General features: G+C 32.8%; 1 protein-coding gene across 1 annotated transcript; it reads right to left on the bottom strand.

Moving 5' to 3' along the window:
* Positions 1-5369: 5369 nt before the first annotated feature.
* Positions 5370-34410, bottom strand: LOC127733170 (uncharacterized). The gene is made up of 8 exons (XM_052242521.1): positions 34369-34410; positions 28022-28231; positions 22496-22564; positions 19491-19575; positions 17669-17769; positions 12080-12150; positions 9772-9830; positions 5370-6874 (listed from the first exon to the last, which is right to left on the bottom strand). The coding sequence occupies exons 1-8, from the start codon at positions 34381-34383 to the stop codon at positions 6750-6752; spliced, it is 735 nt and encodes a 244-aa protein (XP_052098481.1). The 5' UTR covers positions 34384-34410; the 3' UTR covers positions 5370-6749.
* Between the last annotated feature and the right edge of the window lie 18730 nt (positions 34411-53140).

The raw sequence follows: 53140 nt of genomic DNA, 5'->3' as shown, positions 1-53140 counted from the left end.
TGTCAAACCTAAAGGTAACCAATCCTCTGTATTACATGTTTAAGTACTGGTATGCAGTTAGACATTATCACTACTGGAGACTGTCAGACCTTTAGGGAACCAATCCCCTGTATTATATGTTTAAGTATTGGTATGCAGTTGGATGTTATCACTGCTGGAGACAGTCAGACCTAAGGAGTACAAATCCCCTGTATCACATGTTTAAGTACTGGCATGCAGTGGGACATTATCACTGCTAGAGACTGTCAGACCTAGAGGGTACCAATCCCCTGTATTACATGTTAAAGTACTGATATGCCGTGAGACATAATTACTGCTTGTGACTGTCAGACCTAAAGGAAACCAATACCCTGTATTACATGTTTAAGTATTGGTATGCAGTGGGACATTATCGCTGCTGGTGACTGTCAGACCTAAAGGGAACCAATCCCCTGTATTTAAGGTTTAAGTACTGGTATGCAGTGTGACATTATCACTGCTGGAGACTGTCAGATTTAAAGGAAACCAATCCTCTGTATTACATGTTTAAGTATTGGTATGCAGTGGGACATTATCACTGCTGGAGACTGTCAAACCTATTAAAAGGGAATCAATCCTCTGTATTACATGTTTAAGTACTGGTATGCAGCGGGACATTATCACTGCTGGAGACTGTCAGACCTAAAGGGAACCAATCCCCTGTATTACACGTTTAGGTACTGGTATGCATTGGGACATTATAACTGCTGGAGACTGTCAGACCTAAAGGGAACCAATCCCCTGTATTACATGTTTAAGTACTGGTATGCAGTTAGATATTAACACTGCTGGAGACTGTCAAACCTTAGGAGTACAAGTTCCCTGTATTACATGTTTAAGTACTGGTATGCAGTGGGACATTTTCACTGCTGGAGACTGTCAGACCTAAAGGGAACCAATACCCTGTATTACATGTTTAAGTACTGGTATGCAATGGGACATTATCACTGCTGGAGACTGTCAGACCTAAGGAGTACAAATCCCCTGTATCACATGTTTAAGTACTGGTATGCAGTGGGACATTATTACTGCTGGATACTGTCAGACCTAACGGGAACCAATCCCCTGTATTTAAGGTTTAAGTACTGGTATGCAGTGTGACATTATCACTGCTGGAGACTGTCAGATTTAAAGGAAACCAATCCTCTGTATTACATGTTTAACTATTGGTATGCAGTGGGACATTATCACTGCTGGAGACTGTCAAACCTAAAGGTAACCAATCCTCTGTATTACATGTTTAAGTACTGATATGAAGTTGGACATTATCACTAATGGAGACTGTCAGACCTAAAGGGAACCAATGCCCTGTATTACATGTTTAAGTATTGGTATGCAGTTGGACATTATCACTGCTGGAGACAGTCAGACCTAAGGAGTACAAATCCCCTGTATCACATGTTTAAGTACTGGCATGCAGTGGGACATTATTACTGCTGGAGACTGTCAGACCTAAAGGGAACCAATCCCCTGTATTACACGTTTAGGTACTGGTATGCATTGGGACATTATAACTGTTGGAGACTGTCAGACCTAAAGGGAACCAATCCCCTGTATTACATGTTTAAGTACTGGTATGCAGTTGGACATTATCACTGCTGGAGACTGTCAAACCTTAGGAGTACAAGTTCCCTGTATTACATGTTTAAGTACTGGTATGCAGTGGGACATTATCACTGCTGGAGACTGTCAGACCTAAAGGGAACCAATACCCTGTATTACATGTTTAAGTACTGGTATGCAATGGGACATTATCACTGCTGGAGACTGTCAGACCTAAGGAGTACAAATCCCCTGTATCACATGTTTAAGTACTGGTATGCAGTGGGACATTATTACTGCTGGATACTGTCAGACCTAACGGGAACCAATCCCCTGTATTTAAGGTTTAAGTACTGGTATGCAGTGTGACATTATCACTGCTGGAGACTGTCAGATTTAAAGGAAACCAATCCTCTGTATTACATGTTTAAGTATTGGTATGCAGTGGGACATTATCACTGCTGGAGACTGTCAAACCTAAAGGTAACCAATCCTCTGTATTACATGTTTAAGTACTGATATGAAGTTGGACATTATCACTAATGGAGACTGTCAGACCTAAAGGGAACCAATGCCCTGTATTACATGTTTAAGTACTGGCATGCAGTGGGACATTATTACTGCTGGAGACTGTCAGACCTAAGGAGTACAAATCCCATGTGTTACATGTTTTAGTACTGGTATGGTTTGATGACTCAATTTTTATTCTCTATGAAACAGGACTTCACTGTAATTATGATTACATCTTCTTCAGGGAAAACATTGGACATTGTGTAAAAAACAATCAGCTCCCAAATATTTATGCATTTTTCTTTGCAACCTTTTGATCTGGTGCCTTCCTGACGAAGATTATTCCAGAAGCATTGTCATGTCCATTTAAATTTTTATCATATAGTCTGTAAGTTAAAAACTATTTTGTAGGGTACCATGGTTCCAATGGTGTTTATATTCATAGATAAGTTTAAGCTGGAGATCATTGTGTATTACTTTTTTAGGTCACCTGGCCCATAGGTTCATGTGACCTATTGCAATAACTTCGCATCAGTTGTCAAGTCTGCTTTCATCAACTTTTTCAAAGATCTTCTCTAAAACTACTGAGCCAATTTCTACAAAATCTAGATTGAAAGAACCTTAGGGTATCCAGTATTAAGTGTGTATTTCATTGCAGTCAGTCAACAAACATCCTTTAAATAAAATTATTTTAAAAGGTTAGCAATTCAACACTTATTAATTAGATCTTTGAATATTGTATTTACTGTTGTAAATATTGATTTTTCTTTCAGTAAATTAAAACCATACTAAATAGTATTGTTATATACATACAGTACTACAATCTGTTAATACCTTTATTTTGGCATTGCACAAGGTCATGTTTTTCTCTGACAGTTAATGACATCTTAATGCTAAATCCATTGGATTTTGGATGTGTATCACTGTAATGATTGATATTTTAGTCTTAGATGCATGATTTCTGTTTTTAGTTGTTATTGGCCTTGAACTAGCTATCAGTAACTGTGAGTACTCTCAGATCTGTTCTTTGTGCCTTTTTTCTTATTAGGGATGTATAAATACTCTGCCATGCCCGTTCTGTGTTTTTGTTAGATGTTTTTCTGCTTTGTATCGATCTGATGAGTTAAGCCATTTTCAACTGATTTTTATAGTTTGTTCTTAATATGTAAATTGTGCTGTAACGCCACTGTTCCAGGTTAGGGGGAGGGTTGAGCACTCACAAACATGTTGAACCTTGCCCCATTCTCTAGCCTGTCCCAAGTCTGGAGCCAGAAGTTCAGTGGTTGTCGTTTGTTTATGTCCGTCATATTTGTTTTTCATAAATTGTTTTGTTATAAATTAGGCCATAAGTTTTCTCAATTGAATTGTTTCATATTTTTCATATCAGGGCCTTTTATAGCCGACTATACGGTTTGGGGTTTTCCCTCCTTGTTGAAGACTGTACGGTTGCCTATAATTGCTTTCATCCACTTCATTTGAACTTTGGTGGATAGTTGTCCCATTGGCAATCATACCACATCTCCTTATTTTTATATTGCTACTATGCATAAAATAAAACACAAGCTCACTGCTCCAATGCTCCACTGAACTTCAATTTTTTTAAGTTCTCCGATCTGAACTTGTCATAACAACTCATCCAACATAGGTTATTGTAGCTACATGATACTTAGTACATTGTTAGATACTTATATGCACATGTGGGTACTATATTACATCTCACTGAGTTTTTCTAAGGTTATGGCTCATTGGCAAATTTTGACCTGTCCAGCTCTTACATTGTTTTTTCTCAACTCCTCAAGTATGGTTTATTATATCTACATGAAACTTAGTATGTTTTTAGATCCTGATATGCAAATATGCATGCTTGTAGGATGTATATGTACATGCATCGTGACTTCATAGAATAAAACACTAGAAAAACATCCTAATCTATATTATCAACTTCTTTGATTCTTTGTATTTCAGTCACTAAAATACTTAAACGTTTATCTAGGATGCAGGGAGTACTGTAAATTCAGAAATTATTACAAGGTTTTTATTATTGCTAATAATCTGAAGGTGTGAGAATCGCAATAATAAGAACTCACATTCAGATATCTGAATGCATATTTTCCTAAAATCACAATAATCAATCTCGCATTTATGTCCATTCTTCAAAAGTCACAAAATTAAATGCACACAATAATTTTAGAATTTACACTTAATGGACAGTTTTAGAAATTATTGTTTTTTCCCTCCTGAATATGCACGAATTAACTTCTACTGAATGTTATGTAAGTCAAGCAATAATCTTTCAATTATTCTTTGTTCTTGAAACAATACCATTTTTTAATATAACCCAGATAAGTAGTTACAAAAATATTCTATTGCTCCTCTAAAATTCTTTATTTCTAGCATAAAGAATGAAAAAACCTTCAAAAATAATTTGAGCAATATGAGCCATTGCCATCACTTTGCATACATTGTCATAAACTTTACAATAAATCTTCTCGAACTACTGAGCCTATTTGCACTAAACACTGTAGGTTGTCTAGTTTAAAACTCATGTGAATTTCCAACATACTTGATCCATTTTTACCCTATTGAAGGCCTATCTATACTACAAGTTCATTTTATCAATCTTTCAGAATTTATTGGTGTCCAGTACGCTATTGCCACCATCTTTTGGACAGTCTTCTGTGAATTATCAAATCTGTTAAAAATGTTCACCCTAAAATCAACAATTCTAGTTAACCAAAGTTTGGTTAGTATCTTCAGCAGAAGTTTGCAAAATTTGTTTGAATAAATAGCAGATGTGGGGTATTCATCAATGAGACAGTAACCCAATGATAACTGAAAGTGGTGTAGTTTCCCATAGGCGGATCCAGGGGGGGGGGGGGGGGGGGGGCCCTTTTGTGGGAAAAATTTGGTTGATTATATAGGGAATCACTGAAGCATGACTGGAGCAGGCCCCCCCTTAGGTCAGTCAGCAGGCCTCCCCTTAGGAAAAGTTCTGGATCCGCCACTGTTCCCATTATCTCAATAAGTTTCATTCCTTGATTCAAATAGATACAACAATTCTGTACGACCCTAATAGAAAAGGAAAATTTATTATCCACTTTTTCAAGCCTATATACAAAATTTTTTTAAAGTCTGGTCCTTTTTACTTAAATCTATTGATTAAACAAAAATCAGTTCTCAAAATCAAACATTTTTCAACAAAAACAAATGTTTCCTTTAAGAATAACACCAAACAAAGAACTCATCAAATATATTCTTAATTCAATCATAAGTATTACTAAACTCAAAGAAGACATGTAAATGAAGACATTGATAGACAGATGAAGACATGGATAGATGCATGGAATGGAGATATTCGCCTCAGGGTTGTACAAGGGAGGGAATAATAAGAGATGAGATATTGTATCTATTAAATGCGGGCCAGAAGCTTTTAGGAGCTACTAGGGCCAAGTGAGCAACAAATAAATGGAGAATGTGTCTATAGGCCACAGATGCCCCCGCTTGTAAATATGCATTAGTCAACTTCCACATACAGATGCAGGATTCATGTAGTTAAGACTGTTTTGTGATTATAAGCATTGTGTAAAAGTTTCATAACATTTGGTTGAGGCAAACTTAAGTTAGAGAACAGAAACTACAGATTTAGCAATTTTTATGTTTATAAAGGGGCATAACTCATGAACTGTAAAAGTGACTCCACCCAAATTCGAACTTGATCTGTGTTTTGTGGTAATAAGCATTGTGTATAAGTTTCATAACATTTGGTTGAGGCAAACTAAAGTAAGAGAACAGAAACAACAGATTTAGCAATTTTTGTTTATAAAGGGGCACAACTCATGAACAGTAAAAGTGACACCACCCAATTTCGAACTTGATCTGTGTTTTGTGGTAATTAGCATTGTGTATAAGTTTCATAACATTTGGTTGAGGTAAACTAAAGTAATGGAACGGAAACGACAGAATTAGCAATTTTTATGTTTATAAAGGGGCATAACTCATGAACGGTAATAGTTACGCCACCTAATTTCGATCTAGATCTGTGTTTTGTGGTAATAAGCATTGTGTATAAGTTTCATAACATTTGGTTGAGGCAAACTAAAGTTAGAGAATGGAAACGACAGATTTAGCACTTTTTATGTTAATAAAGGGGCATAACTCATGAACGGTAAACACTTTCCAACTTGATCTGTGTTTTGTGGTAATATGCATTGTGTATAAGTTTTATAATATTTGGTTGAGTCAAACTAAAGTTAGAGAACGGAAACCAATTTTTGGGGACGGACGGACATGGGTAACACTTAATGCCCACGAAGCCGAGCGGTGGGGGCATTAAAATTATTTAATTTTTTTTACTGTGTAAAATCTTTATTACAATGGAATCTTTTTAAAATTACTTTCCATCCAATTTCGTTACAGATTACATGTCTTATCTAAAACAAATTAATGTATCAAAGTCACATACTGGTAATCATATTACTTGCTTCTTGGGTATGGTATGAAAAATTCATGCAAATTTAAACAAAGAAGAATACTATTACTGTCTGTCTTTGTAAAACATGTATACAAATGTTCCTTCATCGATAAGTAATTCACATAAAAAATTTCTGTCGAAATTACAAAATATCACAGTCTGTTTATTTTGGATTTCAGATGTTTCCAATTATTTGTCAAATGATTCATCAGCTCTTTCCCATTTTATATCTTTGTCTTGCAGATCCCACTCCACCTTTCCTGTGAGGTTTTTTATCTGTCTGTTTAGTCTCTGTACCTGATTGTTCTGGTAAGTCGTCCTCCCCATTCATTGCTGTAAAATATGTACACTAGATACTATAAAGGGGCAATCTGATTTCATATCCTTATTTCTGATTGAATTTAACATTTTAACTATAAATGCTAACAATATTAAGGTTTCACTTCACCTTCCCAGAATCTTAAACATTCTTGAAAATATTTTCAAAAGCATAAATATTTATGGTTAATAATATCATTTTCCATGTCAGAACTATTCTTGAAAATTTTGGTTCAGATTGGCCAACTTGTTTCAATCAATGGCACAGATGAAAATGTGATATAACAAAGGATTCTATATTTGAACATATGTACCATCATTCCTGTCACATAATGAAAATGTTAGATCATTTTTCTTCAGCTGGCTTTTTTATTTCAAGAGAGAAGAACTTGATTACCACTGCCACATGTTCATGTGTCTATCCAAGGAAGAAATCTCCCCGTGAACCTTACATTATAACTTGATTACCACTGCCACATGTTCATCCAAGGAAGAAATCTCCTTGTGAACCTTACATTATAACTTGATTACCACTGCCACATGTTCATGTGTCTATCCAAGGAAGAAATCTCCCCGTGAACCTTACATTATAACTTGATTACCCCTGCCACATGTTCATGTGTCTATCCAAGGAATAGAAATCTCCTCATGAACCTTACATAATAACTTGATTACCACTGCCACATGTTCATCCAAGGAAGAAATCTCCTTGTGAACCTTACATTATAACTTGATTACCACTGCCACATGTTCATGTGTCTATCCAAGGAAGAAATCTCCCCGTGAACCTTACATTATAACTTGATTACCCCTGCCACATGTTCATGTGTCTATCCAAGGAATAGAAATCTCCCCGTGAACCTTACATTATAACTTGATTACCACTGCTACATGTTCATGTGTCTATCCAAGGAATAGAAATCTCCCCGTGAACCTTACATTATAACTTGATTACCACTGCCACATGTTCATCCAAGGAAGAAATCTCCTTGTGAACCTTACATTATAACTTGATTACCACTGCCACATGTTCATCCAAGGAAGAAATCTCCTTGTGAACCTTACATTATAACTTGATTACCACTTCCACATGTTCATCCAAGGAAGAAATCTCCTTGTGAACCTTACATTATAACTTGATTACCACTGCTACATGTTCATGTGTCTATCCAAGGAAGAAATCTCCCCGTGAACCTTACATTATAACTTGATTACCCCTGCCACATGTTCATGTGTCTATCCAAGGAATAGAAATCTCCTCATGAACCTTACATTATAACTTGATTACCACTGCCACATGTTCATGTGTCTATCCAAGGAATAGAAATCTCCCCGTGAACCTTACATTATAACTTGATTACCACTGCTACATGTTCATGTGTCTATCCAAGGAATAGAAATCTCCTCAGTGGTTTATTTTTGTGGTATTTTTCTAATGCTTTTGTCATTTACTATACTTAGTATAGGAGGGAGATCTTAAAAAGTCTCCATTTAAATTTATTCACAACTTTTCTAGTCTCATAACAATTTACAGTTTGACAAATTGTATAGACATTTTGTATTTTGTTGAAGACTTCATGTTGACCTCTAAAAGTTGTTGGTTGGTGTCACATTAATGTTTACACAAAATGTATTTTATTAAAATTTGTAAAACGTTTTTTAAATACTGATCAAAGCAAAGCAGAGTTATTGCACAATGTTTCTAGATATATAAAAAACTGTATTCTATAATGCATTCTGTATCAATTTACAGAACTTAAAAGAACTATCATCTGACAAAATATTACTGACAATAACTTTCATATTTAGAAAAAAATATGACCAATCTGATTGAAATACAAAACCTTCTTACAGGATCTGACAATGTTCCATTCATTTTTTTTCATTTTGAAGATATGAATCATCACAATAAAAACTGAGTATCGAAATGTGTGTATTATGAGATCATTGTAAGTGAAGTGTGGAAACAGGATCTTACTGTAGTCATATCATAACATATACTTCTTTACTGTGGATTCATTTATTTTCGTGGGTACCAATTTTCGTGGATTGAGAAAAACTTGCATTTTCGTGGATATTGGATTTTAGTGGTTTTCCCAAAGTCTAAAGTTAATCATACATCAAATTTGCCATTCGTTGAACATTTAAATTCGTGGTTTCCCTGTACCCATGAAATCCACGAAAACTTGTATCCAACGAATAATAATGAATCCACAGTATCCTATTTTATATACTGTACAATCAATTCATATTTCTTTTATCCTGTTTTATATACTGTACAGTCAATTCATGTTTCTTTTATCCTGTTTTATATACTGTACAGTCAATTCATGTTTCTTTTCTCCTGTTTTGTATACTGTACAGTCAATTCATGTTTCTTTTATCCTGTTTTATATACTGTACAGTCAATTCATGTTTCTTTTCTCCTGTTTTGTATACTGTACAGTCAATTCGTGTTTCTTTTCTCCTGTTTTATATACTGTACAGTCAATTCATGTTTCTTTTATCCTGTTTTATATACTGTACAGTCAATTCATGTTTATTTTCTCCTGTTTATATACTGTACAGTCAATTCATGATTCTTTTCTCCTGTTTTATATACTGTACAGTCAATTCATGTTTCTTTTCTCCTGTTTTATATACTGTACAGTCAATTCATGTTTCTTTTCTCCTATTTTATATACTGTACAGTCAATTCATGTTTCTTTTCTCCTGTTTTATATACTGTACAGTCAATTCATGTTTCTTACAATTTCTTTCTATTTAGTCAAATGAACATGAAGGCTGTACAGTGACCTTTAGTTGTTTACTTCTTCATCATTTAGTCTCTGGTGGAGAGTTTCTCATTGGCAATCATACCACATCTTCTTTTTATATTGTACTATTCAGTAAAGTGTAATGGATTAAATTACCTTTCATTAAATCTACTGGCTCTTCCAAAAGAGAACTCTGCTGACTTTCAATAACAAACCTACAATATTATAAATTCTTATGATATTTGCAAAAACAGAACTTCAAAAGTTTACCAATGTTTGCACAATGTTTAGGTAGATGGATTCTAAATGTCAATGATGCTTCATCTGATTAAACTGAAAGCTGGCTTCATCACTCGTTTATGTTATAAATATATATATAGTTACTGAAACAGCAGTAGATTATCCTCACAATAATAATGTACCAGTGTTCTTAACGCACAAATGATACTCCAGGACAATCATATGCATTTTCAAAATAAATCAACTTCAAAATGTATATGAGAAATTCTGTACACATTTACTTATTAATATACTTTGAACTGATATTAAAATAAATGCATTGTCCCTTTATTTATAGACCTGACAATACAAAAATTAATGGTGAAACATATGTGAGGATAAGCAGTAAATAAGCTAATTTGATCGACTGCATATATTGTTTGTTTGCTGATCTGATGACTTCCTTTTTTTATATGTTTTAAGGGCTTTTAAAGGAAAAACATTATGCTAGAAAACTAAAATGTCACTTGCACAATTTTTTGTATATACATGTAATTAATACTGATGCAAACAAAGCAACACATGTTATTTGAGTGTCAATTTTTTGTATAAAATGACACCAAGAATTAAGTCAGGATGTAGATATTAAGTCCCATTAAAATCTATGCACTGTCTTTTTTATGTATTTTGTCAGCCATTTCAAAAATGGCGGCTGACTGGTAATTTTTGACATTTGAAATCAATTTATCATAGCTTCAATATAATTTTTGTTAAAATCCTACCATACAAAAAATATTTTTCAAATTTGTGATTTTTAACAAAAACTAACTTTTTATTGCAAATTTGACTCTGGGAACAGTTACAAATTGAAATAGCATATCATACCTTTATAAAAACAATTCTGTGCAAAAATGTCTGTCTGTTATGATATAACTATGTTGAAACTGACAATACTTACAGGGCCTAATCTAGGATTTTGAAGAGGGAGAAGTGACTTCTCCTTCCATGAGAGAGAAGGGAGAAGTGGTCAACTTCTTGGAGAAGTGAGATTCCATTACCATTTCGGTAGCATCATGTTTTCAAGCTTATTACTAAGGAAATTGTTTTATATTCAATAAAAGATGTACTTGCAGTTTTTTCATGTTATTGTACACAATGTATATATAGAAAGTTCTTAATAAAAAGGTTTAAACAATATATAGTTGTTATTTATTTATTGATACCATAATGTGTTCTAAATAAAATTTGTTGATTGGGACATGAGGGAGTAGCCTAGTAATATTATCAAGATTATGATGCATTAAATTCATGTGCATCTGCCTCAATTTATTTTTAAAACTCCAGAAAAATATGATGAATTTCACATGACTGGGAATTTAATTTATATCACTACTTGACATTGTTTTGTAAAACATTATTGAATGTCCAGGACATTTATGTTAGTTGTAGTAAATTGAGATTATCGTTAAAGATTGTAAGTCTATAAATGAAAATATCTTTTAATCTCAAGTTAATTATCCGATAAAGAGCTAATTTCGATCATTTTTTTAAAAATGTCATCCATATCAACGAAGTGGTCATGAGAAAAAATCCACTGCTGATCACAATCTCGAGTGTCGTACGTTTGCAATCACATTATCCATCAGCTGTCTTTCTACCTTTTATATTTCAATTTTTATTCAATGAATATAATAAATCTACCGTTAATTCCCACCCTTTACCAACCGAATAGTAAAATTGATCGACTTGTGTAGGTAATAAAAATAAAACAAATCAGCTGAGTGATTACGCAACATCCTCAGATGAAAATCATCGTAAAACGTTAACTTAAACAGACGGTCAGTTTTCCGTTTTAACAGTTTTGAAAGTTATATCCGAGGATGTTCAAAGTCGCCGTTGTATTTATTTAATTTGATCGTTTACAGTATTAGTCCTGGGTCGTTTCGAAAATCTCGATTTTCCTTGTCAGCCGCCATTTTTTTTTACCTGTGAGACTCGTCAATCACAAGTTGTCTCCCTTTTACCGATTTTGATAGCGATTTGACTTCGCTATGAAGTCAGTCGGCCGGCGAGATTTAGCGATTTCCAAAATTCTTTGGCGACTTAAATCGTCATTTCGCCGGCAAGATTATGGCCTGACTTACCTTAAATGGTCATTTTATACATAGCTATGGACAAATTAGATAAGAGCAAATAAATAATTTTATTGATTCATCTTTCATTCATGCTATAATACAAGACTTACCTATATGTTTTTAAAACAAGGAGTCCCATTCCTCCAAACACTATAATTAAAAGAATCTGCAGTACTGTGTTCTAAAATGTATTAAAATGTTTGTTAATATTTGTTCACTAACATAAACGGAAAACATAAAAATATATGTGGAGTGGAATGCAACTAAAATGAATTTTTTTCTAGATTTAAAATTTTAAACACTACCTTCTTTAACTACTGTATGAACAAATGACATAAATGAATAAGTTTTTTTTAAGAAACAACACAATCAATTTCAAAACACCATTTTAAAGAAAGATGTCCCTTCAAAAACACAGTGGATTCAGGGACACTCATTTTTAGACAGAGTTGAACATCTTTAAAATTTGATTGATTTATTGCTGTTGTTTAATGTCATTTTCAACACTATTGGCTGGAGAAAGCAGGAGTTCCCTAGAGAGAAACACCTAATGTCAGCAGGACTTTTAAATTTGAATAAGATTCTACAATATATGAAGTGTTATTCAGGTTAACATATAATGATGAATTTTTACATTGATAAAAGCGTTCCAAAGTTGGCACATGTTTTATCCAAGGTACAAGGGCAATAACTAACAAGAGGCTGTCAGAGTGACAGCAAACCGGATTTCCCTGCAGAGGTCAAACCCTGAACAGTTGAGCCAGTATGGACACTTCATTTAAGCTTAAAACTGCTCTGAATTTGGATTGTGGTTGAATATTTGACACAGCATAGGTTTGTGACACAAAATGAATGTGGTCAAAGAACTCAAAATATTTGAAATTGGACATTTATTTAATTACCTAGTAGTTTTATAAAATGTGACGACAATACGTTCAAATGATGAACTACGTCAACTGAGCTGGAATAAGTTATTGTTTGAGAAAATATGAAATTAAATGAACACTCCTGAGGAAAACAATTTTGTTAAATTGACGAAACTACAAAAACATCTATGGATAAACAAACTGCAAATTGTGGTCTTTTGAGAAATCTTAAATTGAAATGCTGACTGACTGAATTTAATGGGAAAAATAATTACAATGGTCAATTATGAGGTTTAATTAACGGATTAACGACCCTTCAATGGCGATAAGAGGATAATCTGTAAACACAACTTATTACACCTGCTGTAAATGTTAATTAGCTGAGGGTCATAAACCTGTCATAAATATGAAGACAGGTAGAATAATAGTAGTTTCATAAAAATATTACGACAATAAAGGCATGGACTTGAGAAAAAGGGCAGGGCGTCTGAAAAAGGGCACAGGGCGTCAGAAAAAGGGCACAGGGCGGCACTCGGGAAAGGGCGGGCGGACAACCCTGTGAAAACGACCTAGCTGGAACACTGCCTACTATGGTCCAATATCCAAAATCGAAGTACATTGTCAGAATCAGCATATCAAAGAACTCCAAAAATTCATTTTTAATGAAATCAAACAAAAGTTTAATTTAGGACCCTTTGGACCACAATGTGGACCAATTTGATAAAGGAGCTCACAATCCAAAATCTCTCAATACATGGTAAGATTCAGCATTTCAAGGAACCACATAAATTCAATTTTTGTGAATCAAACAAAGTTTAATTTTGGACCCTGATTTGGACCAACTTGAAAACTGGGCCCAAAAATCTAATAATTAAATACAGGTCTAGATTCAGCATTTGAAAGAACCATATATATATATTTAATTTAAGTTGAAATGACACACAATTTAATTTTATCCATATATTTTCTGTGCGAAGGGAAATAACTCAAACTTGATAAATAGATATGATTATAATGAATAAAGTGATGACTAAGTTCTATAAAATTAGATATAATGTAATTTTTCAAATTATAATCAATAATATAATAACAACGACCAGTGATGACTAAGTTCTCTTAAATTAGATATGATTTAACACTCAAACATTGTTAAAATCAGCATATCAAAGAACCCAAGAATTCAATTGTTGATTAAACAAAAGTTTAATTTAGGACCCTTAGTACCTCGATGTGGTATTATCTAACTAATAATGAAAATAAATACAAGTTTAGATTCAGCATTTCAAAGAAACCCTATATATATTCAATTTATGTTGAAATCAAATACAGTTTAATTTAGGACCCTGATTTGGACCAACTTGAAAACTGGGCCCAAAATCAGAAATCTAAATATATGTTTATTAATAGACAATATAAGCTAAGTTTTAAAAGGAGTTCACCTAATCAAAAAAATATATATAGCATTCAGAAAATTAGTTTTTACAGAATAACAAACAATTTACAATTTACCAAAGTAAAGAAAAAAAAAATCAAAAATTTTATTTATCATTAATGCAATGTCTTTTAAAAATCTATAAAACTTATCTGTAATTATCTTCAAAATGTCTAATAATGAACAGTAAATTTCTAATTATATTTACTACTATATAGCTTTTAATCATCAACACTTAGAAAACAGAAAATTTTCAAATAAATCTGTCACTCAAGATAAGACATTAACCACTTGTTTAGTAAACTGATTACAGGACATATAAACAGGTGAAAATTATCTATAAAGGCTTAGTGTAATCAAACTTTATGTATATAATTAACAATTTCTGTTCAAAGGAAAATAACTCAATCACAAAGCAGACCCCAGGGGACTCAACTTTTATTTCATTTGATTTGTTTTATTGTAATATACAAGAAGAAAAATGGTTTCAGGGTGGAGATCTTGACTGTTTACAAGTTTTCAAAAAAAGGGGGTAGGGGTTACTCCAGGGGACTCTACTTTTATTTCATTTGATTTGTTTTATTGTCCTATAAAAGATTATATATGGTTTAGGGGTGGGGATCTCAACCATTTACAAGTTTTCAAAAAGAAGGGGGTGGGGTTTACCCTTGTGGACTTCCCCTAAATTTCATTTGATTTGTTTTATTGTCCCATACAAGAATATATGTGGTTTAGGGGTGGGGATCTCAACCGTTTACAATTTCTCAAACAGAAGGGGGTGGGGGTTACCCCAATGGACTTCCCCTATATTTCATTTGATTTGTTTTATTGTCCCATACAAGAATATATGTGGTTTAGGGGTGGGGATATCGACATTTACCAGTTCTCAAACAGAACGGGTAGGGGATGACCCCAGGGGACTCACCTTTTATTTCATTTGATTTGTTTTATTGTAACATACAAGAATATATATGGTTTCAGGGTGGGGAGCTTGCACATTTACAAGTTTTCAAAACTAGAGGCTCTAAAGAGCCTGTGTCGCTCACCTTGGTATATGTGCATATTAAACAAAGGACACAGATGGATTCTGACATGACAAAATTGTGTTTTGGTGATGGTGATGTGTTTGTAGATCTTACTTTACTGAACATTCTTGCTGCTTACAATTATCTCTATCTATAATGAACTTGGCCCAGTAGTTACAGTGGAAAATATTTTGTAAAAATTTACAAAATTTATGAAAATTGTAAAAAATTGACTATAAAGGGCAATAACTCCTTAAGGGGTCAATTGACAATTTTGGTCATGTTGACTTATTTGTAGATCTTACTTTGCTGTACATTATTGCTGTTTACAGTTTATCTCTATCTATAATAATATTCAAGATAATAACCAAAAGCTGCAAAATTTTCTTAAAATTACCAATTCAGGGGCAGCAACCCAACAACGTGTTGCCTGATTGGTCTGAAAATTTCAGGGCAGATAGATCTTGACCTAATAAACAATTTGATCCTGTCAGATTTGCTCTAAATGCTTTGGTTTCAGAGATATGAGCCAAAAACTGCATTTTACCCTATGTACTATTTTTAGCCATGTCGGCCATCTTGGTTCGCGGGCTGGGTCATCGGACACATTATTTAAACTAGATACCCTAATGATGATTGCGGACAAGTTTGGTTAAATTTGTCTTAGTAGTTTCAGAGGAGAAGATTTTTGTAAAAGATTACAAAAATTTACGAAAAATGATTAAAAATTGACTATAAAGGGCAATAACTCCTTAAGGGGTCAACTGACCATTTTGGTCAAGTTGACTTAATTGTAGATCTTACTTTGCTGAACATTATGATGTTTACAGTTTATCTCTATCTATAATAATATTCAAAATAATAACCAAAAACTGCAAAATTTTTTTAAAATTACCAATTTTGTGACAGCAACCCAACAACAGGTTTTCCGATTCATCTGAAAATTTCAGGGCAGATAGATCTTGACCTGATAAACAATTTTACCCCCATGTCAGATTTGCTCTAAATGCTTTGGTTTAAGAGATATAAGCCAAAATCTACATTTCACCCCTATGTTCATTTTTTAGCCATGGCGGCCATCTTGGTTGGTTGACCGGATCACCGGACACATTTTTTAAACTAGATACCCCAATGCTGATTGTGACCAAGTTTGGTTAAATTTGACACAGTAGTTTCAGAGGAGAAGATTTTTGTAAAAGTTAACAGACGACGCCAGACGACGACGACGGACGACGGACGCAAAGTGATATTTCCTTCGAAAATCCGGTTAATAAAAAGCACATTTTTTTGGTTCTATAAGACTTTTTATTAATATCTTAGAGAAATGAAGGCTTCAGAGCAAATGCAATGTGATTTCCATTATAATTAATATTTCAAAGGGGCAGAACTCGTTAAAAATATTTGATCAGAACTTTATTTTCGAAAGTGTCAAAGACATTGCTGATTTAAACCTATCATATAAGTTTCATAAAATTCTGGCAAGAATTGAATACATGAGAGCGCTAACAATGCAATTTTCTATATAATCAATATTTCCAAGGGGCATAACTCTTTTAAAAATAATTGATCGGCACTGATTTTCGAACTCTTCAAAGACATTGATGATATAAACCTATAATATAAATTTCATAAAAATCTGGCAAGAATTGTACATATTAGTGGGCTCATAAGGCAATTTTCCATATAATTAAAATATCCAAGGGGCATAATTCTTTTAACAATTTTTGATCGGCACTGATTTTCGAACTCTTCAAAGACATTGCTGATATAAACCTATGATTCAAGTTTCATTCTTTTAAAAATAATAGATAGATCGGGACTGATTTTCAAACTCATCCAAGACATTGCTGATATAAACCTATGATATAAGTTTCATAAAAATCTGGCAAGAATTGAACATATGAGAGCGCTAACAATGCAATTTTCCATATAATTAATGTTTCCAAAGGGCATAACTCTTTTAAAAATGATTGATCGACACTGATTTTCAAACTTGTCCGAGACATTGCTAATATGAACCTATGATATAAGTTTCATAAAAATCTGTCAAGAACTGAACAAATGAAAGCGCTAACGATGCAATTTTCCATATAATTAATGTTTCCAAGGGGCATAATTCTTTTAAATATAATTGATCAGCACTGATTTTCGAACTCGTCCAAGACATTGCTGATATAAAACTATGAAATAAGTTTCATAAAAATCTGGCAAGAATTGTAAACGTGAGAGTGCTAACAATACCTGACAGATGGACGCCCCGTATTTTTATGTTCCCCGCAACGCGTAGCGCGGAGGACAAAAATGATTCTGTTTAATCCATTGGTAGTAAATTTTGTAGCAATAACAGTACTGTGTGTATAAAATAAGAGTATATACTTTTATTGATGGATTATCTGCAAGGAACTGGTCTGCCAGTACAATAATAAAACCTATAAGTAGTCCACCTCCACCATACAACCATGGTTGACGTCTTTCCTCTATAAAGTAATGACCAAAATAAACATGGAAATGGATTAACACGATTCTGTACAATAAGTCAAGCATTAAATTCTCCTTAGTTTACAAAATGTGTGAATAAGTTGAGAAATCTATTTCTAGATCTGCCACTGTAAATTGTTTTTATTGGGTACATTGTCTTTTGAATAGTGATGCCCACAAATTTACGTATTTTTGTGAAAAACAGGAGTTCAATAGACAACTGACCATTTTCATGTTGAATGCCACATTTCTTATCAATGTACATAGTAGTTGTTTTTTTTTAGTTAGCTAAGTAAAATCCAATATTAAGCAAAAATTATAAAAGCAGATCTTTTTTAAGATCAAGGTGAGTGAAAGCAATAACAAGGAATGAGCTGTCAAATTGACAGCAAACAAGTTTTTCTGTATTTTGAAAGGCACTTTCAGACTTTTTTGACCTGCCATCTCTTATGCATGTTTTTCAATCAATCAAGGACCATATTGCACGGAAACGATATAAAGTGCCATTTTCAATCAATCAAGAACCATCATGACCATGACTCCTGGATGACAAAAGTGAAATTCATCAATATCGAATTTGACCTCCATTCTGTCATCAGTACCAACATAATAAAATTTTAAAAGAAAATAGGTTGAAGGTTTCATAAGGAATTTTATAGTTTTCTAAAATAAGTGGTATGGATTTTACTCATTGTTGAAGACTGTACAGTTGCCTATAATTGCTTACATCCACTTTATTTTAACCTTGGTGGATAGTTGTCTCATTGGCAATCATACCATATCTCCTTGTTTTTATATTTATTTTACACTACTTTAAAAAATATAAGAAATACCATGGCACCAAATTTTTTTTAATCTACAAGTAGTGCAAAATTCTTTAAAGGGGCATTAGCTGTCAAATCCATGTTCACTGATTTGACTCAGATTCTCATATTTGATTTATAACCTACTAAATCTTATATCCAACTTATAAAAAGTCTAAAATGAACAATTAACAATTTTTGTGTGTATTTTAGTCTAGACACCATCTAATTATTCATTGAGGTGACCTCTGAAGACTGCCGACGGTCATATAACCTGATATAAAAATAAATATAGATATCAATCGATAGTGAGCATGTGCAATTGGATTTTTCTTTATCTGTTTGATTTCATATTATAGGTTAAAACAAATATGTTAATCATCGTTTTTACCTGTATAAGAATGAGTTTGTGTGGATCGAATCAGTCAATCAAATGATTTACCCTTGTTTCACTTTCGATGTTGACATTCTTTTCCTTTTAATAGCTGAACACGCCTAGTTCATGCGTAACCCATCAACTTTTGATTTTTTTTTATATCTCGTAGCTAATGCCCCTTTAATACATTTTGTAGCAGAAACACAATTATTTTATCTGAAAGAAAACTAGATGAAAAGTTTAAGGAGATAGTTTTCATTAAATACTTTCAGAAAATGAAAAAAAAGTGGGAGTTACCAAGCTTTTTTTTTGACAAATAACAAAAGATGTAAATTCACAATACAATTCAATTTAAATTTTAAGAATCATAAGTTACCTCCTCGTATAAAAATAAATTTCAAATCTTTTTTATATTAAATCAAGGCTGTCCTATTTAATGATATATTCATGAGTTAGGTATTGTCAATTGTGTATTCCACAGAAAATAAACCAAAGTAAATTCATGAGTTGTGAACTGGCGTAAAGTAACAAATTATCCTACCTTTTCTTACTCTAATTACTTCTTTTGTTGTTTTTAACATTGCAACTTTAATTCCTTGGTCTGTAGGATCAATTAATTCAGCTTGCTGTTAAAATAGGAATTCAATAATGTAGATCCACTGATAAAACATATATAAAGGAATTACACATATATCTATATCATAACAACTTATACAATTAAACATCATTACCACTCAAATGAATGTTTTATCAGTATAGTTTTTTTTTTAAAGATTAAAGCAATCAGCTTTTGAAATGAAAAAGCATCAAAGGTTTTCTTCCAATAATACTAATAAAATAATTTTGTGGCATCAAACACTGTCAAATACACTATTAACATATCTTATTATCTATTTATCAAGAGAATAACAAAATTTTGACAGATTTCAAGAATTTGGAAACTTCCAGGGCTATAGAATGAGTCTTAATATTCTTCCTCTCTACTACAATACATATAATCAAAGTGCTTGCGGTCACTGAAGGCCAATGATTGCATTCATTTTGCAGTGTGAACTAAAAATTAAACACTGCATTGTTTTAAGCATTGTAAGGCTATACTATGAATTGGTTTTTAATCGTAGTTGGTTGAACTACAATTATGGACAAAAGAAGATAAGAAGATAATTCAAATTTTAACAAGTGAAACTGCAAGCTACTGCTCTCTGATGATACCCCCACCCAAATATGGATAATTTTAATAGTATAAAAATATGTAAGTGTTCGGTAAACAGGAAGTTGTTGAGTGATGAATCTGAAAACGCATCACACAGGATAGCTCACTCATATAAACCTTGAAACCAAATTTCAGAAATCCTTGTAATGTAGTACAACATGTACCTTAGAAAAATGCGACGAAAAATATTCCTGGGACGGATGGATGGACGGACAGACAGAGGTAAAACAGTATACCCCCACTTTTTTAAAGCGGGGGTATAATAAATATAACTTTTACTATGACATCATTGATTATTTCAGAACAGACAATAGATTCATGCACCATGCCCAATTTATTTAATTTTCTTGACAATATAAAAAAGAAGATGTGGTATGATTGCCAATGAGACAACTCTCCACAAGAGACCAAATGACACAGAAATTAACAACTATAGGTCACTGTACGGCCTTCAACGATGAGCAAAGCCCATACCGCACAGTCAGCTATAAAAGGCCCCGAAATGACAATGTAAAACAATTCAAACGAGAAAACTAACGGCCTAATTTATGTACAAAAAATGAACGAAAAACAAATATGTAACACATAAACAAACGACAACCACTGAATTACAGGCTCCTGACTTGGGACAGGCACATACATACAGAATGTGGCGGGGTTAAACATGTTAGCGGGATCCCATACCTCCCTTTACCTGGGACAGTGGTGTAACAGTACAACATAAGAACGAACTATAAAAATCAGTTGAAAGAGGCTTAACTCATCAGATGGATAAAAATACAAATACTACAATTACAAGTGGACGTGGCCGGGTACTTGTACATCCAAACAACAAAAAGACACCAAGTACAGATCTGAGAGTACTCGCAGTTACTGACAGCTAGTTCAAAGCCACTAACAACTAATAAAAAAATCATGCATCTAAATTTCATTTACCTGTGTTTATGGTTATTGCAAATGGATGGTATTTTTGTTCGAGCATATTGTTTTTCTTTAATTGTTTAACATTTCTTACCGATATAACATGTTACTTTTATTATTTTTCCCTTAGTTTATTTATTTTGTATTCAAAATTATTTATTTTGTAAAAATATTTCCTTTCTCTATTGGTACTGTACAGGTATACCTAACAACAAAATTATTTTCATTTACCTGTGTTTAAAGTTATTGCAAATGGATGGTATTTTTGTTCGAGCATATTGTTTTTCTTTAATTGTTTAACATTTCTTACAGATATAACATGTTACTTTTATCATTCTTCCCTTAGTTTATTTATTTTGTATTTACATTGTGTCATAGGTCAATATTATTTGTTCAGTGTATGTTCAATGGTGTTAATATGTCCTTTGATTGAGTTAATCTATTTCAGTTGATATTTTATAGTGGGTCTTTCTATGTTGTGATGTTACACTATTGTTTCAGAAAAAGGGTGAAGGTTTGGTACCATTAAAACGTATAAACCCGCTGCATTTGTTTGCACCTGTCCTAAGTCAGGAATCTGATGTTCAGTAGTTGTTGTTTGTTGATGTGGTTCATAAGTGTTTCTCGTTTCTCGTTTTTTATATAGATTAGACCGTTGGTTTTCCCGTTTGAATGGTTTTACACTAGTAATTTTTTGGGGCCCTTTATAGCTTACTGTTCGGTGTGAGCCAAGGCTCCGTGTTGAAGACCGTACTGTGACCTATAATGGTTTACTTTTATAAATTTTGACTTGGATGGAGAGTTGTCTCATTGGCACTCATACCACATCTTCTTATATCTATCTCAGGCTAAATTATCAATCCGTACACATCCAACATCCAATGGATTTAGTGTAAAGACATCATAAACAGTCAGAGAAAAACATGACCTTGTATGGTTATATGCATACTCGGTAAACATCATTTTGTATCTTGAATATCTGATTATATATTTCATTGATGAATTTCTTGAAATGTCATGGACAGATGTACAGAATGTTGTGCTCAGTGCACTATGTTTTGTTTGTCTCAAAAATAGTGATAAAGTCTGGACAAATTTATATCTATCAAGCCAGCCACATCAGGGCTTTGATTGGATGAATGCAATCTTTGCCCTAAAAATGGAGAGGATGGGTTTAATCAGCAATAAGTAATTATGAAAACATCACTGGTTTAAGCCAACCACATTTTGTGTCTGTACTAATTCAGGCTTTCTGCACCCTGTGTTGTTTGTTGTTTGTTTTTGTTTGTATGTGTTTTTATTTTAGAGGAGTTGCCTGCTGGTGGTAATTTGATGTGGTCTATTGTTTTACTACAAATATATGTAATGATGAAAAGAAAATACATGAGAGTAAAACTAGATGAAACTGGTACCTTGTAAGCCATCATAGCTAATGTGTAGTTTCCAACAGCAAATTCCACTTCTCCTTTTCTGAAAAATCCCTAGGTAAAAATAAACATGGGATTGAAAACATATTTTGAAATCACTTTTTATTCAATATATATACATATAGACCCTGGGGTCATCTCTCATAAATTATCCAGAATGCTGGAGTCATGCCATGAGTGATTAACTGACAATAAATTGTCCCTACATTTGGGAAAGACGGAGAGTATAATTTTTGGTCTCTAATACGGGAATGATTTTGCTATCTCTTGTAATCATATTAATATTGAATCCAAAAATTTTGTAAAATATTTGGGAATAATAATTGATCAGTTTCTGATTGGTGACTATATTGTCAATTCTATAGCGAAAAAAGTTAATCAAAGGCTTAAATTTTTAAATAGAAACATAGAGTTTCAATCTAGGATAACATTGTGCTCTTCTCTGATTCAATGTCATTTTGATTATGCATGTGCATGCTGGTATGAAGGTATATCAAAACAAATGAAGAATAAACTTCAAGTGGCACAAAATAAGATTGTGAGATTTATTCTGCAATTACATCCTAGAAAAAGTGTGACATATCAGACGGAAACCCAGATGAAATTAAACAAAAGAAATGGAACTCTTTGTTAGAGAAAGTAAAAAAGGCCAAGTTGGTAAATTTGAATTGTTTACATCTGTTTCTATGGGCTTTAAAAATTTAATGAAAGTGCCTTATTTAGGATTTTATGCATCTTATGTATGTGTTTTTACTTAAATTATGGTATGGAGCTTCGAGATATTTGTAAACTTTTAAATTATGGACAAATTTTCACAAAACAGTCGATTGTGGTAGGCGCAAATACATGTGGATCTTTTTTGTGCATAAGCACCAATTCTGCTGAAAAAAAATCCAAAGAAAGATAATAGATTGATCTTTTTAAAGCATTTATTTGCATCTCTATCCCCGGCGACACTTTTTGGGGAAAAAATTCCCAAAATGGGCAATAATTTCATCGAAAAGAGAAAGTCGAGTACACCTTTTTATGTTTAGGCGTGTTTGAGTTGACTTTTCTGTCTTGAAAACCTATAAAAGAAAAATATTGGAAACATCATCTCGCATCAGATTCTATTATTTTTATATATTTAGGTTGATACAATAACATTAAAAATTTACAGTACTAAAAATAAAATATATGGGTCAAGCGAAATACCTTTCTAATGCATCATAACAACTGGGTAGGTGTGTTCGAATAACAAATTTTTACATAAAGTACTTGACAACAGACTTTTCAAGTGGATCTTAAAAATGCATAACTTCAAAAAAACTTCATTTTGTGTGTGTGTTATCTAGGGTAATTAGTCTTCAACCTCTGAAATTTTTTAGTCTGCCCTTCCACGAAATATTTAATTAGATTTTTTTTTAAATATTTTTGAAATTTCGAAAATTCCCCTTGACAACAGATCAGACAATAGTTTCAAGTAGATCAAATGCATAAAAGTACATTAAATGATGCTTAATAGCTAGTAGATACATTTGTCTTTTAAAATACAACTGGCATATAAGGATCGTAATGATGCTATGTGGATAAATTTTTCTGTTTTCAAGAGCTAAATTGACAGGGCGTCATCACTACAATGGCTTCCATTTTTACGATTATAAAAATTAGGTGGTGTAATGGGGAGATAATTTTGATGAAGTAGAATCCTGACTGTATATTGAATTTGAAAAAAAAGGTTTTTTAAATATACCGGTAGATAAAAGAGTCAAACAACTGAGACTCAATCATGTTTTCAACATTTTTAACAATAAATGCCCAAATTATTTGAATACTAATTTTGTTAGAAATGAAACATCTTTCAACACAAGATCTAGTAACATGAATTTGTATATACCTGTAATTGAAGGGCGTGAATCTACTACCTTTTTTTTATAATAGAATAAAAGATTGGAACTCGCTACCAGAAATAGTATAAAATTGCCCAAAGAAATATAATTTTCAAGTACAAGTAAAAAAATTTTGATGGATAAATTTAAATCCATCTTTAATAGTGAATTTGTTTTTTATTAATTTTACTCAGGTTTAGAGCCTCTATCTGTGATAATTTTAAGTGATTTCTGTTAGTAATATGTGTCAACCTTGGTGTGAACTGATAGTCTCTTCTTAAAAGGACCCCACTGGAAATAAGCTTCATTAACTTTTGTGGGTCGTCCTAAGGTATTAATTAGGCTGCAGTGAAAATCTAGTCCATTTAATCAATTAATACAATCTAGTCAAATATCAAAATAATGACAATTTCCATAATTTTATTTTTTAAATTATAATTTTTAGGGATCATAATTGTAAATCATTTTAGTGTCTGTAACTGTGAAATCCTATTCAGGTCTAGTGCTATATCTGTATGTCATTTAAAGTGTCTGTTAAATTCATGCCTTTTTATCTTGAATAAATATATATAGGATACAGACATCTTTGCCATTTAACTACGTTTTATAAAAAATCTGGAATTTATCAACTCTATCTAAATTTGTGGAATAGGAGCCTATTTGACAGGAAAACAGTCTAGTGTCCATAAATCAAGCCCTTAATAAAACTACCAACTTTTGAATGTCACTTTTTATTATATTGTATGGAGTTGAAAATGTGTAAAGGAGCTGATTATAATACCGGTAAGCCTGTAGTATGTGAAATAGGCATTCATCAAACTTTCAACTACCATGAAATTGTGTGTGAAAATGAAATGTATATCTATCTGCATTTCCAATTACACATATACATGATATACACTGTGTATATTTTATTTCTTTTCAAATCAAACAGATTTAGATTTAAAATAAATGTGGATTGTGTCCACATCTGGACACAGATGATGCCCTCGCTTGCATATCATATAGTTATAAAGGGACATAACTGAAGAACAGTAAAAGTGACTCTACCCAAATTTGAACTTGATCTGAGTTTTGTGGTAATAAGCCTCATGTGTAAGTCTCATAACATTTGGTTGAGGCTAACTTAAGTAGAGAACAGAAACTAAAAATTCAGCAACTTTTCTATTTGTAAACACCCATAACTCTAGAATGGTTTTGTATAAGTTTTATAACATTTGGTTGAGACAAACTAAAGTTAGAGAATGGAAACGAAAAATTCAGCAATTTTTATGTTTATAAAGGGACATAACTCAAGAATGGTAACAGTCTTGCCACCAAATTTCGTACTTAATCTGTATTATGTAGTATAAGCATTGTGTATAAGTTTCATAACATTTGGTTGAGGCAAACTAAAGTTAGAGAACGGAAACAAAAAAATTGTACATTATCTTAGTTTTGAGGTAATGAATATTGTGTATAGGTTTCATAATGTTTGGTTGGGGCAAACTTAAGTTACAGAATGGAAACTAAAAATTTTGCAATCTTTCGATTTATAAAGGGGCATAACTCAATAATGGTTAAAGTGACTCTACCCAAATTCAACTTGATCTGTGTTTTATCAGTGGAAGTCAAAATTAAACATTGCATTGTATAAAGCATTGATTGCAGTTGATTCAACTATAATCAGGGACAAAGGAAAATAACTCCAATTTTCAAAAATTACTTGATATTTAGAAATAAAAAAAAGAAAAATTTAACAATTTTTCCATTGGAAAGAGCATAACTCTAGAACAGTAAAAGTGACGGCACCAAAATTCAAACTTGATCTGTATATTGTGGTAATAAGCATTGTGTATAAGTTTCATAACATTTGGTTGAGGCAAACTTAAGTTAGAGAACGGAAACGAAAAATTTAGCAATTTTTCCATTTGTAAAGGAGCATAACTCTAGAACAGTAAAAGTGACGCCACCAAAATTCAAACTTGATCTGTATTTAGTGGTAATAAGCATTGTGTATAAGTTTCATAACATTTGGTTGAGGCAAACTAAAGTTAGAGACGGAAACCAACTTTGGGATGTACGAACGGACAAGGGTAAAACTTAATGCCCCCTCCCCTACGGCGGTGGCATAAAAATATATCTAAACCATATATTCATACAGCAGTTGTAGCTAGCTAAGATACATGTAGCAGTCTGTAGTAGCACATTTTGAACCAAATTATGTTCTGTCTGTTTTTTTTTATTAAGGATAATACTCATCCTGTTGGTAGATGGACTGTATAGATTACAGTATATTCAGAAATTGTTGCTAGGTTTTTATTTATGCAAATACTGCTATTAGATGATAAGACAATAAAAAGAACTCGCATTCTGATATCAGATAAATATTTATTTATGTATGCAGATTTTCCTGAAATCGCAATAATTAATCTTGCATTTTTGTCCTTTCTTAAATTTTGAAGTTATTAAAGACTAAGGTTTCAACTCCCTCAGGCAAAGTTGACCAAAGATGGATTTGGCTATTTTTTTAGGTCCTTTTTCGTAATATAGCTCTTCACCTTTTTCGGTTCTTATACATCCTTGGCTTTCAAATATTTGGCTTTGAGTGTTCCTAATGAAGATAAATCCAGAAAAGCGCTTCGGACACATGAAATTTATAAAGTTTTGTTTTCATTTTTTTGAAAATTGCAATAATTTCTGAATTTACAGTATTTATAGTGTGTTTTGCTTTAGTTATACATAAGGAAAAAGAGTATAAGACAGGTGTTGTATGCATGTAAAACTTGTTTAATTTGTGGACATTTATCTTTGTTTGTACATCTATTTATCTCAGAAGAGTCTGTTGCTGGTGATTTATGGTCTATTGTACCTGTACTGTCTTTTATTTTTGGTCATACATGTTATCTTTTCTATGTACATGGTTTAATAGGTGTGTACTGTGTACTATGTAGAGGATGCCTGTAATGTATATGCAGATACAGAAAAATATGAATATTTCAGGAAGAATATATTCTGATAGAATTGACATAAATTAAAGCATTGAATGTGTATATTTGTATCCAAAAACGCTGTGTTCAAAAATAAATATGAAACTATTCATTTTAATTTGACTGTTACCAGATGCTCATCTGTCTGTCAGTCTGGATTGTTGGCTGGATGGATTAAGAGGGGTGGTTGATGATGCATTGATCAATAATCATCCACATTTATATGGATTCAGACCTTTGGTCTGACCTAATAATATAATGTTGATTGACTAATGTCAAATGGATATATGTTGCATGTTTGTTCAAAATCATAACATATAAATGTGGTATGACCTTGCAAAAGACTGTACTGCACTGACAGACAGATAACATTTAAACATACAAACTCAAAAGCGATAACTCTGCAGGAAGAGAAGTCACTGTATATATATATGTCACTAAATGATCACTACTATGACACTACTAAGACGGTTTGTTAGAAAATAAATTGCAAAGAAAAAAATGTTATGGCTAAATATAACCTTAAAGGTACATTGTAGTTAACCCTTTCTGAAGGTATTAAATTTGTTTAAACCTAACACAAAATAATTCATTGACATACTATGTACAATTTTGTTATATAGTATTACAGTAACTAAGTTATACAACATAAAATCACCTTGTCCAAAAAATACCTTTGGCCAATCAGATTTCAGCTGAATGGTTTCTTTAGCATCTTCCATGGCATAATAATACTGATGAAGTTTGAGAAAGCATAGTGATCTATTGCTGTATAAAACATGGTTTAGGCCATCTTGGCCGATAGCATGTGTGTAATGGAGGACAGCTTCAGCATAATTGCCTTCTTTTACACATTTGTTTCCTTCTTCTTTCAGCTGATCAGCCTTAAAAGTGTAAAATATAATTAATCAGTATTTTTTTATATACAAATACAAATATATTTTCATTGCTGTTGTAAAGTAAAAAAAAAGTTTAAATATACTATTGCTTCAATTTTTCTCATTGACTTTAATATCAGAATTGTTAATCAAAGGTCATGATTTGTACTGTTCACTTATTTATAGACCCGAAATGTTTCTTTTTTTTTCTTCCATTCAAATTTTTGGACAGTTTGCACAATACTGTGTGTTTCTGTACTGTTTATGACATTGCTTTATCAAATCTTCTTGACATTTTTTATCAAATCTTCTATGCAACTGATGTCAATTTCAAAGCCAATTTCTGCTCAATAAGTCATATAAATGTGTAGGATAGAGTGATTCATCTGTTCCTAATTAACATTTTGTTTTCATATTTTTTACACACCCCCACACCTTTTTTCATCATTTGCAGTATGCTTTTTATTTCTATAAAGCAAAATTTTAAAGAATGTGGATAGTGTCCACATGTGGACACAGATGATGCCCCCGCTTGCATATCATATATTTATAAAGGGACATAACTGAAGAACGGAAAAGTGACGCTACCCAAATTTATAACTTAAGTTACAGAATGGAAACTAAATATTTTGCAATCTTTCGATTTATAAAGGGGCATAACTCAATAATGGTTAAAGTGACACTACCCAAATTCAACTTGATCTGTGTTTTATCAGTGGAAGTCAAAATTAAACATTGCATTGTATAAAGCATTGATTGTAGTTGATTCAACTATAATCATGGACAAAGGAAGATAACTCCAATTTTAAAAATTACTTGATATTTAGAAAAAAATTAAAATTTTGCAATTTTTCCATTTATAAAGGGGCATAACTCTAGAGCGGTTAAAGTGACGCCACCAAACTTCAAACTTGATCTGTGTTTTGGGGTATAAGCATTGTGTATAAGTTTCATAACATTTGGTTGAGGCAAACTCAAGTTAGAGAACGGAAACCAATTTTGGGATGTACGTACATACAGACGGACAAAGGTAAAAACTTAATGCCCCCGCCGCTACGGCGGGGGCATAAAAATACCCAGAACTGCTAATTTAATCTATTCTGCATAAATATAACATAAATTTTTGAACAAAGTACAATTAAATGTGCTTCCACACTCATCAAAAAGAAAAAAGAAAATTAGATATTTACCCAGAAAATGGCTAACACCTTCTGTCAAAAGACGGAAAAAACAACATTTTTTGGTAGGGCACCTTATAAGATGTTAGTTAACATCTTAAAAACATCTCTATAGTTCACTTGTATCAAATCTTATATAAAAATTTCAAATTTTAAAATGGAAATCGTTCAAGGTCACTGCTTTTTACAGCTGAAAGAAAACTATAAATGTGCATCCTACATGCCCTATATGTACAGACGTCAATCTTGAATCATGTTTAGCAACATAAGTATCAAATTAGTTATAAATATAGAAACTATAGTTATAATCCTTTAAATTATTTGAATTTATTACGATCTTAACGCATACATATGTATATGTAGGGGGTGGCAAGCTGTCTAAATGTGACTCTGCAGTGATGGTCATCACACTTTAAAATTTCCTGCAATGATTCCACATACCAGTAACCTGTTTTTTCCTTGTTTATGTTATTTTTTGGAGAAATTAAAGTCCGGATCTATTGTGTTAAAAGTAACTTTTGTTAACCCTTTTTAGATTAAAACAATATTCCCCCAAAGTGTTCCTGATAAAATTTATTTGAGAAAAACTGTGAATTTCTGTAGGCAACTGGTCCTTGACCATTAGGAATATTAAGATGCTTTCCATTTTTAAGATTCAGATTATAGTCACTAATTAATCCCTTTTGGGATTCTGAGTCCGGAGCGATTTTCTGATTTGGCCACCTCAGACAAATCAGCAAATCGCTCCAGACTCAGAATCCCAAAAGGGATTATCCTTAAAATATGGTTTTTCGTGCTTTTAGAATGCATTGTGACATCATAATTTCCATTAAACATGTTGAAAAAGCATGTTTGGTATGAATTCATATGACGTACGAAAACATATGATCCCACAACAAGTCAATAATCTGCGAATCTGGGGTTGTTCTCCCAAAAACATGTTAGCTCCCATTCACGTTCACCCTCCTACACGTTCGCACCCCAGGTCAGTTCGCACCCTTTTTATTGGTATTGTGTTAAATAATTTTTCAATTGTTTTTTGGTTAGTATATTGCTATATATTTTTTTTGTTCATAATGTTTCAAAATGAAGTCACTTTCTAAAAATGATTTTTGTGTTGAACAATTTTTCAATCGTGTTTTTGTTATTGTATTGCTGTAATAATATTTTTTTCATTGTTTCAAAATAAAGTGATGTGTTTTGTGTTGAATATTTCTTAATCGTGTTTTGGTTTTAGTGTATTGCTATTGTAATGGTGGTCACTATGGTTACTTGTTTTTTATTCTATTTATTTGGGGTAACTCTTTCTTCCGAGACCGGCCATGTAATAAGTAATAATTCTTGTCGGGACTTCCTGCCTCTTGCACGTGCCTGACATCCGGCCCGGCCGGGCTCGTTGTCCCTAGGAACTATAAGTATGACTTCACTCACGGGGTTCAGGGCAGTCTACACTTAGGATTTGAAATGAGCAGACGCTCATACCGTTTGGCTTGCAAATTTATATGGAACTTTACAACGACAAGTAGACTAGCCACCACCGTATATTTTATTATTCTTGTATGTAACTTATATTCAACCATAAGGTATGTCTCTTAATAAACATCTTGTTTATATTTACGTGGTTTTAGTTGTCCAATATCCCAGAAATTTATATGGAACTTTACAATGACAAGTAGACTAGCCACCACCGTATATTTTATTATTCTTGTATGTAACTTATATTCAACCATAACATATGTCTCTTAATAAACATCTTGTTTATATTTACGTGGTTTTAGTTGTCCAATATCCCAGAACTTGGGTAGACAACGGGAAAACGAAGCCAGTGGAAACTCCACTCCCGTTACACTATAAAAAAAAAATTCCATTGTTTCAAAATAAAGCGACTTTCTAAAAAGGTTTTTGTTAAATATTTTTTTAATGTTAAGATACCAAACCGCTATTAAACTCAACAACAACATTTTGAATTTTCATTGTTTTACTCATACCAACATGACTAAGCTAAATTCATGCTAATTAACTACATGCAGAATTTACATCAAAACAGAGACATATAATACAAAAGATTCGCAACTCTAGTAGAGTCTATATAACAGCCAATGAAATGACGTGGCCACTGGAAAGCCGATTAATCCGATGGATTTATGGGTAAGAACCCGTATTTCTACGCCTCACGATTTTTCTAATGGATAATGCCGATACCTTTCACAGCTAAAGCATGCAAGTATATTTAAAAGTTACAAAAAACTAATTCTAATAATTTGTTATTGATAAAATGTGTTCTAATGATGAGATTAATCAAATACAAACAAAGTTAAAACTCAGCCCATTTTACTTCACCTATTGCCGTAGAAACCATTTGATCTCCCAATTTTTTTCTTAAAACTTGAAAATATGCTAATAAATATATAATTTTATGGGCCAATAGTACTCCCAAATGTTGTTTCGTGAAAATAAGACTATTTTCGTAAAATTTGATCCAACAATGTGGTGATTTTTTCTGATTGATAACCGAATTTTTTTTTATTAAACTGGCTAAATATTGAAATTGTTCATAACAAATTTCCTTAAATCAGTCCTTCTTTTTTTGTGCACTATGAAATTTATAGCCTGCATTTTGTTAGACATTTTATTCATTTTTCATTCTGTTTATAGCAAAGTTGTTTATTTTCTCCTATTCTGAAGTCATTGTTTTTTTTTCTTCTTTTTAGGGTGCCAAAGATGAACGAATGCAGTAAATTTACAAAAGGAGTAAAATTTTCCTAGTAAAGGAAACCTTCTGCTGGTCGTAATATTATGAATGAGCTTCATATGCATCTGTTGTCGTTTCAGACTACGCTTCTCGTTCAAAACATGAACCTTATTCATTTTTAAATTAAAATCGTATTGAGGACATTTCAATGGTGACTGCAAAAGATATATATATATATATATACATTTAATAATAAAAGATTTTATTTACACCAAGGATTTGTATATGTATACACATAAACAGTCTTACTTTTAAATTGCCATCTCTTTACCCCAGAATAAAAAGACAAAAACCGCTACAAATGATTAAAAGACAAAAACCACTACAAATGATTGTCTCGTGGAAACAAGGTTATAAAATACTTTTTAAATAGTGTCTTCCGTGTTGCTTTGATGTATGACCTGTGTTTTTTTATAGATTTTTTGTTGCTTCGAGGACACACATATCCATCTATGTATGCAGTATTGTCAATTGTTTTTGTTGGTGGGTCTCTCGCTTATGTTTTCGTCCTTTTCACTATCAACAAAGAGTTCGTTATCAGTTTATTCAACTAGGAGTATATCTAAGTCGTAACTATTAAGATTGTCATCCCACGAAATAAAATCGGAATTTTCCATATTGCGTGCACATGAATGAAGCTTTATTCAAATGAGAAATTAATTGTAATTTTCTTAAATATTAATTCTCAATACACACTTCGAACATGAAGAAACCATAAATTTACCGACAATCATTTAAAAAAACAACTCAATGCATGCCTATATGATAAAACTGTCAAACAACACTTAGAAATCAAACATTTACCGACAATCCTACAGAAAAAAAACTCAATGAAAGCCCAATAAATGAGGAATATAAAAATAAATAAAATTTTAATAATTTATAAATATCAAGAATAAAAAACAAAGCCTATCATGATTAACAATTAATTAACAAATAAATTAAGTTTTTTTCCATATTAATTAATTATACATTTTGTGACTTGTATTTTTGGAAAGAGTGTGGACACCTGTGGTGTGACAACTTCTTGTTTACAAGGTGTCAATTAAAACTCATTATTTATAACACGTTCGTGATTTACCTGGTCATCGAATAATTCAAACCTAATATACATGTCACACTGTGAAATTATGTCTCCGAGACAGGTGTATATTCAATAGAAACCCATTATGTAACTATCAAATAAAAATGAACTCTGACACAATTTATCATCAAGTGTTAATTATTTAATATCAGTTTTTTTTTTATACAATATCAAATTATGTCTCTTTATCAATAATACAAATCTAAAATCAAAATTACATTAAAATAAATAATTATATATGTACTCAAATTATATTTAATTAATTATGATAAATTTAACACTGAAACAGTTTATGTTATGCTTAAACATTCGTCCTTATTTCGAGTACTTTTAATACTTTTATTAATGACTCTATTACCTAAGGAGATCTCGCGAGGTTTACCTAGTGGCAGCGTGTTATTACGGGATTTCGCCGAGTTGCAAATCTCTTGTATTATATGTCTCTGATCAAAACTTGTTGAAAATTATTATATGTTAATTATGTATGATTACTGTTAATATGGTGTTTACACAGCTAATCTTAGTGTTATTGTTATGTGTTTGAAAATCGTGATTGTTGTTTTTAAAAAAAATCATCAAATCAATTTAAAACAATATTTCATTTAAAAATTCCTGTATTTTTATTTATGAAAATAAATATATTTTGATATAAACATCTAATAATTCATCAAGTTTTTGAAATAAAAAAAAGGGTGCGAATGTGTAGGGTGCGAACGGACGCATGGGGCGAACGTGTGGGGTACGAACGTGTAGGGTGCAAACGTGTATTGGGCGCAAACAGACCCGATACCCTAATCTGCTAATCTGTTAATTGTTTTTGTTATGAATTTCCCATCAACTAGCTAGGTAAATGGAGTTTTTAATAAAGTCTGGGTTTTTTCTTTGGTTGTAAACAATGCTTTGGACATTGTCACTATCGCCCAGGAAGTGGGCAGGGGAGCAGATGGTACGAACAGATGATCCGATGTCGAGCAGAATAATATTTGCCATTTGAATCATTACGTAAAACTTTTTACGTATCAAATCCCCATTGCTCCTCATAAACAAATCAACAGGTTAGTAAAAGATAATTATTTGCAGCACATTGTCATAGTTTGTGATCGTGCAAAACTCATTCTTTTAAATTTACCTTTTCTTTTGACATTTCTATTTACAACATGAATTATCTCCCTTTAAGACAGCAAAAAAATATTTGTCAACTTGTGTTCAAAACCTTTCTTCTTTAAAAATGCTTCAAAATCTTTATTTTAACTATTCTGAAAGGCAAATAAAATTGAGATGATGATTTGTAACCTGAAAGAGGGGTAGGCGGGGACTTGAAAAGAAATGAAAAAGGGGGAGGGGGTTCAAATGTTTTACTGAAAAATCTGTTTGCCGTCACAATTTGATAATTTTCATTGTGCATAATGACGTTTCAGCTGCACATTTGTGCAGATTTTAGAGAACAAATATTTTGGTAATACTAACTCATTAAAAAGTATGATGTGGTACTATGATTGTCAATGATATTATTTGTAAAGGCCAAATTCAAAGTAGAAAGAAGCGAACACTATGCGTTCTTCAACAATGAGAAAACCTAACCCATAAATAGTAAGCTATGTGTAAGTACTTTAAAAAATATCCTTGGGTAACACATTTTTTGGTATAAGCGTTCCTGATGAATGTAAATCCCGAAAAGCAATTTGGACGCAACACATCGAGTCATGTTATAAAGTGTTGTTTTCATTTTTCTATAAAAGGCCCCGGTAAGACACGATGTTAAACAATATAAAAGAGAATATTCGCGAATATATTTGTTGACACACAACACTCCCCCTAGTGGGACAGAGGTGTAGCTGAAAACAACAACCTGAACAACAAAGTGTAAAAATACATGATTGCAGAATTGTGCAAATAATTGTAAAACCGTGCACTTGAATTAAATCATTGCAGAATTAAGAAAATGATTCTAAAATCATACACTTGAATTGAATTATTGCATACTTGTGCAAATAATTGTAAAACTGTGCTCTTGGATTAAATCATTGCAGATATGTGCAAATAATTGTAAAACTGTGCACTTCCGGAATGAAATCTTTGCCATGAGAATTATCAAATAATCGTAAAACTGTGCACTTGAATACAATCATTGCAGAATCGTGTAAATGATTGTAACACTGTGCACTTGAATGACATCATTGCAGAATTGTGAAAATAATTGTAAAACTGTGCACTTTTTGTCCATCATAGTTTCAATTTACCCTCATTTTCTGGTGGAAGTCCAAATTTTCAGCCCTTTTTCCTGGTCATACCCCATTACAGGACCTATACCTATTGTATGTATTGTTAATTTGTTCTTGTCCTGAACATGCATAGAATATTTGCCACTGGACGTTACCTAACAATTAATCAATCATTGTTGAGGAACTACAAGTCATATTATGGCATTGCTTATCAATGTTTATGTTATAAAAGCGGACATAAAAAATGTATAGAAATTAATATTTTATGCTCATGAAGTTATAAAAAGTTTAGGCCATGGAATAAAACATTTATTTGCCTTCGCTTAGGGAGATATGAAGGTTTGTTAATCCTCGAAAAGTCATATTTCCCTCGGGCGATTTTCAAGGGTGAACAAATCTTCATATTTCCCTCAGGTACGGGAAATAAATATATAAATATTGCATGAACCAATGCATCGTTGTGAAAATCCATGGATGGTTCCAACGACAATGGACATTTGAGCGATAAAAAAACGACGTTTGAGCGCCGAAATTTTAGGACATTTGAGCGAAAATAAAAAATAAGTATAGGACGTTTGAGCCAATTTTTTTTAGAAATAATGTCTATTTTAACATGTACATTTATTAGTATTGAGATCTCAAGTGCCAATGGACATTTCACTTTATATATATAAGAATTTTAGAACAAAGAAAATTTGCTCAGCCAATGAATTATAGTAGAATTGATTGGTAAGTAGAGATCAACTCAGGACTACTCCTACCATTAACTAGCCAGAACCGGTCGAATAACTTGGGTGTAAAATCAAATAAAACATTTTTATTAAAAACTTAACTCTTTTTTCTTACTTTTTAAAAATATTTTCTTAATTCATATAAAAGTATCACAGGAAATTTTGCTCAAACGTCCTATATGAAAATCCAGATAAGGTTAACATTCCGGCGCTAAAATGTCCTATGATATCGGCGCTCAAATGATCCTATGTGCATTTTTTATTTTCGCTCAAGTGTCCTATTTGCCCGTACCAGCGGGATTTGAAACCTTAATCTTGTGATCTAAAGGCAGCGCTCTAACCAATTGAGCCATGCAAAGAAGGGCAGAGCTTTAGATGGAATGGCGGACCAGGTTAGCCAGTCTCTTGCATGTCACCGTCATCCTATAACCTGGTCAAACCTCAAGACCATTTCTAACATCTAACTGCCAGGCAATTACATACACTCGTGTGTACCAGTAGTAGATGCTCACAGCGCCTAAGTTGTGAAAATTCACTGATGGTACCAGCGGGATTCGAACCCTCAATCTCGGGAACAAAAGGCAGCGCTCTAACCATTTGAGCCAAAGAAGATCTTCCCAAACTCAATTAGACAGACTACCTTTATATCTCCGGGTCTACAACAGCAATTAAAAACATTTTTTTCAACACATATGCCACACAGGTGTTAGACCACAATTTCAAAACCCCTATATAATCAACAAAATTTTTCAATTTTCACAGCTTTTGAAATATATTTTACCTTAAGTTTAACCTCACCGAAACCAGGTATAGAATTGTACATGCATCACCTTTCTACATTCCAATTTTGAACCAATATTTAAAGTCTTGTAATGAAAAACCACTGGTCGGAAATAAACTGCTACTAAAATAACGCCCGATTTTCTTGAATCCCCAGTCTTTAATGCAAAATCATGGACAAGTAAATTTTGGCTCAAAATGGTCTATTTATATTTTTCTTTCATCAAAAGTTTCATTTCTTCAAATTTGTTTGTTAGTTTAAGTAAACCATGACATCAAAAGCACTATTTTTTGTCAGGAAAGGGCTACTTTTACATATGTTCTAAATTGAAGTGGGTGAATTGGTGGTCTGACACCTAAAAAGACATAATCAGAAGTCTTTATTTTGCCTTTTTCTTAATCCTTGGCCAATGTGTAGTAAATAAAACCATATCTTATATTAATGCAACTTATATCTGCAAAATTCAAAGCTCAATTTAAACTGACTGTAATTATGACATTTAATTTTCCTACTGCTTTAAAGTCTTTTTACAACTTTTACATTGAGTTTAGTTATAAAATCATAGGTAATAAAGTGTCAAGAAATATTGACCCCCCTTTTTCATCAGTTATCAGTAATGGACCATTAATTTATCAATAATACATTTATGGTCACGAGACATTTTTCATTTACTATAAGTCAATAATATTTAAGGTAGAAAACTTTTATTTGAGACAATTTATGGAATTGGGGTGTATTTATTTAGTTTTTACATTAGACTATTCTATTTACCAAATACATGGAATGACGCAATAATATAACGGGTAAAAATCAAATAATTTCATGAAATGATCAATCTTCATGTGAACAATTTTTTTTGGCAGTAAACAACCTGTGTTTTACTGTTTAATATCACAGAAACAACTTACTGTGCATTGATAACAATTCCAGACATTTTTTATATGCATGCTGTCTTAGATGCATGATTTTTTTTATTAGTTGTTATTGGCTTTGAACTAGCTGTCTTTAACTGCGAATACTCTCAGATCTGAACTTAGTGTCTTGTTTGTTGTGGGGATGTATAAGTACCCTGCCATGTCCAGTCTGTGTTTTTGTTAGATGTATTATGGCCTTGTATCGATCTGATGAGTTAATATAAAAGAAGATGTAGTATGATTGCCAATGAGACAACTCTCCACAAGAGACCAAATGACACAGAAATTAACAACTATAGGTCACCGTACGGCCTTCAACAATGAGTAAAACCGATACTGCATAGTCAGCTATAAAAATCCCTTTTCAACTAATTTTATAGTTTGTTCTTATGTTGTACTGTTACTATACCACTGTCCCAGGTTAGGGGAGGGTTGGTGCCTTCAAACTAGTTCAACCCCGCCACATTCTATATATTCCTGTCCCATGTCAGAAGCCTGTAATTGAGTGGTGGTTGTTGTTTGTTGCGGTTTATCATATTTGTTTTTCGTTTATGTTTTGTATAGTGTGTTTTTGTGTTGTGATGTTGCACCACTGTCCCAGGTTAGGGGGAGGGTTTGGCACCATCTTACTAGTTTAACCCCGCCACATTCTGTATGTGCCTGTCCCAAGTCAGGAGCCTGTAATTCAGTGGTTGTCATCTGTTGCTGTATATCATATTTGTTTTTTCGTTCATTATTTTGTACAATTAGGCCATTAGTTTTTTTCTTTTGAATTGTTTTACATTTGTCATTTGGGGGCCTTTTATAGCTGACTATGTGGTATGGGGTTTGATCATTGTTGAAGGCTTTATGGTGACCTATAGTTGTTAACTTTTATGTCATTTCGTCTCTGGTGTCTCTGGTGGAGAGTTGTCTCATTGGCAATTATATCACATCTTCTTATTTTTATAGTGTAAGGGTGGAAAAAAGCTAAAAATAGCACAAATTCAGGTTTAAGGCCCTAACCTGGCAATTTGTGACTTTTTTTTCCCAAAGTCCCTTTACCTTCAAATTTAGTTGCATTCGGACCTTTAAACAGACCTTCAAATTCAACTAAAAAGCCTCGCAACCGTAGATTTCATAGAAAGAGTCAAATTCCGGTCAATACCTACAACACGGTTGTCAATTTGTCAACAGTTTCTTTAACTGAGGATGAAATTAAAGTTTTATTAAGGGTTTGAATTTTGAGATTCACTTGTTGTCGAGTAACGAGTTGCGAGTTACAAAAGTTACGAAAGTCGAGTTGCGAGTTACTAAAGTCGAGTTGCGAGTTACAAAAGTCGAGTTGCGAGTTACAAAATTCGAGTTGCGAGTTACAAAAGTCCAGTTGTGAGTTACGAAAGTCGAGTTGCGTGAAAATGGGGAAAACTATTTTAATTTTTTGGTGTACCTTATTTAACATTTTTAAATGATGATTGCTTATAGAATTGTATACAGTATTGTTGATTCATTTTGTTGTTTGGACTGAGTCTCGTGTAAAAAAAAATGAATGGATTCCGTACATAATTACTACGCAAAGTATGGTTATTTTCTGAAGAAACAGATAGCCTTTTGAAATGCAGCGTATGGCTTGTAGTTTAATTATCATTAAATTTCATAACTAGCACCGTCATATTAAACTAAAGGGAGATAGCAACTAAACTATAATATATATGTGTAAAAGACCCCTTCTGCAGATTTCGTTAAGAGCGGGCTCTTTGGGGAAGATGGCAATATTTGTTAGGGACCCAAAAATTAATTCTTTGGCAGTGACACTCAAAATTGTGGACGTTTAAGTTGTATATGTCTACATTAGCTAGAGGTGAAGGGGAATGTTGAGCGCTCATAAAACCTGTTTAACCCCGCCGCATTTTTGCGTCTGTCCTAAGTCAGGAACCTCTAGCCTTTGTTGGTCTTGTATATTTTTTAATTTTGGTTCATCTATATGTTTCGGAGCATAGAATGGCGTCCATTTACTTGATCTAGTGTACATTGTGTTTCTGGGCCTGATCGGGGCTGCCTCTGGGTGTGGGATTTCTCGCTGTGTTGAAGACCCATTGATGGCCTTAGGTTGACTTGTATATTTTTGGTTGGGTTGTTGTCTCTTTGACAAATTCCCCGTTTCCATTCTTTATTCTATACATGTAGCTGTCAAAGATACTTTTGTAAAAGAGACAAAAACGCAGTTTTGGAATATGACACTTCTTTCTAAAAAAACCGGGTTAATCATACCCTAATCAATCAAGTTAATTAAGGAATAACATGCTGACAAATATAACTCTTTTAGCTTTTTTACACGAAACTCATGGTGCAGTAGATGGGAAATTGATTAAATAAAGTTTGAATTGTCTGTATAAAACGTCAAAACATTTTTACATCAATATGAAAAAAGTGCAGTTTTAAAGAGGTGTTAGTTATTTAAAAAGTATTTGAAAAACAGAACAATTCAGAGAAATTCAACATTGATCAATGAACCATGAAAATATGGTCAAGGTTAGATGAAACATGCCAGACATATTTATACACCTTACAATCATTCCATAAACCAAATATAGTTCACCTATTTCTTATAGTATCTGAAAAACAGACCAAACAAGAAAAAAAAAATAGCATTGACCAATGAACCATGAAAATGAGGTCAAGGTTAGATTATTACTGCCAGACAGACATGTACACCTTACAACCATTCCATACACCAAAATATAATTGACTGAATACTTATAGTATCTGCGAAATAGATCGTGGTCAACTTAACTTTGTTCACTGATCCATGAAATGAGGTCAAGGTCAAGTGAAAACTGTCTGACAGGCATGAGGAACTTGCAAGGTACGCACATACCAAATATAGTAATCCTAATACTTATAATAAGAGAGAAAATAACATAACAAAAAATCTTAACTTTTTTTTCAAGTAGTCATTGAACCATGAAAATGAGGTCAAGGCCATTGGTCATATGACAGACGGAGAGTTCGTAAGATAAGACATCTATATACAAAGTATGAAGCATCCATGTCTTCTACCTTCTGAAATACTAAGCTTTTAAGTCAAGAGCTAACGTCGACGCCGCCGGATCACTAACCCTAAGTCTCGCTTTCTGCGACAGAAGTCGCAGGCGAGACAACTAGACTTATCAACATTTTACAAACCAAAAACCGAGGTAGAATCAATGTGCCCCCGAAAGGCAAAACATAAACTACTCCACAAGAGACACCTGTCGTATGGCTTATGAAAGAATATATTCCGTGATGAGTTATCCGATAATATCACATTCGGCGGAGACGACGACGCTGTGGTTTAAGGCAATTTGGTATTTGGAGACAGTTTATCCTACGTGTTAACTTAAATTATGCCACTGGAAACCTTTAGTTTAGTAGCTTTTATGTAGACAGCAACCCTAAATCCTGAGTTATGCATTTTACCATAAAAGAAAGGCGGAAGATACCGAAAGGAGGATTTAAAATTCTTTGGTCAAAGACAAAGTGACAAACGCATGTCCAAATTAAACCACGAAAAAATATAAGACAAACCGCCGTTCACAAAAGGCAACATCACAAATCCATCATAATCTGATTTTAAAATATTATAAGCCTGGTAACTGTGATAAGTATTTACTTTAGGACTAACACAGTGCCATATTCTGTGAGGTGTCGATAGTTTGCAAGTATAATTCATTTGTCTACATGATTTATTTTCTTATGCTTGATTTGTTCAGTACAGTATACATTTTCTCTTATATCTACAGTATATCCTGTTTTATTTAAAAAAAATGAACAATGTCGCTCTCATGAAAGAAATTTAAGCGTGCGTGACTTTGCAACTCTTATAAATAAGTATCACATAACTCTTTCAAATCCTGCAATCAAAATACCGGGACCTTTCCTCGTGCAGTGTATAACTAAGTTCAGGTGTACATGTATGCTTTGTTTATTAAATGCGAAGTAAACCTGAAAATTCTGTTTCAAAAATCAGACGACACGACCGTTTATATATACGACCATTTATATATATAATTCTTAAGAAATTAGAGAAACATAATATTTTTGTAACTGGCAACTCGACTTTCGTAACTTGCAACTCGACTTTCTTAACTCGCAACTCGGCCTTTTCAACTCGCAACTTGCAACTCGACGATAAGAAACCATCTTGAATTTTAGCCCTACGCCCAGTAACGTATATAATATGAAACTGGAGGATGACCTGAATAAATCTGCCAGAACCCTCGGAATTAAAGAATACTTTGGTGACAAACCAAAGGACAATGAGGAAGACTCCGACAGTTCTGACTCGGAGGAAGAAATCAGAATTCCGCGCTTTAAAAAGAAGAGTTCATGGATTCCAAAACCAAGCAAATCTGCTACACTGGAAGAATTTATCGACAAAATCAAATCGGATGTTGTTCATCTAGCTAACAACAAGTACTCGTTGTTTTATAACACCTCTTCTGACGAGAAAACAGCCATACAATCGCTGAGAAACCGAGATGATATTGTGATAAAACCAGCAGAAAAGGGAAGTGCCGTTGTGATAATGGACAAAGCTAACTACATCGCGGAAGCAGAGCGTCAGCTCTCTGATGAGAGATTTTATAAGAAGCTTGACCATGACCCTACTTCCGCGTTTAGTTCCAAAAGTATTACTGCGTTACAAACCATGCACAATGACGGTCACATAGATGAGGATACAATCGGATATTTTAAAACAGAGAACGCCAAGCCTGGTCGATTGTATCTTCTCCCCAAAATACACAAGGTTAACAACTCTGGTAGAACCATTGTATCCGCAAACGGCCACCCGACTGAGAAAATCTCGGAATTCGTAGACTTCCATTTAAGATCTTATGTAGAAAATCTTCCATCTCACATTCAAGACACCACAAATTACCTTCGTAAAATGGAATCTATGAACCCTCTTCCTCTTGAAACTCTCCTTGTCACTTTGGATGTCACCTCATTGTATACCAACATACCTCATGGTGCTATGACGTCTTTTTTTAGATAAATGGTTAAAAGCCATTGATGAAGGAAATTTAGTAGGGGCAGCATTTTTGGATCTGTGTAAAGCTTTTGATCTTCTAAATCATAAACTGCTCCCTCAAAAATTACAAAAATATAAAAGTTCTTATAATTCAATTCATTGGTTTACATCAGGTCGTATTCATTTCAAATACTTTTTCAGATGTATCTACATTAAAAGCAGGTGTACCCCAAGGGTCAGTTTTAGGTCCTATATTATTCTTAATATTTATTAATGATTTGCCTTTATGTAATCCTAAGCATAATACTGATCTATTTGCTATTTGCTGATGATAGCACTATTTCTGTAATTGGAAAAGACAAAAGGTATATAAGTCAGGCACTCAATGTTGTATTAGAAAATATTTGTCATTGGGTTGATGAAAACAAAATGTTAGTATGTCAAAAACTAAGACAATGTGTATAGGTTCAAAACAAAAACTGTCTGTCATGTGCAATGACACATAAAATATATATATTAATGGCCAACATATTAATGAAAGTCACTGTGAAAAAGTCCTTGTTATTTTTGTTGACGCCACTCTTTCTTGGTATGATCAAATTAATCATATAATAAAAAAAGTTAATTCTTCATTAGCTTTATTAAAAAGAATCAAGAAATACTTGAATCATAATGCACGGATTCTATTTTACAATGCGTATATTCTTCCACATTTGGATTACTGTTATTCAGTATGGGGAAACTGTAACAAGTTTTTAGTTGACTGTTTACTAAAATTGCAAAAAAGGGCAACTAGAATTATTTTAAACGAACACGATATTCGTAAACCATCTATTGAACTATTTAAGAATTCTGGAATTATTCCCGTTACCAAGAGAATACTTTACCACAAGTCATTATTAATGTATAAATCAAAACATGAAATGGCACCAAAATATTTATCAAATCTTATTGTGCCTACAAATAGTGAACAATCGTACAATACTCGACTTTCATCATCAGATAATTTTATTGTCCCTAAATCAAAAACAGAATAATACAGATCAAGTTTTTCTTTTAGTGGTCCAAAAGTGGAATTCACTATCCAGTGAAATTAAAAAATCAAAAACTATATCTGCAATCAAATACTCTTACAAGTCATTATATTTTTAAAAGTGTGAAATTTATAAGTTAAGCCACAGTGTATACTATAGGTGGTTTTTTTTGTTGTTGTTATATTTGTGTATATATACATCTATTGTTTTTTATCGAAAATATGACTTGGATGTCTTTGACGTTTTGCAGGAACAAGTAGAACATTATAGTATATAAGGTAACATTGCAGTGATTGGTGACCTCAACGGAAGAATAGGTAGAGAAAATGACTTCATAATGCAAGACAATTTAAATGTATTTAATCGTGATGAAACTGATTTACTTAATTATGAACCTGATTTACCAAGTGAAAGAACAACAGAGGACAAAAAGCCGGCTAATTCGTTTGGTCGTAAAAGTTTGAACTTATGTAAATCTTCTGGTATAAGAGTATGTAATGGTCGTTTTGGGAAAAAAAGTGAAACTTTTACATTTCAAAATAAGAATGGATGTAGCATAATTGATTACTTGCTTTTCTCGTGATTCATTTGCTATTGTTAATGATTTTGTCATTGGTGATTTTACTTCTTTTTCATGTCATGCACCTTTAAAAGTTGAATTTAAACTAAAAGGATTAACCTTAAATGATATGAGGGGGGGGGGGGGGGGGGGGGGGGGGGGGTAATGGGGAGTTCTCATCACGGTTCACGAGATATTAAATTTGATGATTACAGCTCACAGGAAATAAATTTTCCTGATCACAGTTCACAACTTATTTGATAATCCTTATAAGCACGTTGTTCACTCATTTCCTGGAAAGTTTTAGTACATTTACTATATTTTAAATCAGTTTGGATATCACCATACTTGAGTAAATTATTACTATAACAGAGTCTTTGGTGGAAAGGCTTAGAAGCAGCCAGTTGGGAAAGAACATTCCAATGGAAGTGTACCCGAGTACATTTGGCATCTTTGAACATGTTGAACTCGTGTACCAACATATACTTGCCAATTGGAGATTTGTTTTCTTTCAACAAATGATTTCAATTTGACTATGCTCAAGTCTCATTATTTTATATCTATGATTTTATTTCAGTATTAATTTTACTATCGAGGTATACCATCCACGTCCATATACCTTAACAAATCTTTGATTATTTTTCACGATAAAGCAATGGTCACCAACGCATTTACCGGATCGAGACCAAGCAAATACACAGTAAAAACCTGTGTTCATTCATAGTGCAGTGTTTTTAAAACTCTTGAAATTCATATTGATATAACAAAAGCTTCAAGGAACAAGCAGGACTACCAAAAACTGATGGGAAGACAATACTTTGAATTGAATAAGCAATGTTTAATAGTAGACAAAAAAAACAAAACATGAAAAATATAACTAGAAACTGAATAACAAGGTCCCTACCGAAAATTTTGGTTTCAATTAGGTGCTCCAGATGAAACCATAAGTATTAAATAAATTATCAGCAAGATTTTCCCGTGAAACTTGGGACTCGGATCAGCGTCTCGACTCAAATCGTTGTCCTATTTTCCATTCAGCTTCCACTGATGTCAACATCTCATGGTCAGAATAAACTTTATTATCAAATCGATGTGCTTTCCAAATTCTATTGCGTCTGTGTATAGCAACCTCACCAAATAATCGGCATTTTTATTATCAATTGCTTTCCATTCATTAATCTATATAGATCAACTGGTTAGTACAGTTTATTCGTTATGTCAAAGGCTTTAGTAGCGTACGTATCGAATGATTCTTGTAAACATATGTACTCGCTTCGGCAGTACATATACATGTACTAAAGAATATACGTCCATCAATTTGAGACAGTGAGAAACAGGGCGAAGCTCCCCATAAGCTGTAGAGGTTTTGCAATTTGAACAAAAAGAATCTATTAGGAATTAACGATAGCAGTTGTTTTATTTTATTTAATCATAATAATGTTAATAATGTCTTACGCTATCAAAGTTATACTACAGATCTATGAGTTGATTACTAGTACCAACATCATTTTCAATGTTCAAATGAATATATAAATGTTCTCAAAGCATTTACCACTTTCTTCAAATTAAATAATGACAGTGAATTTACTAGGTTTTAATTCTTTTTAAAGGAGATGGATATGGGGTATACGTTAATGACACAGCGAGACAATAATACAACTGTAAATCCACCAAGAAACCATATTAGCTGACTTGTAGAATCGAAAAATATTCCGGGTCTCAGCTAGCGATGTTTAGGGGTTCCCATGGGTAGTAAAACTGTCAAATTGTAACAAACCCCACTGTGTATACTTATATAATAGTTATTGAAGAACTGGTTATTATCGTGATATATATGGACTGTCCTACGGGCAGTCCATGCATCACGATAATGACCAGTTCTTCAATAACTATTATGTTTATTTCATTGAGGAACCATGTTTTTTTTTAAATTCTCATAAATTCAAATTGTTCAAAGCAAACTCGAGTTATTGTACGATTTCTATAGGAAAGAGTGAAGACCAGTCATAGTAATAACTATAAGTCACTGCCATTCATTTAAGTGCAAATTTTTTCAATATATGAATACAAAATAAAGTTTTCTATAATTTTATAATTCTTGTTGCTGAGTAGTTTGTCTCTATCAGCATCGGAACGTGCGGCAAAACGATCATTTGAGCCGTCTGTAGCAGACGTGCCTTCCAGGGGCGTGTTTTATTGGTCTCTTCTGTACATCTCCAGAATGTCTTCTGGTGAAGAGTCCAAAAAAATGAATCTGGACCTCTTCTGGAGATATTCTGTAGAAGAAACAATAAAACAAAAATTCAATTTGCCGTCGAATATAGTAGAATTTTTTATGTTGGATAACATAAACAAAGTTTACGATGATTTATTAGAAAATTTAGTTACGTAAGTTCATTCGGTAGACATGACTTTAATAGTGTTCTCCGTTTTGGCATTGATGTAAGTTATATGATTAAGTGAAAAGACAAAGAAAATTGTTGGAAAAAATCGCTGTGTATGTGAAATTTTTTCTTTATGCTTTTCTATCCGAATTTGTCAATGTTTGTCTGGTATATGATCGAAAAGGACATCTTGTCTATAAGCATTGTATATAAAAGAGAACACAGAGTTCTCAAAATCTTTATTCCCTGTTGGTCCTTGAAGAAAAATATACTGGTCCTAACTATTACTTCTATTTCAAAATACCAAAATTGTGTCGGTCCTTGCAATATTTCAATGGTTAAAACCTTCGGACCACCACTTTTTGAGAACCTTAATTGTATACGTTTTTAAGGTACTAGTATACAAGGATGACTAAATTCGTTGGTTGTGTACTGATTGATACTTCAGTCTGGGAGAGCATGATTACAAGCCGTTCAGTTTCTGCAAAACTCTTATTTCGGTGCTTTACGTTTATCCTCTTAATGTTAGTTGTTTTTGTGTCTCGTACCGATTTTTTGAGTAAATCCAATTGCAACTGATTTTTACAGTTTGTTCTTATGTTGTACTGTTACATCACTATCCCAGTTTAGGGGAGTGTTGAGCGCTCACAAACATGTTTAACCCTGCCACATTCTCCAAAGTCAGGAGCCTATAGTTCAGTGGTTGTTATTGGTTCATATCTGTCAACTCATATTTGGTTTTTTTAAAGGGTTTTGATATATATAGTTAGGCCGTTATTTTTTTTTTCGTTTTAATTGTTTCATATTTTTCATGTCGGGGCCTTTTATAGCTGACTATACGGTATGGGTTTTGTCATTGTTGAAGGCCGTACGGTTGGTTATAATTGCTGATACTTCTTTATTTGAACTACGGTTGATAGTTGCCCAATTGACAATCATGCCACATCTCCTTACTAGTTTTGATATTCTATACCTGACTTTTAAATTCGTGTTTTTTTTCTGAACATGTATGAAATATTAGTCACTGGACGTTAAAAATAAGTAACCAACAATCAATCAATTTAAACTCGTGTTAAATAAGGGGAAAACCATTTGATTTTTTGGGAAGGGGACAAGAGGATTTTGAATATGAATATGGTGGCCTGGTAACGGAGCTGGAAAAAATAGGCATTCTTAGCGACAGATTAAGCATTTAACTTGAATGAATAAAAAAATCCGCAAAATATCCTCCTGCCCCATTCCCCTTCCAAGAATATTAAAGAGTCGTCCCATTACTGTTATTGTCCGTGTAGTTTTTATATCTATCCAGCTTATTGTCCCTATAGGAATTTCCTACTAAGGTTGCCATACCATAAAAACGTTTATCACACAACTCACATTCTATCATCATGATATCTGCATTTTATAAATTTATTAATGTCATTTAAACTAAGCGACGCCATGTTTGTTATGTGCCTCTGTCGTCTAAACTACTTATTTAAAAAGAAGAGATAAAAGAGAGCCAGAAGATCTTCCCAATGCAAAAAAACAGAAATGAACCTCTTCTGGCTCACTACTGAAGAACAAAAAAAAAACACAAGTTCAGCTATGTTCCAAACGTCTGAATCGCGATTGCGTTTTATTAAAGGGACATCACTCTAAACAGATAAACCACGCCCCACTGGTCATTAACATGTAAAAGTTCGTTAACGACCGGTTTTCTGGTCCGTTTTTTTTCTGTTAAAGACCGATGGAATTTTTTACTAAAGAATAAAGAATGTCATGTGGCCACGTGTTATCCAATACGAGAAGCTAATTCTTAACCGATATGAAATAAACGTAGAGAATGTCAACACACACGATGTTTAAATTTTAGACGTTACCGGTTATATATGAGGATTTTTAGAATGGGGTCTTCAAATATTCATTATATTCATTATATATAAATATTCAATATATATTCAAGGCTTATAGTCTCACTTCTACTTATAGCCCCTTTCATAAATTAAATAGAAATTAATTCTTGTTATCCCAATGATAATTTGATTTCCTCTCTTTTATATTTTAACACCATCTTAAACCTCTATTCTTAAAAGTTTAAATTAATTTCTGGGCATTTTTGTGTATTTTCTAAACCTCACCAAGTCCAAAATATAGGCTACTAGAAATTTTTCTAATTAATTTTGCTTGGGGTAGGATATAGACAGATAGAAATTTGTCAGCTTTTATTGTGTCGATTTCTTTGACTCCGACATATTCGAATTACTAAAAACTACCGCAAAGGGGTAGTGATTTCCAATTAGGGGGTGCATGGAGATGTACATGTTTCCATAAGTCTTTTACTCATAAATGTTACGTAGGGTGTCTTTTGCATTTTTGGAAAATTGTTCAAAAGAATATAAAAAAAAAAGTTGTTTTTATTATTTTAATTATTATTTTAATGAGGTTTGTGTCTCGGTTGCCGCAACGCAAGCTACGCCAAGGCTTATAGTCTCACGTCTACTTATAGCCCACTTCATAAATTAAATAATAACAAGCTGGGGTCAAAAATAGGTCTCATATCTACATGTTCATTTGCAAAATCGGAGTCAGAATCATACACTGAAACCTGAGCAAACTACCAGGAACCAGTTCTGCGCTACTTAAACTTTAGCGACTGGTTTCCGTAAATTGCTTCAAATAGTACCATGCAGTCCTTTATAACAACTCTTAAGATAAATTAGGGTGGTTTCGTTTGATGTGTTTGAGTTTTTAATTTTGCCATTTGATTCGGGACTTTCCGTTTTGAATTTTCCTCGGAGTTCAGTATTTTTGTGATTCTACTTTTTTCTATTGTAATACCACAAAACTGTTCACGAAAAACGACGATTTAACACCTCCATCACGGAGAAAGTACATAAAATTTAATTGAAAACGATTCACGAAAAATGCACTTATCACGAGTCACGGACAATAAATCAATGCAAAAACGAATCACGGCAAGCAAAATACCTCGATCACGAAGGACGAAAATAACCCATCAGACCCCTCTGATATATGTACTTGTAAAACTTTAAAATATGATTGTTATAAATGGAATGAAGGGTTCAAAGATGACATTAAAAGGGACCTTGCAGCAAATTCCAATAAAATTAATGGACTGATGAATAGTTTATCCAATGAGCCAAGGAATATTGACGAAATTATGAATACGAATAATTCGTGTCTGTCCGATATTGTCAATAAATATAGGGTTGAGATCTCATAAACATGTTTAACCCCGCCGCATTTTTGCGCCTGTCCCAAGTCAGGAGCCTCTGGCCTTTGTCAGTCTTGTATTATTTTTAATTTTAGTTTCTTGTGTACAATTTGGAGTTTAGTATGGCGTTCATTATCACTGAACTAGTATATATATTTGTTTAGGGGCCAGCTGAAGGACGTCTCCGGGTGCGGGAATTTCTCGCTGCATTGAAGACCTGTTGGTGACCTTCTGCTGTTGTCTGTTCTATGGTCGGGTTGTTGTCTCTTTGACACATTCCCCATTTCCATTCTCAATTTTACAAAAACAGAAGTGACGAAAACTTTAAAATGTGATTATTGTAACAGCACAAAGCGAACTTATAAACCTATACATATAAGGCAAGATAAACCGTGGATAAACGATGACTGCAAACAATTGTATATATAATATAAACGCTCGTTGAAACAATTTAACCAAAGTAAGAGTGCATTTCTTTCTAACCTAAATTTTGTAAACGTTGTGTGGCGTTTGTTATCGTTTGCTAAACGCTACAAAAGTAGAAACAAATACATCGTTTAATCAGTGTTTACTGACCCTGTTTTGAACTTCCAATAATGCATGCACATGTTGTTGGTAAACAGACTTATTACGCGGCTATAATTAAATGCGGTTCCTTCAACCAACATAGTAATAAATCTCAAGACTTTACGCCGTTTTTTCTATTTCATATGTATGAAAGTTTGTTGCCTATAATTAAGATTATTACTAACAGTGTTTCGGGATTTTTTGCTTAGACTGTTAAAGCATTGGTCCCTTTTCAAAAGTCTCCCAACTATTGCCTTGATTTAGCAAGTTATTCTTTTATATTTTTGTTACGTTTATACGATATGATAGGCACTAGGGCGAAGATTTCACTGCATTGTTTGTCTTTTTGCAGATTGTTCCAATGTTTTCTTATAATTTTACTTAAATTCAAGGTTGAAGTTAGAAACAAATGTAGCGTTCGTACTAACAAAAGATGAACGACAAACTGTAGACGCACTTTTAGCGAGTGCATAGTTTGTCAAAGTTTATGTAAACTTTGCAAACGTATGTTAGAAACAAATGATCAAAACATGTGCGCGCTTAGCCGTTTGCATCGTTTGTGTTAGAAAGAAATGCACTCTAAATGTGAAGAAAACAGACTTATTTTAAATCTCGCTAAACAAAGATTTAAACGAAGTGAAAATAGTTTAAAAAGACGTTATAAAAAACAGAGGGGAAACATGTTGAGTTCTATTAGAAAAACAAATCCAAAGTACTTTTATCGAAAATTCAGAAAACGAAAAAAAGGCCTTACAAAGCAACATAAAATTAAACGATTTTGTGAAGCATTTTAAAAACTTAGTTTCAAAGGAAGAAATTGATGACGGACCAGAAGTAGAAGACAACAATAAAGTCATTTATGAAGAATTGGATCGACCTTTTACGGAGCAAGAAATTGATATGTGTGTTAAAAAACTGAAAACTGAAAAGGCAACAGGATATGACAATTTATTAAATGAATTTCTGAAGGAGTGTAAATTAACTCTACTGCCACTGTTATGTAAACTTTTTAACGTAATACTTATTACCGGTTGGTGGTTTCCAGAAATATGGGTCAAGAGTGTTTTAGTTCCGCTATTTAAGAAAGGTCCAGTTGATGATACAGGAAATTACAGAGGAATTTCGCTTGTATCTCATGTCGGGAAATTGTTTACTTCTGTCATTAATACAAGACTATTAAAGTGGTGCAAAGAATACAATATATTGATTGATGCGCAGTTTGGGTTTGTCCCTGAATATGGTACACACGACGCCATTTTTGCCCTTCATTCTGTTGTATCCAAAAGTTTACGTAAAGGAAAACGCCTCTATTGTTGTTTTATTGATTTTATCAAAGCTTTTGACAGTGTGTCACATTATGTTTTATGGCAAAAAATGTTGAAATGCGATATTAGTGGAGACCTTTTGAATCTGATTAAATCAATTTATTCTAAGTTAAAAAAGTTGTGTTAAATTAATATTTGATGGTGAATTTCAGAGTTTTTCCATTGTAATGTTGGCCTAATGCAAGGCGAATCATTATCTCCATTTTTATATGCAATTTATGTAAATGACATAGAAATTGAGTTAATTAAACAAGGAATAGAACCATATGAAGTAAAAATGTTAGATCTTTATCTTTTTATGTATGCTGATGATACAGTTCTCTTCAGCGAAAGTATTTCTGAATTACATAAAATGATAGTTACTGTATATGATAGCTCATACCAGAATGGTCTTGACATTAATTTAAGAAAAACCAAAATAGTTGTTTTTCGTAACAGAGGTGTACTGAAAGAGAATGAAAAATGGTATTTAAATGGTAGAATGATAGAAATATGTGATCAGTTTATATATCTTGGTTTGTTATTAAATTATAACGGTACTTTTACTGTAACACAGAAAACTCTATCTGAACAGGGTAGGAAGGCTACATTTTGTTTATTGAGTAAGATTTATGAGGATTAATACTGAGACTTTGATATCCTTATTTGATACATATGTAACAAGTATTGTGAATTATGGTTGTGAAATATGGCGTTTTCATAAGGGATCTGATATAAAAACGCTTCATTTGTATTATTTAAAAAGAATTTTGAAAGTGAGAAAAGGGACTGTAAGTCATATGGTGTATTTTGACCTTGGTCGTTTACCATTGTATGTAAATAGATATGTAAGAATGGTACGTTATTGGTTGAAGTTATTAGAATCTAATAATTGTATATTGAAGAGTATTTATGAAGATATGTACAAATCTAGTTTTGTTAAACCGAATGATAAACTCAACTGGAGTTGTAAGATAAAAGACATACTAAACAGGTATGGATTTAATGATATATGGTTAGCACAAAGTGTTGGAAATAGTCAATTATTTTTACATGAATTTAAAAAAAAGAATTGTTGATAATTATATAGCTGAAGGCTTGTCATTTTTTGAAAATACTTCAAAATGTAATTTGTATCAATATATACATGATGGACATACTTTGCAATTTTATTTGAATCGACCATTGAACAGTT

Source organism: Mytilus californianus, unplaced genomic scaffold, assembly GCF_021869535.1.
Source record: "Mytilus californianus isolate M0D057914Y unplaced genomic scaffold, xbMytCali1.0.p SCAF_3, whole genome shotgun sequence".
NCBI classification, from domain to species: Eukaryota; Metazoa; Mollusca; class Bivalvia; order Mytilida; family Mytilidae; genus Mytilus; species Mytilus californianus.
The sequence above is the reverse complement of the archived record's forward strand: the minus strand, read 5'-3'. Positions and strand labels throughout refer to the sequence as shown.

Excerpts from the sequence above, each read along its gene's own strand:
- LOC127733170 (XM_052242521.1), bottom strand. Across the intron at positions 22,565-28,021 it reads TGAAATCTGATTGGCCAAAG|GGATTTTTCAGAAAAGGAGA; the intron begins GTATTTTTTGGA and ends ATTTTTACCTAG. Across the intron at positions 19,576-22,495 it reads TAGCTATGATGGCTTACAAG|CAAGCTGAATTAATTGATCC; the intron begins GTACCAGTTTCA and ends CTATTTTAACAG.